The 72,089-nt window shown below is 43.2% G+C and overlaps 1 protein-coding gene across 2 annotated transcripts; it reads left to right on the top strand.

The window, feature by feature from the left end:
- Positions 1-14,931: 14,931 nt before the first annotated feature.
- RBM47 (RNA binding motif protein 47) lies at positions 14,932-55,576 on the top strand (the record flags this gene model as incomplete). Of its 2 annotated transcripts, XM_079534054.1 has the most annotated exons (5): positions 14,932-15,133; positions 49,484-50,643; positions 51,980-52,186; positions 54,308-54,504; positions 55,322-55,576. In XM_079534054.1, 4 exons carry the CDS (start codon positions 49,515-49,517, stop codon positions 55,574-55,576), a joined length of 1,788 nt encoding a protein of 595 aa, XP_079390180.1. The 2 variants fall into 2 exon arrangements, with proteins under 2 accessions (XP_079390180.1, XP_079390179.1); XM_079534053.1 differs by lacking the exons at positions 14,932-15,133; positions 51,980-52,186 and having other exon boundaries at positions 49,515-50,643.
- Positions 55,577-72,089: the final 16,513 nt, after the last annotated feature.

Consider the following 72,089-nt stretch of genomic DNA (forward strand, 5'->3'; position numbering starts at 1 on the left):
TGCCCGTAGGAGTGATGTTGAGCAAGACACCCTCATCGAGGGCGTTGCCATGCAGATATTTTTGGCCTCTGTTTTCATCTTAAACTCACTTTGGAGCATCCCAAAACACTGTCCAATAGCAGAAATCTATAAATAATTGAGAAATAATCTCAGTTCCATCCATTTAACTTCCTTTAAAATTGCAAGGAGGCGAGCCCTCAGTATCTGCCACTTATTCTAGCTAGATCTAAAATCATTTTTAAAACAAATCATTAAGATGAATGGATGCAAAACCAATAAAAAATATGTTGCCTAAACAAGATCTGCATGATCAGGCAGAATTTCCATTACAAATCACTTACTGAGCAAAGAGAAGCAAAACCATGGAGTATTAAAAGTTGCTCCTCAGTAAGCCAGCTTTTAGAAGAAAAAAGGTCTGATCTCATCCTGAACTTTAAGCTGTCAGAGGGCAATTGAAAAGCTCATAGGGTCAAGTCAGTTGGGGCATATATCTCAGTAGCATCAATTGCAGACATTTGCAGACCATGACAAGTGTATGAATGCTCACTGTCTCGGCCACTTTCATGTTACGTTATTTCATATCATCATTCAAAAATTCCACTTTCTGGCTGACTCTTTTAGCTAACTGGAAGTAAAATATGAGCCAAATGAAAATCTGGAAGAATTATGTGATGGAAGAGAAACAATGTCATGTAGCGTAACAAAAATCTAATGAGTGCACCTAAATAATGGAGGAATCTTAGATTTAATAGCCTACGTTTAATACAGCAAATAAAACAAAATCTTTGCTATTTCACAGAGTACCAAGACAAGAGCAATTGTGGGAACTCAACGAAACCTGTGAAATTATCTTTGGAAAAATTATCAAGTAGATGGGCTAGGTCAGAGCCGTTCAACAAAGCTGCAAAGGACTTAATAAATCCATTGTTCAGAAAGAAGATAAAATGCAATACTCATCAGAAATGGACCAAAACTGCGACTGGGTCAAGACAGAACTCTTAGTTTTTCCAAATGTTTATTCAATTTTAGGAAAATATGAAAAATGGTTTAATTTATCAATCTGAGTCCCCAAATGAGCACTCCTGAGGGCAAGTATGCCTGTTGATGTGCTCTTTAAGGTCACAGGTTGCATTTTGGGGTCAGACAACTGCTTCAGGCTCACTGTGTTGTAGGTGGCTCGAACACTGATGACCAGCCCAGGAGGTTGGATTTCTACAGATTAAATATTTTGGATCATTAGCACACACCAAGATTTGTGTGGCTGTTATGTTCAAGAAGTTCAGTGTCCAACCAATAAACGTGGGCTGAAGTGTTGTGCTGAGGATGTGTAATGAGCCTGGGCAAAAAGAGCGTTTTGCTGAACTCCCTAATCCCTTGGAAACAGGCAGCCAAAACATAGGTGTAAATGCTCAGTTTCTAGCTGATAAGCTCAGGCTCATCAGCCTGGAAAAGAGACCACCAGGGGGGTGAACTGACTGAGGTCTGTAAAATCCTGAGTGGTTTGGAGAGGGTAGGTGGGGTTTGTGCTGCTCACTGCCTCTTCCAAAGCAAAAAGTAGCAACTGTTCTCAAAATACAGGAGCTGTTCTCAAAATGTAGAGAGATATTTCATCATACAGCACAAAGTAGATCTGTGAAACTCTTTGCCAAAGGGTGTGATAATTGCAAAAGGTTTTGCACGCACGGAAGGGAAGACTGGGCAGGTACTTGGAAGAATGATCCATCACTATATGGCAAATAACATCAGTCTCAAGGAATGCCCTGAGCTGAAAATGGTTGGAGTCTGGAAGAGGGCTTGAAGGAAAGATCAGACATGCTTGTCCTGTTCTTACTCATCTCCAGGTACAGGCACATGGTTACTGCTGTATATTACTGAGCTACATTGGCCAGATTAATGGGCTATGTGGACCCACAACATTAAAAAACAAAATAAAACAAAACAACAAAAAACAAACAAACAGAAAAAGCCACTCTTTTTTTTTGATGGTGAACAAATTTTGTGCTAATATTCTGCACTAGCACAGATTGAGTAGGTGAATTTGAAGTGCTCTGCCTTTGTATCTGCTCCTGAGTTGGAGGGTGGAGTGGTGCTGGGAGTGCTGATCCTACAGTACTCGTGGAGAGAGGTCATTCCAACAACCACACCATGGCTACAGGTACTGAAAGCAGAGTAAAAGAGCAGGACTCAGGAGCAGGAGGAGTGTTGCATGAAGACATGTTGGCTGGGAATCAAGCAAAATTCAGGCTAAACTGCCTGAAGCCATGCTACCCAGATGTGTGGTACTGCTCAGTTAGTTATGTTAGGAAGGCTTTATAACTCTTCAAACTAGTCTGACAAATCTGTCTTAGCCAAGAGTACCTTTTTCTCTGGGTCTCCTGCTCACTTTCGCACCTCTTTCTGAGCACAGGGAAACTCAGAATTCTCTGCGCTTTCTTCTATGAAACTTAAAGAATTTTTGCAGAGGTTCTAGATTAAAAAATGGAGCCAATAAACAAAACACCCTTCACAGCAATACATTGCAGTTGTATTCTGCTTGTGCTTGACAACATTAGGAGGAAACATTATACTCATTAGTTTAAATAACTTGCTTATCTTCAGGCCACCAGAAAAAAATAGCATTATTTATCTCCCTCTGTTATACTGCAGCAATGGCCAGCACTTTGGCAAAGTATATTGCATCACTGCTATTGCATTGCCTTAAAGTGTGAAGAGATTTTGAGTGTCTGGTTCTGGTCCACTGTGTTTTGTAGATTTGTAACCTGAGTGCTGTATGTTATGATCCAACATAGTGCTAGGAAAATGTGTCTTGAAAACAGAGGAAAAACAGAAAAAATCACTCAGATTTTCCCATTGCTTGGGAAAAAATAGTTTTTAAAATGCAAAAGAAGTGATACTGCTGATTTTGTGCATACAGCTCTGCACAAATGCATGTGGTCATCAGCCCTGAGTTTTCTTTCTGTGACAGCAAGGACTTGGGGTATATTTTCTTACCAACTTCCGTACTGCCTCCAATACAGATTTTTATAAATAGTTTTGTAAATAACATTAGCATTTTTAAAGTTCTATGAAATGCTGTAGAGTTTTATGCTTATGTCTCAGAGAGGATAAAGCAATTTATTTCTGGTATTAGTCATTTTCCTTAAAATTCTGCTGAAAAGTATTCTGATGCTATAAAGATAAGCATTGTGTAAGAGCACATCTGACACGGTACAGCTATGTTGACTGTAGTTTTAGGTTTAGGGACCCTGTCTCGAACCAAAATCTGATATCAGATGTCTTGGTGGATTCTGACCTACACAATAATTTGTGTGATTGAGCACTGCAGTTTTTTCTTTAGATTAGAAATGGGAGGCATTTGTGGAACTGGGGGACATGGTTGGTGGGCATAGTGGTAATGGGTTGAAAGTTGGACTAGATGATGATAGTGGTTGTTTCCAACCTTAATGATTCTATGATCCTATGATTCTACAACTTAACTTGGACATTGCTTCCACATCTCAGTCAGAAAGATAAATAGTCCTTAGGCACACAGGTTTTTACAGAAAATTCACAACATGAAAGGAGTGAAACCTCTTTTTAGAGAGACTTACACTCTCATCATTTCCTTCTTCAATTGACTGGAAAAGAACCAACATAAAACTTAATTTCTAAAAATAAGCATCATGGAAATATATATAGGATATGCTGGCTCATCCCACGAGGCACCAAAGGGGGCTATCCTCAGACATGGGACATGTCAGACTGTTGACCGGAGATGAATCACCTACAAACACCCTCTGGCAGCTTCAGCAGAGCCTCATGAGCTTGTAGAGCTCCTGATAACCAGCAGCACTGTGGGTCCCACAGGGATGGATGCAGTTTTGTTTAAACAGTGGCAATTCCTCAGCACAGTCCTGGAATTTTAAATTCATTTCTCTTTCCTTTCTTCCCCTCCTTGTTGTCAGTCCAGAGATACATTAGCGTGAGTGGGAGATCTGCACACCAAAGGAGTTACAAGCTAACGCTTTGTTTTTTGCTGTTTAACAAAGAATACCACCAGCAAGGCCTAACACCCAAAGCACTGACAAGCACATGATAAAAATGGAGTGTTAATCCACGTGCCATTTTCTGCAGAAGATCACTGCAGGCTCTGCAGCAGTCTGTAGGCTGATTCACATCCTGGAATTTCAAGCTAATACGTGGTGTGATCCCTAACAACTGCGCCTGGTACATGCTTTGTTTGGAATGTGCACGGATAGGGTTCAGCACCGTAAGAAAAAGCTGACTGACATTGATGGTTTACTTAACCTCAAGCCAGTTAAATAGTATTTGATCTATTAATGAAGTTGCACTGGTCAAGAACTAGAAGCTGGCTCCGTAGCTGGGATTCAATCAGTCGCTGAACTGCAATGTCCATCAAAATAGCATCTAAGCATCATACATGCATGTTAAGAACAGAAGTAAATCTAAAAGATTGGTGTTTTTTTTTTCCTCCATCTGTGCTTTTATTTGTTTGTTTATCTTTGTTGAGTTGCCCTTACACGTATCTAGCAGTGACCTTGTTCCAACACGCCACTGCCTTCATTCCTGAAAGAAGCTTGGCATGAAAAAGTACCTTACCTTTTCCCTAAATGTGCAAAGGGCTCTTCCAGCATCCTCCTGGCTATGGTGGGAAGAAACACAAGGGTGGGGAAACAAGTGTCCCCAGTTTCTCTCACACAGGTGCTCAGGACCTGGAAAATATCCTGCAGTAACCCTCCTCACCAAGGCTCAGTCAGACCCAATGCCTGGTGAGAGATAAGGTTTTACATTTAGTGAAGCAAAAATAACTGGCAAATCAGAAATTTACAGACACAGCCTAGAACAAATAACAAAACAATGACATCAACCTCACTACTCTTTTTTTGCATTGGACATGATCTCATTCTCCAGTGTCCTTCAGTCAGTCGTATTTCACAGAATTACAGATTCATGGGGCTTGGAAGGCACCTCTTGAGATCATCCAGTCCAACTCCCTGCTAAAGCAGGATCCTGATGGCAGGTTGTGCAGGAAAGCATCCAGGTGGGTTTTGAATATCTCTAGGGAAGGAGACTCCACAGCCTCTCTGGGCAGCATGTACCATTTCACGCTATGTTCTCCTTCAGAGCTGTCTGGAAACCAAAGGAGGTGTAGGTACTGTGTGAAAATATTTTAGCAAATGAGCTGGGATTCTTTCATGTAAGGGCTGTGCAACCGTAAGCCACTAATAGCATTTAAAAGCCCACAAGTATGTAAATGTAATATGAAATACTGACTATCCCCGTGCAAGACTTCAGGATTATTCCAAATTACCAATCAAGTCCAGGCTTAGAATGAGACAGTAGGTTGCAAAAGAAAAAGTGCAATCCATCATGAAAAGTCACATTTTCAGGTTTGTAGTATCATCACTTGTTGACATTGCTGAAATACTAACAACTTGTTTGGTTTCAGAAATAGGTATTTTATTAGTACTGAGCAAATCTCAAACAGCTGCCTTGCAGTCTTTCCTGAGACTCTTTGTAAGATCCTTCTCTTAATCCAGTAATGCTTGGAGTGTTAGTAGTCATTAAAATATGATTTGTCACCTCAATTCACAACGATCTGTGACATCCTTTTAGCCCTCTGAGTGTATGTTATTTCAGAGCAATGGTTTCAGTACTCCTATTTTTCTGTGTTTAAGAAACAAGAAAATCTAGCTGTCAATGAGTGATGTGCAGTGCCACAAAATGACCCAGGCAGGAGTGCAGAACACAGACAAAACTTCAAATGCCTGGAAAAAAAACAAACTTAAATCCACATGGAATAAATAAAGCTATGTTGAATTTGATACATCTTTTCATTTCAGGCATTTAAATCCTCACTGGAGACCATTCTGAATCCACACAGCTGAAGATCTCTAGTACAGATGTAGGTCAACTCAAATGCAAACTGTTGTTCTCAAAGAGGTTTTATTCAAGTAAAGCAGAAGTCTTGCAAGAACAAGCTGCTCCCAAGCGTTCCTCTGTCACATGCAAAGGTTACTTAGAGCAAACTGTGTAATTCCAGTTCTAATGTAAATCAAATCCAAACCTGCCAAATCAGAGTTCTAGCCTGCAGGTGAGCTGAACTGAAACCCAGTCAACCGCAACTGTGCTTAAAAATAGTCAGCACTTTTTCCCCCTGAAATGAATGTATCCATCAGCTCCCACTTTCATATTAATGGGTAGCAGAGGATTCAGCTATCGAAATGTAGCATCTGCATAATCTGAAAGCTCGCAACATGAATTTTGCAGAATCTTGTGAAAGGCTTTTGAACTGTAAAAATGGATGTAGGAGTAAAATACATTTTATACCTTGAATCAGAATTTTCTCACCAGTCACACTGCAATCCTCAGGACAGCTATGTTGCACAGATTATTTGGTACAGAAGTTGCCATTTACCCCTGCCCTCAGAAAATGCATCAATATGCTTGCTGAAGGTGGTATTACAGATTTACCCTTAAATCATTTCTTTGCGTGGAAAAACTGATCCAGTGAGTCATTTGAGCATTAATGGAAGATCTAAAAAAATAGAAATACCATAAAACTACTCTGGGAAACTGATACACTAGCTAAATGCTGCAGTTTTCTGGTACAGAACATTGTGTTATTCAGTTCTTCAGCTTTCATACAATGGATGGGAACACTGCAAACAGAAAGTATTACTGGTTGTGTGTGCATAGAAGTAAACAATATTCTGGTTTTAGCCCTTACATAGGAAAAAAAAACAAGTTTAGCAACATATTTTTATTGCACATGTGATATAGAGAGGGTATTGCTGGTTCTCCTAGGCTCCTTTTATGTGAAGATTTTTAGTAAGTAAGAAAATCTGCTTGAAGCTATTTCTGTCACAAACAGGAAAAAGGCGCATTGTTTCCTTCTTGCTGAACAGTTACCCCTTAGGTTCCCACTCCCCCTTCCCCTGGCAGGATGAGCCCTGGTTCCCTCCAGCCCTCCCCACCGCCCTGTCAGCAAGACAAGCTTTATCCCTCTGTGGCTGCATCCCAGCTTCCTTCAGCCCAGCTCCCACATACCCATCAGTGTTCAGCTTCTCAACCTTGCAGCTCTCCACCATGAATTACTCTGGTCACAAGCATGGCCCCAGCCATTCAGTTCCTCCTAGGAATCTTGAAACACTTGAGCTATCTCCACTTTGACTTTTTCATCAGTGCCTCTTGGATGGTCTGTATGCCATCAGTTTGACCCAGAACCTGCTTGTCCCACCATTGCTTTCCTTTCAGAATTCATGAATTTACTTTGATTGACTCTACACACAAGGTGCTTTCCCAGCTGTTTTCTACCTTTCCTTCCAACTACCACCACACAATTCCAACTACTACCACCCAGTTTACATCACCTGGTCCTCTTGAACCACTTCTGTATATCTCTTAATTTCTCTACAGACAATTATCAAGTCCTGACTACATCCCGAACTTCCTAAACTTTCTTTATCTTTTTGTGTTTGCCCATTAAGCTCCATCCTAGCCACACCACTTCCTCTAGGCACAAATCTCATCTTCCTGTTCTTTTAATTGGCGATGAGGTGGATATGCTGTAAGAGACTGTCTGCTGAAGCTGAGGGATATTTTGAGGTATGGAGATAATTAAGAGCTAAATAATAGCTTCCAAATATTTAAGTATAGCCCTCAGGATCTGGTCTTGCAGAGATCTGTATCAATATGTCTGCTGAGATTGTCCACTCATCTTTCCCACTCTTCCTAAGTTTACCAATGATGATACTGTCAGAGGCAGTGTCAAGAGCCCTGCTGAAGTCAAGGTACACAATATCAGCTTCTCTTCCCTCATCTACCCAGATGGTCATGACATCACAGAAAGTTACCAGCATACCCCTTGATGAATCCATGTTGACTACTCCTGATAACCTTCCACTTGCTTGGAGACAGCATCCAGAAAAGTTGTTCCATCACCTTACCAGCAACAGAGGCCAGGTCGACTGTCCTGTAGTTTCCCTGCTGTTCCTTCTTGCCCTTTTTGAAGAATGGAGTGCCACTGGCTTTTCTCCAGTCCTCAGGCATCCCTCCTGCTCTCCATGACCTTTCAGAGATGAGGTAGAGAGGAGCCTCAGTGCCTTTTAACAGGGAGTCACCCATTGCAAACAAGCAGCATTTCTTTTTACTGTATCCATTTCAAGCTGCCAGTAAGTTTTTTTCATGCTAATCCTGGTCATAGGTGTCCAAAGCTGTAAGAGCTTTGTATCTGTTTCTGGCTAGAGGGTGGTGATTGAAGAGGAGCCCTGCTTTTGTGGGTCACCAGGGACCAACATGCCTCCTCAGTGGTTTCTGTTGTTGGAATATGATTACTAAACAGCCTCTCTCTCTTTCTCACATGCCTGGCTATATCTGCTGGAAAGGTTGACTCAGTCCTAGCTTTTCCATTCAGTTATAAAATCTCCATAAGCGTTATCTTCCTCAGCACTATTTTTAAATAAAGACGTTACTTGTCTCCTGGGGTTCATTCAAATCAACTAGCTGCACTTGTGAAGTTCTATAAAGATGTCACATGTAATCAAATGTTAGGCATGGAATTAGATGGCAAATATTTGCCTAAATTTAACATTGGGTGCTAAGGACAGTGCTAAAAAGACTGCTTACTCCTAGAATGAACACAGGGTTCTTTCAGTTCCAATGTTAAAGCCCAGAAAAGTAGAATTAAAGCATTGTTAGCAACATATTCATTAGAAATTCTTTGTTTTTACTGTTACACATACCTAGTCCAATCTCCTAGAGCATTTTAAAACCTAATGTAATATGTCACTAGAAAGACAGGTGGATAGATAGACAGATAGATAGATAGATAGACAGGCATGCAGGTAAGCAGCAAATATTTTTTAATACAAATACTCTCCTGTTTGAAATAAACACTTTCTTTTTTATCTTAAAGAAACTATACAGAAAAAAAAAGTCCTGTCCCAAGCTGTGACTTGTATTAATCTAATTTGTATGCATTATAAACATATTTAAGAAAGAAATTAATTAAATCCTTAACTGAAACATAAGCAGAAGAAATCTGTTTTCCTATTAGTATACTTCAAAGAAGAAAAATAATTAAAGCATTACACTTGCATTACAGTTGTTTAATTTTACAAACTTTTCCACTTTCTAAGCAGCAGTCATAGACATCTATAATCACTTTAATCTTGAAACTCTCACTTTCTATCTGCTCCCCATGCCTAGCAGCACATCCCTAGAGTACTAGCACCTGGTGGGAGGAAATCCATGAGGTCTCTGCACTGTTCACTGCAGGCATGTCAAACCCCTGCGACCCAAGGCCAGGCTGATAGAACACAGGTTTACCTTGCCTGCATGTGATCTACACAGTGGTTCTGCAACACACTGAGGAGCGTTTCTGTCAGTGCTAGTGCAGCATTAGTGGCTCTGCTCCTTCACATGGAAGCTTGCCAGGCAGCTACATCTCTAGCAGTGAGTGCATGGGCAGACACAGGTGTCTTGAGAAGTGCACCAGGAACATCTCCTAAGCACCCAAACTGCATAGAATCCTGACTGCCTGGTGAGAAATCCAACTAAACCAGCACTGCCAAAGCCTGAATCCAAGGTTCTCCTTATTCAGTAACTATCAGAGCGAAGACACATAAGCAGCTTAAGTGGGGGAGCTTTGTACTAACATCAAACCCATGCTGAATGCATACATGTGATTTTAAGCTGTAGATTTTCTAACAGTCCTTTCCTACACGTGACTATGGGTGGCACCATGCAATGCAGCAATACACGTAAAAGCGGTCAAACAGCTACAAAGAAGGGAGTTTTTTGAAATATTTGTCTGCAGTAAAAAGTTACTAAACCACAAGCATAGTGTGTTTGTACAAAACAGAGATAAAGTCAAAACAGAGAGCTCTCAAGAAAGCTTTGGATGATAAGGTTTCGAAATGCCATTTTTGCGTTTCTGAATGCAGCTTCTTTTCAGAAATTTTCTAACCTGGCATTATATAATTTTCTACATGCATTGTCCATTCCTTGGTTAGCCAAGTATCTAACAAATCAGCTCTAATGAAAGCGTTTGCGAATATTTTTTTCTCACCAGTATTCAGTTTCCCTGTGAATCACGAGCAAGTTTTCCTACATATCTTGAGTATTTTGTAAGGTCTGTTCCCTCCAAGAGAACAGCAGTGACTGAAACTGCCCGGTTAAACATAGCAAAACAGCTCTGGGATCAGCCAGCAGAGGCATTTTGTAAATAGTTCCCTTGTTACCTCTTTCCTCTTGTCACTGGGGGAGCACTTTGTCTGTCCAGAGCTGAGGACTCGTTCTGTAATAGATGAAGATCTACAGTGCGTTTTGCTCAGGAAGCTCAGCCCCAAACACTAAATGATGGATAAAAGGGAAGGCAGAGCAAGGCCATGCAGGATTTCTGAGAGCTCAGACGCCCAGCCAAAGGCACAGTTGGAGGGAGAGGTGTCCTCATGCATGCCACCTTCAGGCCACTGCTGAAAAACTCTCCCAATGGACACCTCATTTCTCTGCTGCTTTCCAGTACTGTAGAGTTCCTCTAAGATTTGTGGGGATGACTTTCCCCTCCCACCTATTTCTTTCACAGCAGGCACCAGCAGTCCCTCTGGCCCAGAATGGGGAATGCAGTTCCAGTTGAGGGCCATCAGCACAGCTCCAGCATCTCTTAGGAGCTGGTTTTGAAACAGATGAGGGATGAGTCTGAACATATGCCTCTTTGCACCATGTGCTCAGGTACAGGAGGCTGTTAATGGGAATATAAACTGTTCAGTGTGTCTGCAGCAGCCCCTATGGATCTGCCTGTGCTGCCTCCGAAGTGAGTGTTACCATGCAGGATGAAATACAAGGGAACTGGAATAAAGTTAAATCGTGCTTCATTGCACTGAGTACTGCAGAACAGAAATTTCCCTTCTGTTATCTGATCCTCATGTTTTAGTTTTGTTGTTGATCCCTTTGTAGTTAGGGTTGCTAACACTTCACTATTAAGCTGTTGTTTTCTTGAAAATGCTTGGTCCCAAAAGCCTATGTATTTTAAGTTTTTTTCACTTTTAGTATCCATATCTTCTACTTTGGTTGCTCCCAAGCTAGCCCAAGAATATACAGTTTCTGTACTAAATTAACATTCGACTTTACAGTCTGTATGCTTTGCAACCCAGCACCTCCTCCATTTGCAGTAAGTAAATACTCAAGTGTTACGCTGCCCTTGAACCCTACGCTATGTGATAAAGGTTGCGCACCGACGGGAGAACAAAATGCCAAGTTTCTGTGGGTCACAGTTCCCTCTGGCAGTGGTGCGTTAATCACAAACTTGCCCTCAGTTATTGGTGAAAGCATAGTGAGGGGAACTTTGGACCAGATGACAGAGTCAGGCTTGGCCTCCTGAGAAGCATCCACCTCTCTGGGAGCACCTAATCTGCTGCTGTGAAAAACTTCAAAAGAAGAAAATAAGGAGATGCTTGTTAGGCTTGGGTTGGACAGAAGGTGCCTGCATTTGTTTGAGAAGCGTGGGCAGTGATACCTGTGGGTCCTGTTGCAGGCTGCATGGCCTTTGGGACATTATTTTATCTCAGCCTGTTCCAGTCTGTGAAGAGCCAGAGGTATTAACACTTTAGAGAAGTACCTCACAATGGCACTTCAGTCCTCATGTTCATGTCTTGCCTTCAGATGTAACACACTGCTATTTCATTCCAAGGAATTTTAAAATGCATGGTTTTGGGATGACTTTTATTCAGATGTTAGTCTCTGAAAACCAGAGAAAAAGTTATAGAAGCTTACATGAATGAAAGACTGGGTTTTCAGAAAGCAGTAACTATATAAATGTACATACAGAAAAAAAATCTCTTTTTTCTTATTGGTTGCCAACAATTAAAAAACTTCAGTTTCTATTGTGTTATAGCAGCTTGTCTATTGGGGCAGATAAGGTGAGAGGACCCATCAGATTATTACTATCGTATTTGTTCAGTGTGGCTTGATACAGCTTCAGCTGTAGTATGGCAAAGCCATCATTTTTCTGTGGTAGCTACACCTGGGAGCTATGACTGCTACTAAATTTCCTTTGGTTCAATACTGCGTGTAACCTGAGTGGTTCCTAGGCCTGTACAGTGCTTGCAAGCAATGCAGAAGTATTAGCACCTTGGAGAAGTGAGTGGATGTGCAGCCTTCCCATAGCAGGCAGCAAATAGAGGCCTTGTCTATCCTACCAGCCACAGAAAATCTGAGCTGATCCCATAATATGAGCACCAGCGTGCCTCTCTGCCACTTCCAAATCCTATTGCTGCTGCCTCAGCTTCCAGCCTTGCCAGAGCCCATGCAGCAGTGCTGCTACGCAAAACACAGCAGTGATAAAATCTCCACCTAATGCAGATGAGTGGGCTGCGCCACTTGAATGTCTTCTGTAGAAATGCTTCTACAGTGCAGAAATGCCGAAGAAGCTGAAAAGAGACTTTTTGGCAGAAAGGTAGCTCCATTCCTCCAGTTGTGGTTAGTAAGGTCTGTGAGATCTCGAGTTGGAAACATTCAGCAGAGAGACAGCACTGCAATGCTCCCCCGAGCTGGTCAGGCAAGGCTGACAACAGAGATAAGCTCTTTCAAATAAGGCCCCTTGTTCTGCATGGTGATCGCACAGCTGATAGCCACAGCTCTGTGGAGCTGCTGTTGGTATTTCCACCTGCACGAGCGGGATCAGTGAGGTACTAAGAGGTTAACATGATGTGGCAAGCATCATGTTGCAAACCTGGGGGGAAGATGGCAAAAGATGGTGGGTCTTCCACTCATCTGTGTGCTAGTCACAGTGTTATTCCTCACAGTCAGGAGCAGATGCTGTAAAGCAGTTGTGAATATATTTTTTTTTGTCTAGAGGGAACTCAAACTGATGAATTAATTAGGCATGTGCAAAAGACATGGTCAGGTCTTGAAGTTTGTCCTGCAGCAGCATGTCTAGCTGTGCAAAAGTCCATATGGCTTCCATACTCATGCCAAGGGCTTGTCCTATCAGCAAGTCACAGGCAGTAGCAATGGTGGCCTTACATCCCAAACGTATGAGAGATTCCCCATGTGTGCAGGCAGACCAGCAGGAGGGATGCCACGCCTGAAAACATCTGCAGTGATTGGTGGTGCAATGGAGAGCCCAGAAGGCCTGGGTGCACTGGAGCATGCAGCTTGGGCTGCAGCCACAGAGCTCGCTTCACCACCATGGCATGGTTAAGCCTTGGCAGCCATGGCCTCACTTGGGGAAACTATCTCAGAGGTGATGTTCCCCACCAGCTCCAGGAGCCTGGCACTGCATCACTGCAGCGGGTAGGACTAATGAATGCCATGCAGCTCTCCTTCTGAACATCTGAGAACTGCAGAGGTGGATGTGGGAAGCCCCCTGGGTCATACCCCCTTCACTCCACTGCTCCTCCAGGAGCACATCACGTTAAGCATTCATACTTCTCACACTACTGTTTGAGTCTGGTTGCTGGTGCTTGTGGTGTCACATGTGTGGTGAGCTGGGTCAGTCTGTGCCCCTGCCACCCGTCATTCAGTGCAGTATGCCAGTGACCAGAGACAGCCCCTCCAACCTCATGAGATTTGGCTGGCAGCCTTCAGCCCATGTCACTGAGCACGGCCAGGCCAGGCATGGCCCATGCCTGGAAAGCCAACTGTATCCCAGGCTGCATCGAAAGAAGCTCTGCCAGCAGGGTGAGAGAAATTACCCTGCCCCTCTACTCTGCGCTGGTGAGACCTCACCTGGAGAATTGCGTCCACATGTGGAGTCTTCAGTACAGGAGAGACAGGACCTGTTGGAGCGCATCCAGAAGACCACAAAAATGATCCAAGGAATGGAATATCTCTCCTATACAGACTGGCTGAGGGAGCTGGGGCTGTTCAGCCTGGAGAAGAGAAGGCTCAGGGGAAACCTGGTAGCGGACTTTCAATATCTGAAGGGGGATTATAAGAAAGAAGGGGAAGACACTTAAGAAGAATCTGTTGTGATAGGACAAGGGGAACTGGTTTCAATCCAAAACAAGGGATCTCGATTGGATATAAGGAAGAAGCTAGTTATGAAAGGGGTTGTGAGGCATTGGAACAGGTTGCCCTGAGATGTGGTGGATGCCCTGACCTTGGAGACATTCAAAGTCAGGCTGGATGGGGCTCTGAGCACCTAGCTGTAGGTGTCCCTGTTCATTGCGGGGGGTTTGGACTAGATGACCTTCAAGAGTGTCTTCCAATTCAAAAGATTCTATGATTTGATGTTGGGAGCACCCCCAAGGGCAGGTCTCCAAGCCCTCCCAGGTCCTGCAGTTGCCCTCTCCTCACAGGGAGTGGCAGTGGCACCTTGTCAGCACCACGCACTGGTGCCAGCCCGTTGCTGCTGTCCTCTGCTTGTAATTGTTAACCTGCTGGGAACGTAAAAGCTCTGTTATTGCTGGTAGAGCTTTAACTTTGGGCACTCCCGAGCAGCCGAAGCACAGGAGCAGTGACTCTGCCTGAAGGTAAACCACTGATTATTTTTTTTGCTTCTTTTTCTGTTCAGCCTCCCTCCATGTTATTTCGTACTGTGGTTTCAGGGTACAGCAAAAAAGTCTCCTTGCTGACATTTTGTTTTTGAACTTTTAGCTGTAATTTGAATGCCTGTTCTCTTAAAGCTGGAGATTTATTTGGAAATTTGTGTACTCCCATAAATTACCTGTTCCCTCTCAGCTTTCAGCCTGGCACGCCTAGGCTTGCAAGCAGTGTTAGAACAATACAGAGAAAGGTTATCATGACTTACCTGCCATTAATTATCTATTAATAGCTCATTTACTTAGGCCTTTTTTTTTTTTCTTTTTCTGTGGCACACTTATCCCCACTCAACAGATTTCCCGCTCTGTGCTTTGCTTTCCCGGGGGAGCACAGGGCAGTAGAAGTGCGGCCACCCCCCCAGTGCCACGTTCCCATTTGGTGTTTGCAGGGCGGGTGGGACAGAGGCTGCCTGGTAAAACATTGACCTGAGCACCAAGCCGTGGTTGCAGAGCTACGGGGCTGCCCGAGGACGAGAGGGGAGCCTGGCAGCCACCAGCACACACGGGAGCATTCCGACTTCTCCACAGGTACTGTGCACTGCTGACCGACCTTCTCTTGGTTTTTTGGGAGCAAAGAAGAAGCAGAGGTCAGTTACAAGATTTCCAAAGACTCCCCTGGTAGAAATCTGGGGTGGGAAAAGTTCTTGGGTGGAGAAGAGCACTGTTATTTGTTGCTTTCTTTTGCCAGATACATTTGGCTGTGTCGTGTCATCTAATGCTTGGGTTGGTTAATAGCTAGTTGTTTTGGTTTTGTTGCGCCTTCATTTAAAACAAAATCTTGTGCCATTGCATTTGAATGCTTCATTCATGGTTTTCTAATTAAGTTCATGACAGCCAGCTTCTGCTCATCTTCTAACCAGCAAGCAAGAAAATGAATCAAAGTTTCTGAAGAAAATGTGTAACTAAATTATTACAGCAAGGATGTGGTTGGTGACTCACGCTGAAAAATGCTTGCTGATAGTTGAAGGAGCTTTGCTAATATAGACTAAGTGACTGATTTTTCCAAGACTTTTTCCTTGTAATCGCTGTGTTCTAAGAAAGCAGGAACAAAAAAATTTTCAGGATTTAAGTTCGTAGTAAAATATTATGCATATGCTACCAAGAGAGATGGAGCTGAATGGCTTCAAATAATTTCTTTAAGCTTATTCAGTGATTGAACATTTTTACCACACCAAGGAAGCTGATTCATCCATGCAGGATCTGTTCCCACGTGTAATTTCCCGGTTTGTTCTTATATAAGTACCTATGATGAGTCCCAGAAATCACCTTTCACATCCCAGGTGACTATCAAGTAAACCCGAAGGGGATTTTTCACAGCATGCTAGGTGTAAAGTGACTGATGTGTATTGAGTATTCACAAAGGAGCTGCAGCGTGTTTTGTGTGCAAAACAAAGTGAAGGAAAGAGGTTTTTTCATATGTTTGCTTTCAGTTTCTTCGTACGAAGAGTGTCAGCGTCAGGTCATGGCTGTACTTGCTGCTTGCTCCCTGATCTGACAGATTTTCTTGATCTGTTTGCTGACTAGGCTTGCGCATTACACACTGGGCTTGCACATTACACACTTAGTAAATTCTTGGTGGTGTTATGCTGCACCAAAGTGCAGTAACACATTTACTTTATTAAAAGTAGTCTAAGCGAAGCATGATTTCGATTCTTAGCAGCACTACACCTCTTTGAGAAAAGTTCAGGGAAAAATTGCTGGAGAATAAAGCAATCAGAGTTCTACAGGCATCTGCTGTGAAGAAATGAAATATAGCTCAAGGAAGATGTTGGTAAAGGCTGCACAGAGCTTCAGTTTGTTGGTGAATCCTTAGAGGTAAACCACTGATTATCACTGAAGTATGTGATCTGCATGTGTGTGATTCTTGCTTTCTCCTTCCAGCACCAGTGATCCCAGTATTAGACAGTAAATTGGAGAGATGTAGAAGTTTCCTTTGCAGTAACTAAATTAAGAGTTCAACTGTTACCTCAGAGCTCTCAGAGACTGAGTTTAAAAAGAAAAAAAGAAAAAAAGAAAATCTAAAACAAAAGTGATGACAATGTTATCTCATCTGTTTTCATACAATGATAAGGTCCTAGCTGGTGACTGCAGGAAAGCTTATGTGGCTTAAATGGAAGGAATGGGACAGCTGAAAAGATCTGTTCAGTCTTTGAGCCCTGTTTGCACAATGGCAGACTGCTTTCAGAGGAGCTCCAATCCTTTTCCATCTCCAAATCAAGGAGTCAAGAAGAAATGTTATCAGATAGGCAGGTTTCAGGGCATGGGGGCCATAACAGTTTAAAGGCAACAGAGAAAAAGGTGGTGCAGTGCATGCTTTATGACTAAACTAAACTTCAAACAGTTGTTGCTCCTATTACAATTTTAGTTTGGCCTGAGAGATTATTACTGTGGTATCAACAGTAAATAAAATTACAAGAAGACTGCTAACATCCCCCATGCCCCTGACACGGCCGTGGTTGTGACACTGCATATGTGCCATGGTGTGCCTGTGACAGTAGGGAGAAATGCAGCAGCATTCAGTGGGATGGCTGAGCCGTGCATTTACAGCTCAGTACTGCTAACATGTGTCAGAGAGGTAGGAAATATTTTTGTGGAAAATACCCTTGTCTTTCCCACTGATGGATTATAGAAGAATCCACTGCAAACACCTCATTTGGGGAAGGGCTATCCCCAGGACCACTGTCCAACATAATACTGCTAGTTGCTTTCCAAAACATCTGAGCAAATTTTCATCAGAGAGCTGACTGTGCTAGTGGGAGCCCTCAGCAGTTCTCCTCTGTTGCTACTGGTTTTGAGGCACGTTTCATTTGTGTTTTAGACAATCTGATAATCTAAGTAACTTAGATCATTGCCGTACATAATAACATATTATTATTTGCAAAAATGAAGCAAGCAGATTTCATTTCATGGACTGCGCTTCCAGCAGAGCAGTTTACCAGGTTTTGGTTAGTTAAACCTGTGTAAATACGATGAAAGAAGCAGGTATCATGAGGGACAGCTTTGTCTGTGGAACCTTTTTTCTGGTACACAAAGTGGAGAGGGCAGATCAATGCTTAGCCTGGGCTGCTACGAGAGCTCCTGTTTAGAAAGAAATTGGTCTTCACCCTTAAAGGGAATGCCCCCTTAAAGGGGCATAGACATTAAAGCTAGAGTTATGCTTAATAAAAAATATCACAGATCCTACAAAGACCTTACAGAAACACTTTCCCAGGTTGGCACTGTGGTAACTCTTCATGGGTAGGAAGAAAGTTTTATATTTGAAGAAATAGGCAGAGTAAAGGGATATATTAAAAAGTGGACGACCTCTGCACAAACTTATGCAGGAAATGATGCTTTCTCTGTATCGCTGACCAGTGTTTGGATGGCAAATAACAAGTAGTGCCAAAAACAAATTTTCATATAATTAAAACTAGACCTGCTTAACAGGGCCATGAAAAACTTGGCCATTTCTCCCCTGAAATTATCTTTCCTAAGTGAGCCTGGAATCACAGAGCAAGAGCATGGCTGAGGTTGGCAGGGACCTCTAGTCCTCTCAAGCAGGAACACACACAACAGTGTGTCAATATCAGACCATATCCAGATGACTTTTGAAGATCTCCAAAAAGGAGATGTGCCTGGTCTTGCCAGGGTTACCTGGCTCACAGCTGTGCCCATCAGTACCCTTGTAGAGGGCTGCCTGTGCACTTTCCACATCCAGCAGCTCTATGGGGACTGGCAGCAACAAGCTGGGGAAGGAGCACTGAGGAAACACGTGGCTCCCATGCCGTGGAGTTTGGGTTCAGCTGCTCAGCAGGCAGAGATGGTGGGACCAGGAGTACTGCTCTGCCTCCTACCCAGGGCTGGGTCTCTTTAAGGACATCACCACATGGAGATATTCATAGTCACTGTTTTTTCATTTGATACAGCAACTGTAGAAGGCAATTGCTAATGTTTTGGGCTTGGGACAGAAGTAGGTTAGAAGTAGCGTCAAGTTACTTCTGTTACTACTGTAGAAGTTCTTCTACAGCGATGCAGCTCTGCACTTTTCTGCCCATGAGTACTGGAGAAGCTTTTCTCTAGCTGTCCACTTGTACAACACCCACATGGTAGGAGTTTCTCCTTCACATTACTCTAGGAGAAATTTAAAGCATTATCGTCAAATTCACTTACTTCCTGAAGGCAGAAGTATGAATTTTACCAAGGGTTTTGTGCCTTTTATAGAAGTAAGAGTTTTCTAAGGGGAACTATTTAGCTTTTCAGAGCCAGTTTGCAGAAGCATATTTTTGTGACATTAAACTGTTTTTCCTCTTTTTGTTGCAGTGAATGAAATGATCAGGTAAAGTGCAAGCCTTAAAAGACAGTGATTGCAGATATGTAAACAGCCTTGCACACTTCCAGCAGAGCAGAAAAACTTGAGTTGCATTGAAACCTCAGCTTTTCAATTTTGCTAAAATGATGCAAAGTATTAACCCATGAATTACAGCAGAATATGAAATATCATTTCCGTGAAATGAAGTGACTTTAATTATTTTAATTACAAAAATTATTTTGTGCTGAATGCATGCGTGTACAGTTCCCAATGATGTCAGTGAGAGATGAGTGCTAAGATCTTGATTTAGTTTTTCTTCCCTGTGATGTGTTCTTCCAAAGAAAACACTTCTTTCTGTGAGTGGTTGCTCTCAGTAGTAACTTTCATAACTTTTGATCTCACCAAAAGTCAGATGTTGCCCAGATCAGAGTGCAGCATGTAGTTGATGATTAAACATGCCTATCCAAATGAATGGCAGCCCTGCCTCCACACTGCTGGGTCACAGTGTTTCTCTTTACTTCCAATGTTTAACAACAACTGCCAATAAGATACTGTATTTGCTTACACACTGGCAGACAAAAGTAGAAATAATAACCAATACTCGCAGCAGAAATATTTTTCTAAATGCCTGACAAAATAAGGCTCTCATGCTGCGGGATCCTAACTTGCAGTTTTACTGGTCTTATGCAGGGTTTCAATGCGTATCCCGGTATGAGAGTAAGAAACAGCTGATATCGAGCAAAAGCTGGAAAGACATTTAACTTTCATACTTGGAGCGAATTGAGTTAGAGAGGTACACAGGTTGCCTCTTGTGCATGTAATATTTGGCTTAAAAAGGAACACAAATTTTTCAAACCCATGTCTTTTATGGTTGTTGAGTGAAGGAAGCCATGTTTTACAGGTGTGAAGTTGCTATTGGCTTTTCATCCTTTCTGACGAGCTGTAAGAACACTCATCATTCCAGCCCTTCCTGTCTCTTACAAAGATATTATCAAACAGCATGGCACTATAGCAGTGATGTATTTTCATAGCGGTCCCCAGTAAAAGTGCACATCTTGTTTGGATTCCTAAGCAGCCCTTAGATAGACTTCAGCTGGGATCAGGCCAAGCTTTACTGAGCCAAATATTTTCACCACAGTAATGGGGGTGCTTTGAAGGGAAAACTGCTGTATTAACATTCAGTAAGGTGCAGAAAGAACTTTTTCTAACCCTGTCTATGGCTCTTCTCCAAACAGTATTTGAGGCAGCCACTTCATCATTTTATCATGATGTTCTTCCATTTGAACAGCTTGCAAAGATGCTCAGGCCATACCTGTAGTTAGTTTGATGTAGACAGACAATCTGTAAATATCTCAGACATTAATGACTTGACAGTGGAAAGTTGATGAGTAGGCAGCTCCAGCTTGAATTTGTTGGGATTACTCTATCTGTTAGTGTTAATCAGTGAGGTTGATAGCCTAAATCTTGATTTTGCAAACACTTCTCTATTTTGCATAGTGTTTGTTCCTGCTAATACTATCCTTGGGAACTACATAACCATTACTGCATGCCAAAGGAGCTTCATCAGGTTATGATTATGAGCAAATTCTACAACTGATCCAGCCCTACCTGACTGGGCCCTTCACAAAACGTAACAGAAAGGATGGAACCAAGGGAAATCTCAAGCTGCAGTACTACGAAGTGATAGCATGTGTCTAAGGACCTCTCCAATTTTCTTTACACACCACTCCCTTGTAGAAATGTGGGAAGAATGCCTGGGGTTGCTGCTAGGAAAGTTTGTGTGACTTGGTGGTAGGTACCATCAGCATGGATGGAGGACAGTAGATTGAGTAGAGGTTACTAGAGCTATTATCACTGCTTTATTTTTACTTAGAACTCCTCATCAGTAAGTCTTGAAACATAAAGCTTAGCTCTGCATCAGTTATAAGTCCCTAGGCAAGGAAATATTTTTTGAAACTGCAATGCCATGGGTGGCAACATCAAGACAGTTGGAGAGCAGAAAGTAGAGCGGAAGTCTGAAATTTGGAGGAGCTGCCTATCTACACTCTGAGGTGTAGGCTTTCAACCTAAAATCAGCAAAATGCCTCCTGGTCCATTTTGTACTGTACAGTTTCTTTCCCATCTTCCTCTTTTGTCTCTCTCACTGAGGTTCACAAGAGGATAAGATGTCTTGGGAAGTGGGAAGTCAGTGGTGAGAGACCCCAGCCTCAATTGTTTCCAGTAGGAAAGGAGAAATGAGGAGAAATGTGACCACAGCCATGAAACTTTAAAACTGAACTCAACAGTCATTTGAAGAAGTACGATACTTTTCTCAACCAAAATGTCAAAGAAACTATTAAAACAAAGTCAGTGCAAAATGTTACAGAGAATGAAATCTTGCTGTTATACATGTGAATTGTGAAAAATATCATCAGTGACTTTCTGCTGGGAATATAACTGAGTTTAATTCTCAGAACAACTTTAATAGCAACAATAATAATAATAATAAAAAGATAAGACACATAGCTAAGGAATATTCTTTTCCTTTCCAGGTTAAAGAGTACAAGCAAGTATTTTCCAGAATACTTTCTGAATAGAAAAAATTGTTCTTGATCAGCTGGGGTAAAAAACATCCTTCAGATTCTCTACTATCGCTGTAATGACATATAGCTCTAGTAAAACTGGAGTCATGCACAGCTCTAGATTGTTGTGCCAAGCTTTTTTGTTCTAGGTAGTTATCTATTTTCTGCTGGAATATTTTGATTTAAATTGCTGGTGAGTTAGTGCTGATGCTGGATGCAAATACTGTGAATGTCACTAACTGGAGTAACACACATACCTAATCTAGTTGCTGACAACCCTGCCAATGGCAGGGAGTGGGAGCTCAATGGTCTTTTGGGTCCCTTCTAATCTAAGCCATTAAATTAATCTTTGATTTGAGCCATTTTCAAAGTGGCTGCTTTCTGCACAGTGAAAATGACTTTCAGATGAAGAATTTGTTTCTTCTAGGAAAAAATGAAAAGTGAGGAGTCTTGATAGCAAGGTACAGAAAGAGGTTTATTTTTATCTTAATGATGACGTGTGCCTTTATGGAAGAACAGAGGGAAGAAATGGAAATTAAGTCTGGTTAAGGAGACAAAAATGTATTCCAGTTCATTTAATACTGTAGGATCAGCTCTGATCTTCATTTGCATTTCAGACAAGGAAGTTTCAATAAAGAAATCATTGAATTACTTGGGAGTGTCCTCAAGACAGTACGAAAGCACAATGAAAGTACAGCTCTGCTGCGTGTTGGCTGTAATGACATGGGGGTTACTGGGAGTTTTGTCTGTGTTTTGGGAGAGGCATGTAGGGTCTGATTTGTAATCTTAAATACTTTGTAATCGTGTTAATATAGATGTGATGTAAACTGTTTTTAATTGCTTAATGATTTTACTGGCTTGGTAATCTAATTAAAGGTCTGTTGTACAAAAAAAATGAAGAAGTAGGTTAGAAAGAGGACAGTAAGAAGAAATTATCTTGAAAGAAGTACGCAGAATTATCGTTCTCTCTTAGAATGTTGAGTGACTGTTAGCAATACTGGCAAACTCCTGTTTCCATGACCAAGGGGCTCTGGCAGGTCCTTGTGAGCCCCAGTTGCATGCAGCAACACTTTGTGTCCAGAGTCCAGGGTTGTTCTGCTTGGCAAGTTGCTAACTGGCATGCAAGTTTATCAGAGAGCTGAACTTTGAGGCCTGACAGATTTGTTCTTGAATGTAATGGGGAAGTGTGAAAAAAAAAAAATTGAAAAATATTGAAAAATCTTATTTTGCAGATGTCAGACTTTGACAGCATTTTAGGATGTCAAAATTTGGCAACATTATGAAAGTGGAATTGTGCTAACATGCCAGCCTACAGGGGATAGGATCTTTGACTTCTCTTTCCTTTTTCTGCTTGCCCAATCCAGTTTAAGGGAGTTTTCTATTTTGGTTAAATTTGGCTTTTCCAGAGATGCAATTATGTAAATTACTTTCAGCTAATATTGTTGTACTGAAGTTCAAATCATTTTTAAAAGGGGCTTTCTAGTTCCTACAATAGTTCCTATCTTAAGATGGCAGGCGTCTTTTATAAGGGAAGCGAGAAATTGAAAATCTCTGTTCTGTGTCACTCAGACCATTAGCGTGCAAGATCCACAAGTTTGCATAAGGGAGATGAAGAACATCTGCAAGGATCGAATAGATTTCCAAGCAAGCCAATGGCCAATGAGTGCAATCTCTCTTGCTCTGACTGCAAGAGTTAATGCTCTGTACTCCAATATCTGCAGGCCTCAGAGATTATGGCAGTTCCTGATGGGGCCATTGCACACAGTTCAGCAGCTGGAGTTTGGTCATTCCAGATCGAACTTGCCCCTGATTTATTAAAAAAAAATAATAATTAAAAAAAATCACTTTCTTTAGTGTAGCAGCTTTAAGACTGTTAAAAAGACTGTTAAATATTTTAGCTCCTGGGGCAGTTTTTTGAAGCCTCAAATGAGTATCATATTGGCAGTACTTTTATGTGCAATGGATTTTCCTATTTGCTTATGAGCTAAAAGATTTGGGAGTAGCAGTTTTTAGTCAAATAGCTAATTTACAGTGAGTATAAATTTTCTTTCAGCTCTGTCAGTAAGAGACAGATAGAGTCAATTTTTATTTCTTTCTTTTTAAGAAAATTAATGTGGGGTAGAATAAAGAAGCTGGGAGATTTTTTAAAGAGAACTATCACCAAAATGAATGTATCAGCCTGGAGCATCTGTTCAAGTCAGCTTTCAAACAGAATACGTTTCTGATCCATGCTCTACTTCCTCTGGCTGCTCATGTGAAAAAGAGCAGACACAAACACCAGGAAGATGTGAGCCATGCCACGGGCCCAGAAAAAAAGGAAGTGAGCAGCAACGAGCTGGGAGTGTAGGGCTCCATCCCTACATCCATCACCAGGTTTGGGTGCAGAGAGAGAGCAGTTCTGCCTCGCAGAGGAGGACACATCTGGGCACACAGATGTTACCCATGTTGGATGGTTGGTATTGGAAAAGAAACACTCAAACCTTTGCAGTTTCTCAGATTATTAAATGGCAATTAAAATAATTCCTCATGTGTAAAATGCTGTCAGGTAACAGGGCATTCTGACTCATTAAATGAATGCCTGTCAAAGTTTTCTCTCAGGGTGTTCCACTTTCTTGCTTGTTTCAGGATGTTAAACCACCACTTGCACCAAAATCTATGAGCCAAATATTTGGTGGGTGAACAAACCAGGTTTCCAAAACACAGCTGTGCAGTCGGCTGCCAGTTGGATGGCTCTTCCTCCCACCCCAGAGCATTTGTACAATAACCTGTTTCTTCTGCACAGCCTACCATCCCCAGGGCAAAACGCCTTGTTAAAATTTGATTGTGAAATACAGCTTTCCCATTCACCTGCTATCATTAGGATGTTTTCATGTACAAGATGGATGTAACAGCACAGCACTTAAATTGTTGTGGTTGGTGGTTTGATGCTCAGCTACAGACTATGCTGTGAGGTGTCTATTTGTGTGTGTATGTGTGTGTGTGTTTGCACTTTTGTACCAGGTTTCTTCATTTTGCAGGGTTGGTTTTCAGCACTTGTGTGGGCAGAATTGGGCACAGCACCAAAGAAGGGCAAACCATCTTCTGGGTGCTTGGCTTAGCAGTGCTACCTTGAGAACAGTGTGTGTACATGAGATCATCACACTGAGTGATGGGGAGTTAGATGTGAGTTTCTTTAAATTTGTAACTGAATTAGCCTTTTAGCTATATGCCCAGATTTCAGATCAATGCTCCACTTCTGAGCAACCAGAAGGAGAATAAGTTTTTCCTCACCTGAGCTTGAGGCAGGTTTCAATAGAATCATACAAAGTTTCCTGGAAATAGGAGAGTCAAACATTTGTGGCTTGCATCTCCAATTTCCAAATTTATTTCTCCTATTGGATACTGTTCGTGCTTGGAGAACTTTTGTAACCAGTAACTTTCACTAGCATATACTAAAAGTTCTGCATTGTGTAAGGAAAAATAAAACATAGTTAACAGGTGATTTTCCCAAGGCATCAGCTGCTGCCTAGACGAGCTGGAGCTGAGGAGGACTGCAAGACTGAGAGGCCTGCTGACCCCAAACATGACCCCTGAGACTATCACTGCTTCCCACTTTGGAGTACAAATCTGTGGGGAGAATATGGCCGCAGCAGAGTCCCCTGGCTGTACAACCATCTCTACTGCTTCATCCTTTCCCATGGAGCATGTGTCAGATTCATGGGGGTAAGAAGAAGGCTGTAATGACCAAGACCACTCCTTATCTTCTAGCAGCTCCCACTATGAGCTGCTATCTCTTTTGCATGAATGGTACATGGTACTGCTCTGTTAATTCCTTCAGAACAGGCTGGCTCATCCCTAAGATGCTTATCCTGAGACTTCTCTAGCAGCTGTGATGTTCTTCCTAGTCCTAAGGTTTGATTAGCTTTTCTTGTATGCTTTTGATTAGCTCTCACCACCTGAAGCATAGCAGAGGAGAGTCATGAAACTGAGGGTATGTGTTTGGGACACAGAACGGAGTCATGTAGGGACATCTCAGCATGTAAATTCTGCATCAGGTCAGGCAATCATGCCTGGCACAGCCTAATCCATTTTGCTTGTTGATGGAGCCACATCTGCGCTTTGTTTCAAGAACTAGTTGGTTCCATCCAAAAACATACTCAATAACAGACATTTATAGAGTGTGAGTGCTTAGCAGACAGGGCAGAGCATGATCTGCAGAACTGAGCATGATGCAGATGCACAGAGTGTGTGGGACCAGGGACCAGAGTACGCAAAGCATTTCCCCAACAGAGGCAATGGAAAGGACATGTGTACCCTCTTCTGTGATCTTTCTCCAAGCCAAAAGAAGCTGCAGCACAATAGAGATCCAGCCCTTCCTCTGATGGTGAAGTTTTCAGGCCTCAGTGGATCTAACTGGCTTGAGCCAGGCAGCTGAACCAGCCTTCTGTTTGGGGTAGAAATGCTCTTGGACTGCCTCAAGCCATGTTGCCTCCAGAGCTTCACTCTGTGAGAGCACAGTGTGACCCACATCGCTCTCCCTTCTAGAAATAAATGTGATCTTCCCTCAAAAGGGAGTATCTGCCCTGCAGCTCCTCCACAAAAGACAAGAGCATTTGAGTAAAGGGTAAAGAGTAGAGGATTATGTTGTGACTGGTTGAGATTTTTTTTAAACCAAGACACAGTTTGGATGGAAAGTACGCATCATTAGAAACAAAAGTGTTGAGAAGAACTCTCTGTTTTAATTAGACTTTTGTGTGCAGTCTGTAATTTCTGGGCTAAACCATAAGAACTGCTCCAAAGCAGTCAGGAGGATGACTCCAGCAGCAGCATACATTCTGACTACAGCACCCAGGGCTCTTGCCTGCATCTGTGCCACTGAAACAGAACACATTTGTCTTCCCCACACCAAATCTCCAGCTGTCAGTTCCTCTTTCTGAGCCATGAACTCGCAACAGAGTTTGTAAAACATTGCACTGCCAGTATGACAGGCACTTAGGAACATTCTTGACAGGTAGTGATAGATTCTCTCTGCTCCTATTATAAATTTTCCCATGTTTTCACGTGGTTCCTTATTTTCTTTGATAAGCCCAGACTAAATTTATGGTTATATTCATTCTGTCTGTACAGTTGAGCAAGCATTGGCTTCCCTGCTCTGATGGGAAACAAGAACATTGTTTGGTATTAAACAATACATTGTTTTGGTGCTTTTGCTGCTTTTGAGAATAAAAACATCAGACATAAAGCCCAATAATGGGGTAATAAATAAACTGGCTTTTCCTTTTGCAGAAATAAATATACAACAGCACTGCATGTTAGCTTTCAGAGGTTTCCAAAACACAAGCCAGACAGCTAGTGGGATTGTTCCTTATACATCCTTAGTAAAGGATATATCTCACTCTTCAGATTTCTATTTGTCATAGAATCATAGAATGGTTTGTGTTGGAGGGGACCTTTAAGATCTGCTAGCTCCAACCCCCTGCTGTAGGCTGGGGCACCTGCCTCTAGGTCAGGTTGCTTAAAGCCCCATCCAGCCTGGCCTTGAGTGCTTCCAGGGAGGGGGCACTCGCAGCTTTACTAAGCAACCTGTTCCACCATTTTAGGTGTTTCTTACAGTTTTATTAGGTCAGTTCTTTCTGAATATGTCTCCTTTGTTATTATTGCCTTAAAATTAGCCAACTGATATATAAAGCAACTGAAAATGGGAGAAAATATGAGAAAAACAACTCTTTCAAACCATCACTCTGTGCAGCAAGCTCTTTCTAGAAAGTGAGGGAAGGAAGGAAAGCAGCTCTCTTTGTAGCCAATAATTCTACAAATGAACTGAAGAAAAAATTGAAAAAAAAAAAAAAAAAGCAGCACATCTCTCCCTTCCACCACTGCAATAATCAGTTTTTTTTAACTCTTGCTATAGGACATCCCATTGGATGTTTTCACTATTTCAATGACTTTCCAGTAACTTTACATTTTCGTCTGTAGTATTCTTTAAAAAGCTTAAATCTAGTGTTACTGAAGGAAGAAGGACCCTTTCCAGAAGCTAGCTTATATACTTAAAAGTTATGCATTTATTAAGTTCAATGCTTAACAAAATGAATACGTAGCACAGACTGGGAAATTTGGTTTGTACTCAGGGTTAGAATGTAACTGCGTACCTTTTTTGTTGTGTAATTTTGTTGATAAGGCTTCTGGTAGTTGGGCAATGTAATGATTAAACTTTGTATCTGAAAGATAGAACTTCTGTGCTTTTTGTTTGTTTGCTTTTAATATGTTTCCATTTTAAGTCAGACTTCCTAGGACCAATACCTAGGCACTTGCAGAGTTTGCAAAGGCCTTGATCATGCTTAGCTCCTTATCTCAGTGTGAACTTGACAGACAAGAACTGAAGGATTTAACATCATTATAATTGGATGATCTATGAGTAGAAGAATTTATTAAGTCTGGTTTTCTACAGTGCCTCTGTAAGAATGCAGAGCAATTCCATCCCTGTCCTGTGTCCTCAGCTTGTTCCATCCTCCCTCCTCTTGTGTCTTTTCTTTGCTCTTTCCTGTACCTCTTCCTCTTCAGCTGAGCAGATCTGGAGACTGTTGCAGCGCGTTTCACTCAGCATGGCTGGACATCGCCTTTCAGGGCAGGCAGTAGCCCAGCCAAAACAAGCTCTCACTTCTTAATTTCATTCCTTAGATTTAGCCCTTGTTTTCATGAAGTTGGCCAGCAGATCTGAAAGTTATAAACAGAGAGAATGGGACTGGCAGTCATGGTGCAGTTTTGTACGCCTGTGGTGGGGCACATGACCGTTTTTAGAAAAGCAGACTGAGAGCACCAAGTGTTCATCACAAACAGGAAGAGCATGCAAGAGAATCATGGGAATCATAAGCAAACAGGGAAATTAACTGCTATGCAAAGACAATGAGGTATGTTCATTGCTTTCTTGTCATGGTTTCAAAGAAATGTGCAGAAATGCATTTTCAGTCCCTTTCCAATTTTAAATTTTTGGAGCAGTCAACACCTGTGAGCTCAAAGTTTCACAGAAGCTTTGCTTCAAGAGTGCCTGTGCTAAGCTGAAACGGCTTTAGGCATTTTACTGTAAGTTGCTGCTGGTCTTAGCTCGCTTCAACATGCTGACCCTTGGCCAGTTGAGGTAGGAGAGATGGTGGCTGTTCTTAGTGAAACGTGATCACAGTGTACTCATGGAAGAGCCTTTTGTAAAGTGTGTCTCAACCAAGCTCTAGTCATCATTCAGTGTCTGCAAAGATAATTTCAGTGGAAGAGCATGTAGGAGTATGAGTCTTCTTGTTACTCTTTGCCCTAAGAAGACCTCTTTGTGGCTGAGGTCTCAAAGCTGCAGACTGGGTGCTGAGGATACCACAATGTGGTGGTACCATGCACAACATGGCCTAGCTGCTCACCCCACCTCCAGCCCCATGGTAGCCCTACACGAGTCCCAAGCCTGCTGCTGCTGGCAACCGAGGAGCAACCGTAGGCTATAAACTGTATTCAGGCACCATTCTTCAAGGTGATATTATGACTGTGGTTACATTTCCTATAGCTTTAGCAATGATGCAGACTGTGCCATTGGGAACCTGATCAGTGACTCCACTGTCCAGTGGCCAGTCCTAGATGACCTACCAAATGTTGTAATCATTGATAGAGGAGTGATTATAGAAAATCCTTCTTTCAAAGAAATCTGTCATCCTAGTCACCAAATACAAAAGACTGCTTTAGATCTTAGAAATGCTGTTTCTATCTTGAAGCTGACTGTATTCCAAGTACAACTGAATATCTTCATTAGAAACTGCCAGTCACTTGGAGGCTCCTGTCCTTGGTTGTATCTGGTAGCAGTAAGATTCATGGATGGCTTTCCTTCATTAGTTTAAAATGTACTGCCTTCCAGCTTCACTGGAGGAAGCACTGAAATTATACAACTGTTAATGTGTGGAAATGACTCACAGCCAGTGTTGGTGTGTGGTCCAGGGGGAAGGGCTAACCTTTTCCAGAGCTTCATGCTTAAAACCAAGCATACAGTGAGAACGTGCTTAGTTTAGCTTCCCGTGATGTGGGCACAGATCAGGCACTAGCCTGCATCTGCAGTGCCTCCCAGAAGTCATGTCCAAACCAGTGTGTCTCCCCCACCACCACATGTCCTTCTCTTGCTCATGCAAGTAGGAGTATCAACTCTCTCCTTGTTCCAGGTCTCAAGTGGTCCACGGCTTGCATAGCAACCATCACACTGTGCTCAACAATTACTCCTTCAACATTATGTTTAATCTTCTAAAGAGATCAACAGCAGGCCAAAAGTAATCTGTTCATGTGCAAAATGGTCTTCATTTTTCCCAAAAGATCATAGAATTTCCAAAGAATCTCCATTAAAATGACACAAAAGCAGTCTAAAGCCTCAGTATCACCTTATTGCTCTTTGTTGGTCTTGTGGTACATCCTCCAGATAAGATTTTACAAAGAACAAAGTTCAAAATGCAGATACTTCATCACCTGGTCACTTTATATTTTCTTGGAATGCGCTATCACCAGTTCCATAATGTGAATATGAGAAACAAATTGAATGACTGATGTAGCATCAGTGTCAAACATGATGTCAATATTATGTCAATCATGATGATGAGGCACTAAGAATGAGTTGGCTTAGTTCACATTAATAAAATTTCCACCAATCAAAATTTGACCAGCTCCTCACCGGCACCCCTAAACAAAGCAGCTAATTACTTTTATAGATAGAAAATAACTTTTTAAAATTTTAATACATATGAGACGTGTTCAGGCCTCAGAGGTGATACGGAATTCTAAGTTGGTGGGCAGGTGATGCACAGATGACAATCTGCTAGTTGCTACGCTAATCTGCACACTAGGCACTATGTCCACATTCAGAGGTTCCATGGTAAATCATGTTATTGAGTCAGACTGGGGAGACTGGAACAGCTTGCACAAAAGCACCTTCCTTTTTCTTTAGGAATAGTCTGCAGTAACATAGTGGGAAGAGCAATGTCTTCAAATGCAGATATCTGGCTACCTTCAGTGGTGTTCTGAAGATACATACAGCCATAGAAAGGTCAGATTTCAACCATCTCAGATGCATGCAGACTGTAGCAAATTTCACCAATGAAATACGTTCCCTTTAAAAATTTACCTTTTATATTTGTGAAAAGGGTAAAGGGTAAAAAGTCACTGCCCTTTTTGTTCCTGAGATTTTAGCTAGTTCTTCGGAAAAGAGACTGTCTCTCTGATATTAAGATCATTTATCACCTGGTTAACCTGCTGACAGACTGCCATTTCCTGTATAATTGCAAAAGCTACCTCACAAGCAGCTATGGTTTCTGTTGCATGGTGAACATTATTTATGCCCAAGAGCCAAGGACAGTAGTTCCCATCAGTTACATCTCTACTAATGAATAAAACATGCCAGGGTCTCTTCCCCGGACAGAAGAGCAGCACAGCACACAATATTTTAATGGAAATCTTGTCCTTCCTCCAGAAACAAGGTGGATATACACCTCATCACCTACCCTGGGCAGTCCCTGCCCCATTCTCTTTGAGACTGTGCCCAGGGCAGTGCAAGTAGGTTGGCCTAAAACATGTTCAAGGAGCGTGCGAGCAATTAACAATGTAACTTCACATCCCAAAGCCAAATTCTGTATATTTCCTTGTACAGATGTAGGCACAGAGCCCAAGGGGGCTAGATAGAGGCTCAAGAAATTTTGTTACAATGAAGGAGTGGGGGTACAGCCCCAGGTACCAATATGTGAGTGCGCTAGGTTCTTCAGGTATCCACCCTGCAGGAGACAAGAAATATGAGATATCACAGCAGAGCTGAGGGTACAGATGTTGCTCAGAAGAGCTCATTTTGTCCCTCTATCCCCCTGCGTTAGCCAAAGGAAAGGCTTCTTGCTATCTAAGGACTTTTTTGTATAGCTTCTGAGTCTAACTCCAAGGATGTGGTTAATGCCCTCTTTAAAATACAAAGTTTGGAAATGCCCTCTTTAAAATACATATTTTCCATTAGTAATAGAAAACATGGGGATTTGGTGTGTCCTGGATGGGATAGGATATACTTCCAACTTAAGCTTTGTGAATGACAGAGGATGCTAGGTCATTGTAGAAACATTTTCTTAAGCAAGGAAGGGAAGGAACAACTTAACCAATGGATTTAGTACTTACTCCATTCAGACCATTCTTCTCATTCCTAACCATTTCAGCTATTATTGGCCTTGAAATAGCAGGCACTTTGCTTATTTTATCTTGTCAAATATCTGTAGAGGTAAATTATGTCAACAACTCTCTCGGGTCTTTCTTTGAGAGTGAAGTGTTTTACAGCAGAAGTGTAGTCCCATAAAAAAGTCACCATTCGGTGTGATTTGGTTACCACTGCCCATTAACACAGTCCTTGACCACTTTCAAGTTTAATTAGGGCAGCTCTACCCAGCAAGGTGACCTGGGACAGCTCTGGCTGTTAGAGGTATGACCTGCCAACAAGGCCATGCCAGTGGTGGGCCCCATTTTGGGTGCAGCCATGGAGGTGAAAGTGCTCTTTTACTGTTGGAGAGTGTTTGGTTACAGGGGGTGGTTTCACTGCTGAGTTGCAAAGTTCATCCCTGGAGTTATACTAACATTTCTGTGCCACAGTAGTGATTCTGGAGGGATGTAGCTCTGGGACTGCATACTGCAGGTTTAGTGAAGTAACTGCGGATAGATGGGCAAACCCATCCTACTTCCTTCACTATAGAAGCCAATCTTATTCTTGCAATTGAGTACTTCTGGTTGTAGTCCTTAAAACAAAAGGAATCTTGGGAATGGAGTTTCTGATACAGCTCTTGCCTGCAAATGAGCAGCCTGGCTCCTGCCTCCATCTCAGAGGAGGTGGTGGGTGGGGAGGAGCAGGCCAGAGGCTGCTGTGGGGAGGAGCAATCAGATTCACACTTGGCCACGTGGACAAAGTGCATTGTGATGAGGTACCAGGAGGTGGGACGGCACTTCTGGCTTGCCTTATTACACACTGTCACTAAGAGCTTCCCTCAACCTCCCTGCCACCCCAGCATCAGAGGCCAGGTGTCTGAGTGTGTCATCATCTCTCAGTCCCAAGACAGATTCTAATGTGACTTGGTCACATCAGTGTTCTACCATAAGAAATGAAGTTCATTCTAACTCTGATATGAAGCTCATCTGTTTAACGCTAAGACTTCTCCAGTAGTGATCCTCCTATGCAAATAGGAGTGCAGACTCTGCTTAATTCACATTCTGTACTCCTGACAACGTATCAGCATTCCATGACACGTCACTTCTGCCATAACGTAAAAGCCAGGAACTAATGAATGCAGGCAAGCAGTGTGTGTGCACGGTGTGGCCACACAAATGTTGAGACAGCAATAGAAAGGTGAGGAAAGGTGCACAGTGTGCCTGTGGGGAGGATGCACTGGGGCCTTAAATTGGCATCACCAATTTACAGTATTTGTGAAAATATGCTGTGAAATGGTCTCAAGCAGCCACATCAGGCTGGTGAGCACTAAACCTTTTTCCCGTAGAGTGTTTTATTTACCAAGGGACCAAAAAGCAATCATCGAATTAATCTCCCTTGTAGATATATCTATCTAGAACCCAACCTGTATTTATTTTACTGGAAAGCAAACATCCTACAGAAACATAATGGTTGTAGTAATATAGAAGTTCTTCAGGTTTTAATGGTTTCCTTCCTTCCTTCCTTCCTTCCTTCCTTCCTTCCTTCCTTCCTTCCTTCCTTCCTTCCTTCCTTCCTTCCTTCCTTCCTTCCTTCCTTCCTTCCTTCCTTCCTTCCTTCCTTCCTTCCTTCCTTCCTTCCTTCCTTCCTTCCTTCCTTCCCTCCTCTTTCTTTCTTTCTTTCTCTCTCTCTCTCTCTCTTTTTAATGTCCTAATTGAAAGCAATAACAACCAATGGGCTTATTCAGTATCTATGTGCTTAAATTTCAGAACTTAAAACCCGCCTTCAGGCTTTAACAAAAGCACAGAATCTTACATGGGGAATCCACCAGGGAGTTCCTCTGTACTGACATTCCTTGCAGAGTGACAACTGAAGTGTTTGCTAAAATGAAACACAAACTTTGTATAGCAACAGTTCAGGTTATCAGGGCAACTCTGGCTGCCCATGAACCAGAGATACTTGAGATTAAAACACAAAAGGGGAAATCCTGTTGTGGCCACCTGCACAACTCCACAAGCCTCTCCTTGGCAGGTCTCAGAGAGAATCCCACCTCCTACATCATCAGCTCAGCTGACCTCAATCAGTGACCACATAGCACCTTGTCCTAGCAGCAGCAGGATTAGTAACTGCTGCTCTCCAGGAATCTGGCAGGCTTATGTGGAATGACAGTGCATTTAAAAGCACCTCCAAGGACTGTAGTTGTTATCTGGGAAAAGCTTCTGGTTAAAATCAGAGCCAATTTTACTGGTGGGACTCCACCTCCCAGGCTGTGACATTGTCCTCTCCAGAGGAGACATAGGAAGTGGCCAGGGCTGGCAGACAAGAGGGGAGTCTGCCTGTACAAGGGCATTTTCCAAGACCCCAGTGACAAGATAAAGGCCAAAGAACTGACGTAGGTTACACATTGAGACAGTTTCAGTCTTAGAGAACCTGGAAAACTGTTGTCTCTGAGCGTTGTCCCAACCGGGTGCCTGAGCACCTCTGAAAACCTCTTGAGATGATGTAGTAAATCTGCTTTGAGACATATAATACATGTGTTTGAGTGTTGCATATGATCCATTCATTAAAAAAAAGAGAGAAAAATGTTTTGGTACCTATTTGGGGCTGCATATTCTCAATATTCTCAACAATTTTACCAGTTTTTGGTTTTTAAGTCAGGAAATGGAGAAGTGTGTTTGCACAATCTCATTGCATAAGAATGAGAGCAAAATAACGTTACTCATTTCAATAAAGTGCCGTTGTGTCATTAAACATTCAAATAGGCAATAAAATTGTTCTGCAAACCCGAGGGAACCTGTTAGACCAAACACAAAAAGGTTTTGTTAAAAAGACAAGGAAAAGAAAGAAAAGGGGAGAAAAGGGAAAAGAGGCCGCTAGCGTTAATGTTATGAGGTCCTGTGATCTAGTGGTTGGCAACCCTGCCCATGGCAGGGGTAGGAACTAGATAGCCTTTAATGTTACCTTCAACCTAAGCCACTCTATGACTCTGTTATTCTATTTTTTGTGGCTGTATAGTGGCTGACCTAGAGCATATATGTGAATATACTGATAAATTGTAAAGACTTCTCAGAGACTTCGTGGGTTGCTCATAAGTTTATGTGTCCTTTTGGTGAAATGTTTTAACTGGCACATTCCCTTTTCGTTCCACTGCAGTTTCTAAGTAGTCTCTGAAGATCAAATGTGACCATAAAACTAAACCCTCTGCTTACTCCTTACCATTTCTACTCCTTTCATGTTCTCACATCTGCATCATCACAGGATGCCATGCTGCCAACCTGAAATCCTTCCTGAGAGCCTGTTTCTTACCATGCTTATCAAAAACACTAGCTCTCACCCCATTAAAGACCCTCTCCAACAAAATGATGAGCCTGTGATCAGTCTCCAAAAGCACTGGGGTTGGATCTTTGTAAAAATCCCAGAAAAGCACTATCAGTAATCTAGTAGGGCTTTTCATCCCGTGGAACACATCCAATTAGCAGAAGCAAATGCATGTATCTGTTCCTAGAAAGGACGGGTGAGGGAAAACCCACAGTCTCCTTGAAGACCTTTTATTGCATCAGGGAGTAGACCTCATTTGATACTCATCAGCACGTTCCAGTGTATCTCAGATTTTTTTCAAGTATCCAGTTTTTTCTTTCACAATGTTCAGAACAATTATTTAGGAAAAGCTTTTCACATATAATCCCATGCAGGAAAGAGTAAGAGAAAATAGAAAATATTTTGGAAAGAAAGCATGAACCAGATGGTATGGACAATTCTCTGTTGTTTTCATTCACATGAGATTTTGCCCCTGCTTAGCTGTCGATCATAAAAAAAGTGGAAACAATTGCATATTTATGGTAGTACTGTATTGGAGGGTGACACTGTCATCGAGTCAAGCTGTAAATTAGAAGGCGAGATATGCTTCTATTCCTACAGCAGCTCAGTTGTGCTGTATGAGGAGCGGAGCATGCGTGCACATACAAAATCTATCCTCCATTCCACTGGGATGCCTGTGCTGTTAACCCTTTTCCACTTTGGCTTAGATGTATCCCTCTCATGATGCTAGAGTCATAAAGAGGCATATGGAAAGTCATATAATCACTATTATGGTGTGTATGAAGCCAAGGGGCTCATAATGCAAGGAAAGCTGGTGGGTACACAGACAAAAACTTGCACAATTCTGCCCAAATTTCTTAAGCTCCCACTAAAAACAACTTGCAAGACAAAATAATTTATTTTCAGTTTCTGCCATTGAGAATACCTCCTATCTGCTGATTTTCACTACTTTAAATGATAATGGGGACAGATCTTGGAAATGAACAACAAGGTGGAGCTAAAAGTGAAAGTGTAAAAGGAAAGCCAAGAGCTTGAGCCACCTCCCTACACATTCCTGATTCACATGGTATGTTGAAGAGCCTTCTAAAAGTGAGCGTACTGCATTTTAGCCCAACACTCTGCTAGCAGAAGTGTGTTCTCAGTCCACTTATCACGCTTCTCTGTGCATTCAAGTGATAGGATTCACTTTGTAATGCTTCTAGTTAAAAATTAAGATCAGCTTGTTTTCCAACTGAAAAATATGAAGTCAAAGGAAGAACAGTGACTTTAAAAAGATAATGTGATTGAAGGGAGTTCTGTGAGTTTATACCAGCTAAATGCCAGCTTCCCCGCATACATTCATGAGACTGAAGCACGGGACAGATTTTGGCATAATCTCCTGGATTTTATCCCCAGATTTGAGACTGATTATTTCTACAGTCATGGGCAAACCACTGAATTTTCATGAGGCAGCTTCCCTGCCTGCAGAGCATCTCGTGACGGATGAGTTACGTTTGCAGAGAGGAATTCTGAAGATAAAAAATCCATGTAGTACACTGGGGCTGTAGGCATTCTGGGACCAGGATCCAGGCTGCAGGTGTGTTTGTACAGTGCCTAACACACTGTGGCTGCAGTGCTGTGGATAAACAAGTCTAACAGTCAGAGCAGACTGCTAGCAATTGCCATTTGGGTTTGCTCCCAGCAACCATCACAGCGATGCTTCTTTTGCCAGTCTTTGTTGTCCTCTGAATTCCTCTCTCCTGCATGGGACCTTCTAAATTTTTTAGCTGTTCTCTCTATATTTTTTGGCTCCTCTATCCCTTTTCTGTCTTGACCAGCCTGTCAATGTGTAGTATTAGGAAGTTTCTACGTTTGGTGTGTCCAGACTAAGACACTCAGAAGATAAGGACAAATAATTGCAAAGGACCAACTGATACCATCTGACAGCACTTTCTCCACAGAATCCACCAGTCTGTCCCTGGGAGGTTCAAACACTTCTCTTTTCTCACTGAGATGTCCTGGTGCTGCCGGCTGCACGCTGCTTGGCTAGAGCTTTGGGATGAGCTTTGATTTTTGTACATAGGAAAGACAGAACACAGGAACACCAGCTAAAGAACAACCAAACTGCAAGCTTAAAATTACCGATAGGTAGGGTAGGAATATAGGACCGTATGCATGTGCATGTGTGCATGTATATATAAATTTTTTAGCCGGGCAGCTTTTGATTTTTAGCTTGATACAAACATGATTAAACACGGATGCACCGTAATTATGCTCTTTTTAAGGAGAATTCGTGGAATCTTCAAACTATCCCACTATACAAAACTATCCCAGCAATCGGGCCAATCTTTAGATCTTGAGTGAAGCCACTCAAAAATAAACCACGTGTAGCCTCTTAGGGAACTTTGCACTTTGGGATCCCTTGAAGCCTTGAGAGAAATGGCTCCCGCTCCTCCTTGCAATACCCTTCCTTTCTGAGCCATCGCTCCAAGGTCATGGCACAGCCCACGTGGCCCTTTGTGGAGCCAGTCTGGGCCAGGGCAGTAAGCTGCCGTCATGCTCCTGCGACACGCCGCTTGCTTTCTGTCTTCCCCAGGCTCAGGCAGCTCCCAGCTATGCCCTGCGCCCTCTCCTCCCACTGGCAGTTCTGCTTGCTGCTTGCCAGCCTGCCGGATCCATCATCCACGGCATGTTTCAGTTTGGTTTCTCCTCTTGACCGCTCAAGAAGGTGTGTTGTTTGCTTTGCCTAAGTGCTTCTGGGGCCTAATGTCCCGTTGTTATGTACAGACCATTCCTGCTGTCATGAATCATGTTTTACCACCCCTTTGCCTTCGCTTCTGCACCAGGCTTTTTTCTTCCAAGCAAACACATTTGAGTTCCGTGTTTGCAGCTGAAGTGCTGCGCTCCAGGTATCCAGCACACAGCTCTCGCCCCACGAGCCACAGACCACTTTTCTTGTAACTGAATGCAAATGGACTCCATGCAGCCTGAAAACAATTTTGCCAGACACGTATGAAGAGAAAGATTTTGCTGAAAACTTTGTGCCGTCAAACAAAATATGCCCTTTTCTTATCTTATCTGTTGTAACTCAAGATATTTGCACAACGCCTTGTGCTAGGAAGGAGTTGTTTGTACATGTTTCACTCCCTTTTCTCCAAGTTTTGAATTTTGAATGAAATCTTTCTGCTCAAATCTCTCCCCCAGCCCCCCATCTGCAACAACATCAAAGTTTCTCTTGTCCATTCTTCCTTAAGGTTTGGCCCAGCCCTCTCAAAACTCATTAGCTTCGTACTTTTTGCAATTAACTTTCAAGCTGCCACTAAGAGCTCTCGGTGTCTGGCAGCGCTCACATCTCTGTTCCCTTCTGTCCCACCCACTCGGCCTCAGCCCGAGAGCCCTTAACAAATGACTCCCAAGGAATTTAAATGGCTAAGACTGACTGACCAATAAAGCGATGCATAATCCCCATGAGCAGGTCTCACAGCTCGTGCCATTAGGAAGAAGGGCTGCTTTGGTGAAGGCTCGAGCCCTCAGCCCGTTGCACTTGGATCGTGGGACCAGGGTGGTAAGGTTTTCTGTCTGCCTCTGGTTTTGTGGCTGTTTGGGAGTGGGCATTTGTCAGTGCCAGGGTGTTGGATTGGGGTTTTTTTCTGCATTTATAGGGGCTTTAAGACCTGTATGAGAAGGAAGCAAAAACTTCTAAGCTAGAACTGTGAGCTGTTATGAATACCTACCAGAATTTGTGTGGCAACTGGCATGGCAAATATCAGAAAATTGAAAACCAAAATGCCAATGTTTTAGACTGAAGATAGAAAATAAATTCAGATTTCAGAGATGTTCTATTACTTTTAATGAAGTGTTAGATAGCCATTTACAGCTGTTTTGTGCTTTATTTTCAATGGGATTGTCTCTGCCATCTTCTTTCTGTGTTGACTGATAGTGTGTTTGGCTCTTGTTTGAGAGAAAGACACCAAAATGGAGCTTTAAAAGTGGATTACAGCTTTAGGCGGAGAATTTGAAGCTTACAGCTTGAAGATGGTTAGAAATAAGCAAGATACTTATATGCAAGCGTTATTCATACAAATCAATGCATGTAACTCCAGCACAGTGACTACTTAGTAACATGTTAAGAGAATGAAGTTTGGTATTATTCTGTTCACCTTTTCACTAAGCAGCCTGTAAAATGTTTAAAGGTTCTATGACATAGGACATGTGATGTTAATCTGTTCACCTTTATATATTTATTTGTTCATTTATTGCTTTATTGAAGACAATGCTGATAGCAACAGTAGAGTTTGAACTTAAAACCTGGAAGAAAAAAAAACAACAAACAGTTGACTCTAAAAAAGCAAAAGAGGAAAACATATAAGATTCAGCTGTGCTACATCTTAACATAACATTCAAATTGCTCCTTGCCACAAGGACCGGACACAGCAGCTGTGTATCACGGCGTCCTATCCTGAGTTGGGTGGCTCTGGAGCCATGTGCAAAGCATTCCATGAGCGTCACACACCTGACCTTGCCATGGATGGCAGCGGGTGCTCAGAGTGCATGAGGGGGTTGCAGGAAAACTTCACTTGTGTCAGTTTCCATTGTGAACTGGTGGCCCACGCTGGTGCCGGCTGGTGATGCTGATCCTAAGGCCTTGCCAGGTGTCTGAACGAGCTGAGAGAGCTTTTAATTAAATGGAGCAAACACCGTTAATCTAACTGCCTGCAGAACGCATATATTTTTGTTCACCTAGAAAGGACTGCAGGACTGCATCTACAAAAAATTTGTTGTATCGTTGTTGGTTTGATTATTTTTCCATGGGTTTCTCATTTAGCTTTGCACTGTATAACTGAATTAGTTAATGTGATGGATAAAAACAAATAGCTAACAAAGCAGGAGGCTTTTTGCAAGTCTTTTTAATAATTTCTCTTCAATTCTGTATTTTTGGTTCAATTCTTTGTTGAAGAAATTGCACTGAAACAAATATTGCTTGTCTTCTTTCTTCAGTCTTTAATCTGAAGAAAAAAAAAAATCCCAGTTAAGGTCAGCAAAAGGTGAATCTCAAATGGCACCTGTCTCAAATACCATTTCTGTCTTGAAATGCACAAAACCATCATTTCCAAATGATGGGTATTTCCAACCGAGCTGCAATTTCAATGGACTTAAATTGTCTTGAATTAACTCAGCCCAGAAGCAGTGCCTCCTGAGAGAGTCCCTGCCTTCGTTAAATATTTTTTTTTAATTTATAATATTAACCCTGAGCATGGGTAACAAGTACTGGAAATCTCTTCCTTGTACTTGTAAACCTTGTTTCTCAATTTCAACCCAAGGTTCAAAGGTTTGTACAGAGCTCTTAGATCAGAGGTCAGGTACAAATTGCTGCACTTTGCAGCTTCGTTCTGCCGATATGACAGAATTTCACAGCAGAGACGATTACCTTCCATCCCCCCTCTCCTCCATCCACAGGCAACGCCAGGCAGTTAAAAGCGCGATATGTACAAGCCAGCCATTGGTACCTGAGTTTAATAAATAACTAACTGAGTTTCAGTGGTGCAAGGTGCACGTTATAAAAAGGGGTCAAATGTCAGTGCACAAGGAAAAAACCATGCAGTCTCTGACTAAGCCAAATGCTTTGAGTTTAATGTGCTTTCAGCTGCAAACATTCACATCCCACTCTGTGGTTCTCTCCATGCTGATTTTAATTTCTGTAACCTGGGGGAGAGGGAACACAAGTTGGGCCACTATCAGTTTTCCCTTAAATCGCAGCCAAAATCAGAGCAGCAGGCTGGGTACCCAGCAGTGAACGTGTTGTCGCTGCATTCAAGTGGTAAACACAAAAGTGTGAGAAGTTCATAATAACAACAGCATGAAATATGAAATATTAGTTAAAACTGAAATTTCTTACACTATTGTTCTAACACTGACATAGTAAGTAGTTTTTGTGTAAACAATCCACACGCCGTATTCAGGCACAGTATTCTACATTCTAGTTACCAGCCTATCTCTACATCCAGAGTTCAGCAAAGCATTTCACAGACACTCACAGTCGCTGAACTAGGTAGCCCTCTTACATATATGTATAAATAGGAATTGGAGCCATATGTGTCTCTTACAACTCAGAATATTCTATGATTCTATATAGTGTTTCTTTTTTTTTTTTCTTAGAAATAAGAAGTGGAATAGATTAATGTCTTATCTTTCCTGTATAGCACTTAATAGATGTTTCTACTTTTGTTTTTGCTTTTCAACTGCCAAAGATCCCTTTTAAAGTCTTTTTTATGGCAAAAGCTTGCAAGCTCATAGTCACCCTAGCTGAGACACTTCTTCTTTTCCGGGGAAGTATGAGCTCTAAAGCAGATTGTTGGTGACACACTTTTCTGTGCCAGATTCTCTGTAGAGAACACTGTTCAACTGCATTTGTGATAAACTGACTTTGGAAGAAGTTCTCCATTCATTCCAGCTCATCTACAATAGGAAATACTTGTTACACACAAAGTGATTACGTTGCACTTTATTTATATGTCATACACTTTCCTGTCTGACTGTGGTAATAGACTTTGTGGACTAAATTGAAATATGTGAATCTGGGGAGAAAGGAAGGGTTGTGTTTCCTGATTTGGAAAGCTGATAAGAGTGATTATATGACTCATCTCTCATCTTCTCGGCCTTCTTCAACACATGGCTTCAATATTGTGTAGGATAGTATCTGCAGGCACAGTCAGTAATGGCTCTATTGAAATACTAAGAGTTGTATAATTATTTTGAGTTGGACTGGGTAAAAGATAGGGCTGGGACAAACTGTACGACACAAAGGTTACACAACTTGCTGGGACAAAGTTCTGAATGGCTTGCAGCAAAGTGCATTATACAGCGAGAGAAGAGACTGGGTTTCACTTACTCCAACTTTCTTCAGAAGTGGTTTAAGTTGAGATGGCTGCTGTCACACTGGAGTAGGTTAAAACACTCAAGAAACACACTCTCCATTAACAGAATGTACATTGCAGAAACAGAGAAATAAAAAATGTGTAGCTGAGATGCTGTAGGTGTTGGTAGTGCTTTGGCAGATACCAGTAACTTTTTCATCAACGTCACAGGCTGAGCTCTAGACTCAGGAACCTTTTCTGGCTTTATTAATTGGGTTATCATTTTTTAAAATTTAGATTTGCTTTAATAGTCTTTCTGTGGCTTCTAGACCAGGAGGTCAGATGGTTGAGGAGCCTCCATCCTTGTGAATGATCACTCTTGTGCATTGATAGTGCTGATGGATAATACTAGTGGAACTTCTGACAGGCTTTGTAGGATCACACTCCAAATTAAATATGTCTTAAAAGGGTGTAGAAAGGGTTGGTAACTGAATAAACAAGAAGTTGGCACAATACAAACTTATTATGTAGGGGAATCATAATTTCAGTTGCATTTCTTTTTTGGTATAAAATTGCTGTGACACATGATTAATTTAACTACAAGAAGTGATATAATATGGCTAAGAGAATAAGGTCTGTCAGAGCTATTATTCTTAATGATAGTGATGAAAACGAGAAGCTTAACCTTGGAATCCTAGTCTGAAGTTGTAGCCAGTGACCGACTCTGTAAATTGAGGCAAATTCAAACTCCCTGACTAGAACTGAAGTTTTAACCAGGGAAATTCCAGCTTGTTATCTTTCCGAATAATTTCAGATGTTTTCCTCATAAGTAGGTGAAAGTAATTAAAGAATAGATTTAGAGGAACTTTACTATCATTTTTTTAACTAAATGCGCTGATTTCATTGGTGCCTGGGGGACGTAATCTGTCCCTGCAAGACTTTTAAGGCAGGGATTGCAGCAGTACTCCTCAGTGTCTTACAAGTATATTCATAGAAGCCATTAGTCCTACAGCTGATATCGACGAAATAGTGCTAGATGCTGATTGTGCTTCTTTTTGGAAGACTCAATAAAAAACTGGAACTGTCAGTCAAAAAATTCAGTCAACAGTTTTTAGCATATTTGGAATTAAACTAACCACTGTTAACATGCTTGCGCCACATAGGACAAATGTAAGCAACTGAGAATTGTGTACAGATCCTTTCTCTGCAGGAGGCACATGCTGAAAATGACTCCTCGAGCCCATAACACCAACCTAGTCCATACCAGGAAAAGACAAACTGGTTGGAATAAATTCATAGTGTAAGCATGAAATGTGTGACAGGACCCCTGCTGGTCAAGATCCCTGATGTCATCATTAGCAGAAGTGGGAATTTCAGCTGCTAGTTTCAGGATTAATAGGTCAGACATTTCTTCTGTCCTGGAAAACTTTATTCAGGTGTATCACAGACTCATTGAATCATTAAAGCTGGAAAAGACCACTAAGATCATCTAGTCCAACTATCAGCCCATCCCCACCATGCCCAGTGTCCCTCAGTGCCACATCTACGTGTTTCTTTAACACCTCCATGGATGATGACTCCACCACCTCCCTGGGAAGCCTGTTCCAATGCCTTACCGTTCTTTCTGGGAATAAATGTTTCCTAACATGCAACCTGAAATTCCCCTGGTGCAACTTAAGGTCATTACCTCTTGTCCACAGACGAGAAGTCCTCAAAACGTATTAAGCAGCTCTTCTCTTCAGATTGACTCTTCCTAATACAGTCACCAAGTCTCTAGTATTTGTCTTAGTGACTGTACTCTAATACTCCCTGGCCTTACTTCTGTACATGTCAGTCTGGCTTAAAGAGAGATGGGTGAAAAGATCTGACTTGGCTAAGAGGTATCAGCCACTTCTGTTACTCTCCTGGTTCCTTTGTCTCTACAGGGACCCACAAAGTTCTCCTTTAGTCCTGGCGGTGAGATTGCTCACACAGCCAACATGTCCTTATTGATAACTACACAGGTCTGATCTACAAGTTTACTCTCCCAAGCTGCTCACTGTGTTAGCCACTTTCTCCTCAGACATCTGCCTGAATGACCCAGAGCAGGAAAAGTCACCTCTTCAAAACTTTTGTTGGGCATTTGAGCCTGGGGCAACTTTTCACCCTGCTCAGTTGCAGGTAAAGCAATGTGTCTGACACGTTGCAGATAGCCATCACAGTCTGTTGGCCTCAAGTGTTTCTTCTTTGTTAAATGTGCAAAGACATCATCCATCCTTCTGCTGAACAAAGATGTTTTCCCTGGAGACCTTCCCCTTTCTGTAAGAACAGATGAGAAAAGGTCTCTGACCAGAAAGCCAGACCTAAATGACCTGCTCCCTCTTGCACCAATGCAACATGGGTCTCAACTTCAGACTTTTGCATTTTTGTGAGTGAAAGCAGGTGGGGAGCCCAGCTCTTGTCCACCATGGATAACCATGGTGAGGATTAGCATCTGACCGCAGCAAGCAGCAGGCAAAACAGAGCCAGAGGCTATGGTGAGGCGGGTTCCTACAAAAGATAGGACTTTGTCTCACCACTAGTGTGGGAAGGAGCCCTGTGACATTGTATACACAAAATGAATGTAACAATCCTTGGAGTCTTCAAGGGCAGGTTCCATGGGGCCCTGGGCTAGTCTGATCTAGTGGGCAGCAGCCCTACCCATGGCAGGGAGCTGGAACTGGGTGGGCTTAAAGGTTCCTTTGAACCCAAATATTCTGTGACTCTGCAATTGTATGTGAACTTGCCATGAGAAGAGTCAACTTTAGAAAATACAGAGATTTAACTGCTGCAGGGAGTCCAGAGCTGCTGCTGCAAGTCAGCAGCAGGATTTCTATTTGCCCTTATTACTGCAACGTAAAAAAGTAGGAAGGTCACATTTGAAACAGTAGCTGATATTTCACTCTGTCAACATGGTGTATTTAGTTAAAACGCTGATGGCTGACCTTCCCTCCACAGCAGCAGAGGCTGCAGCACACAATGCGAAGCTGCAGCAGCTCCAGAAGTAAGCAGGCTGACGTGTCCATGAGGGCACATTCTGTATTTTCAGCAGGAATTTGCACAGTCCAAAGCACCCAAAAGGGCCATCACAATGACAGCTGGCAGAGAAGCCAAGGCTTTCCCTGGGGAGGGGTCTGGTGCCTGAATGACCCAGGCACCCACCAGCTGCAGGTGAGGCACAAGTGTCCCCTGTTTTTGAGGAAAGCTCTGGGTGGGTTGCTTCACGCACTACCTAGGCTCAACATGAAGCAAATGCCAAAGATGCTTGGATTCCACAGGTGGCCCTGGGTGCTCCTTCCTGCTGTGGTGCCAGCACCTGTTCCCATGCCCTGTGACTGCTGGTGGCTCTGTGGCCAGTAGAAGGCAAAAAGCAAAACTGTATGGGTGAGTTAATGCAGACACAAACAAAGCCTTTCATAGGAAAAAGGAGGAATTTGCAGCAGTTGCAGCCACAAAGACACCAGTTGTGTCTCTCTGTGTGTAAAAGTCTGTTTCATCATAGGTGGCTGAACAGAAGTGCAAGTGGCTGCCTGGGGTGACGCTGAGTGCTGTGTGAATTCAGGGATAAGGTGTTACAGGGACTGCCTTTTCTTAAGTGATGAAGTCTGACCAGCGAAGCCTTCTAGGAAAACAGTGGGATTACTTTGCTTTGTATCATGCAGTTATTTCCCTTTTTATGTCTTAATGAACTCTCAGTATATAACTAGCATTTTTTTGCCTGCGTCCTGGGTACCAGATGTAGAAGATAGACTCATTGTCGTCCCTTGCATCTGCAGACCCAGAGATATGTCTTAAAATGCAGGTGGGTTTCTTCAGCCTCAACGCTTTCAGCACCACAGGCCACCCCAGAGGCCAAACCTCCTTAGCCACAAGAAAGAGAAAAAAAACAACAGCAGAGAGGGAACAGCTCTTGCTCCTAGCAGGCACAGAGGAAGAGAGACTTTCTGCTTCCCCTTGCATCAGTGACCAGCTCCTCTGCAAGCCCTGGGGCACTGCCTTCTCACTGCAGTCCTGAGCTACCCCTGTTCTGGCAGCACTTGGCCCCACGCTGTTGTTACTCAAAGCATGGTGTTCCCATTTAATGAAAGAGGTGCTTGGTACTCATAGTATGCTTTAGCTCAGACACTGCTGGTGTAGTAGGTTTTCCATTTAATATTCTCAGCTCTGATAAAAAATAAATAAATAAAAAGAAAGGAATTAATGTTTAGGTCAAGAACTATTTGCACACAGCTTACTGGTAGCAGAGTTTCATAAGCAGAAGGAAGTGAAATCTGACTGGTTTCAATGAAACATGTACATCTGAGAGTTCACCTGCAAGTGAAGGAGAATTCCTGCACACAGAGCTGAGCCAGAAAGGCTCAAGGCTCTCAATATGCTGCAGAAGTCAGTGGACACCTAACTGAGCTTTGAAAAATCAAGCAGGCTTTACCTTTTTCTGAGAAAAAAAGAAGCCAGCCTTGTTTCAGTCTGGGTAATAGGTCATTTAAAAATTGGTCATCTCCAAAATGCAATCTTTCTCATTATAAATTAATACTTTTTGTCTGTCTTTCTGCTTTATGAATCTTTGTCATGGAGATCAGGTGTAATTTCTTCTTCATAGGCTAGAAACCAAGCTCTCATATTTCACATGACATCACATTTTAACATAGCTTAAACTACTGACTCTGCTCTTAGCACCAGCCACACTCATGGATGCACAGGAATCCCTCTGCATTTACCCACACCGCTAAACTTGCAGCATTAACTCCTGCCCAGGTACACCCACAGAACATGGTAGCAAGTTTCCATGAGCACTTAACTGCAGACTAAAATCATGCATCAACAGTGCTGAACGCTTCGGAAAGAGGTCATTTTGCAAACTGTTTTGTTGAGTGACTACTTTTCAGCGTGAGCAGGCAAGGTATTGCTGGCAGCACAGGAGGCAGTAAGAGGAGAAGGGAGCACTCTGTCTCTCCTGCACTTTTCCTCATCGAAACAGGTGATCTCTGAACCCCGTGAAGGTGTTGTCAGTGTCAGGTGGCAGTGACTGTTACATGCGTATTTATGTACGTCAAGTAGGGCTTGAAGGGCCTTAATAAGTGTAAAATGGATTTTATGTTCACAGTAAGTTGTTCAGTAAGATAATGTCTGCAGCTGAGGTGGCCATCAGCATTTAGCAGCACTTTCAGGTACAGATTCTGATATTAGAGTTCAGGAATTGGGCTCCATGATCCCTATGGAACCCTTTCAACTCAGGATATTCTATGATTCTATGATTAGAGATCATCTTGCTGGTGCTGGGGGACATGCAAAGTGCTGTAGGACAAGCTAGTTCCTTGACACCACGGGCAGCCCCAACCCAATCCCAGCAGCTGGTTCTGTTAGATCAGGGAGGCTTTGCTCTATCTCCGCCCTCTCCACCCTCCCAGCGCGTGTCTGTAGCTTTCTAGACTTCAGCCCCACTTCTGAGCCAAACCCACAACAGGATACAGAGACTTTTGTTTTGTAAGTTGACCTAAAACTGACAGTAATGATTCATTTTTAAACTTACCTACCCCTGAGATAATAAGTAATTCACTTGCCAATGGGTGGCCCATGTGAAGGTAATGATTATTCCCTGGTAAAATGCCTGCTTACCAAGCTTTGATTTTACTCAGAGAAAGGTAAAAGCAGATCTTTAGGAACAACTTGTCAAGTGAAAAAAGAAGATGTTTTTCTCTGCTTTAATTTCTACTAATGATGTGAAATAATTCCCAGAAGTAAAACCAAAATGCTGGCTCTGACACATTAAAAAGAGAATCATTTTTATAAATTACATTTAAAAGCGAGATTCTATCAAAACTGACGCATGTCTGTGAAAGGCCTGGCTTCAAAGAAATTGTGATTTCTGAAGGAAAAATACTGCCTGGACATGACTGTCACTATCGGTGCCCCTCCAGCTTCTCTACCTCCCTCTTTGCTCTCCATATTCTTGAAAATAGAATGATTGTTCACACCAGGAGCACCAGTGTGCAACACCCATGGCCCAAACACACCAGCAGGATCAGACCCTGCCACAGACCAAGGCTCAGAGACGTATGGTTTCCTAATCCCAAATGCAGTTTCAACATGCATGCATGGTAACCAATGCAACACAAATGATAAAATTGTTGTCATTAAGAGTATATATCAGAGTCTTTGTGGAATTGTGACTAAATGATGCCATTACATGGAACAAATAAATTTGGCTGAAGCTTTATCCTTTACTAGGATACAGGCCATCAAACACAAACTGTGGCTATTTCTGATGGTGGCCTGCAGAGTTTCCTACAGGAGCCAGTGCCCTTTGACAGTCAAAATAAAACAGTCATTAATGCAAATCATGGCAAATAAATGAGGGAATGATGCAAAGGCTGATGGAATTGTATATAGAAATAAGGAGGTACCAACTGAGGAGCACTCAGTAGGTGGGACCTACTTACCAGGAAGTTGAGATATGGCTAACACAAGATTGTGGCACTTAGGAGTAACAAACACAAGACTTGCTTGCTGGGTTCTACATAACCCCAGTGAGCAATATCTCTGGAATGACTTGGGATTAGAAATGACAAAGAACTCCGCATGCTTCGCTTGAGAGGAGAGTGGAGAAATGGGCCTCGTGAGACAGAGGAGTGGGGAGAAGAGAGGCAGGTGGTCTTCATCCCTATGTCCAGCAAGGGTGAGAAAAGGCAGAAAGTCTGAAGAATGTGGAAAGAGACACAAACACAATTCCAGTGAAATAAGGACTAAATGTGAAGGCCAAATAGAGTTTGGCCTGCAAAATTTATTAAAAAGAGGACAGAGTTGTAGCTTGATGACACAGCTTGAATACCATCGTAAAGCAAAAATAGAGGAACTGAAAGACTATTTACTCAGAGAAAGGTTTAATGTAATGCTAGCTGGAAGAAAAGCCAGATAAATTCTCAGGAGAAATAGCATACCTTCTTGTCAAATAGAATAATTAACAAACAAGCCTTAAAAGGAAGTGCTAGGCTCTGCAGCTCCTTGATGCCATAAAATCAAGGCTGGGTGTTCTTCTGGAAGATGTGTTTTACTCAGATAAATGTTACAGGACTCCATGTGCCAATAACAATACAATGTAAAGGTCCATGTTATATACAGTCACTCATATTAAATGTTCTGATGGTCCTTTCCAGCTTTAAAAGGCCATGAATTAACTATTCTAAGTCCCAGTGTCATGTTTTATTTGTGCTCAGTGGTAGATCCCATTGTCCTGCAGTCACGGTTATCGGCATTTTCAATCTCCTGTATTTCTGCATTTCCTGCCTGGATTTAAATGTATTATGAGATTTCAGAGATTTACCCTTCCCTTGCTGGCTTACAGGGCTGTGCAGCCAATTGCAGGCTGCCTGTAATAAAGAAGTGATTCTCCTCAGCTTTTCTGAAGTGCTGGTCTTATAAGAAAAGAGACAAGCACACCACACACCATACCACAAGCAGCAGGCAGCTCAAAAGCTTGCCAGGTTGTCCTTTGCACAAGAAGATAAGAACCATTTTTCCATGGTGTGAAGGTGTACTTATTATCTCCTACTTCACTGTTCTTGTGAAGGTATAGATGAGCCAGGGGCTGGCACAGAATGGGTGCTTCTCATGCAGTCTGGTATGGCTCTTTCATCTGCTTTTCTGAAGCCTTATTATCTGTGTGAAAATGAGCTTGCAGAACTGCTGAAGGTCAAAAAAGAAAGGCTGGTATTCTGGTGGCAGCTAGCAGCTTGTAATGAGTGTCTGCTTCTTCCTTTGCCCAGGTTTTATCAGGCTTTGAATGAGTTTGACATCATGACCGCTGAAGACTCTACTGCAAGGATGAGCAACGATTCCACCAACGTGAGCACCACGAAAGTCCCTGAAGGTGTGGCCGGTGCGCCCAACGAGGCAGCCCTGCTGGCACTGATGGAGCGCACCGGCTACAGCATGATCCAGGAGAACGGGCAACGCAAGTACGGCGGCCCACCGCCTGGCTGGGACGGCCTGCACCCTCCTCGCGGCTGCGAAGTCTTCGTGGGCAAGATACCCCGCGATGTCTATGAAGATGAGCTTGTCCCCGTCTTCGAGTCTGTTGGCCGCATCTATGAGATGCGCCTGATGATGGACTTTGATGGGAAGAACCGCGGTTATGCCTTCGTGATGTACACACAGAAGCATGAGGCAAAGCGGGCTGTCAGGGAGCTGAACAACTATGAAATCCGCCCAGGCAGGCTGCTGGGTGTGTGCTGCAGCGTAGACAACTGCAGGCTCTTCATTGGAGGCATTCCCAAGATGAAGAAGAGAGAGGAGATCCTGGAGGAGATCGCTAAAGTGACGGAAGGTGTACTGGATGTCATCGTCTATGCAAGCGCTGCAGACAAGATGAAGAACAGGGGTTTTGCCTTTGTGGAGTATGAGAGCCATCGAGCAGCAGCAATGGCCAGGAGGAAGCTCATGCCAGGAAGGATCCAGCTGTGGGGACACCAGATTGCTGTCGACTGGGCAGAACCAGAGATAGACGTGGATGAAGACGTCATGGAGACTGTTAAAATCCTCTATGTGAGGAACTTAATGATTGAGACCACAGAGGACACCATTAAAAAGGTCTTTGGGCAGTTTAACCCTGGCTGTGTAGAGCGGGTGAAAAAAATACGTGATTATGCCTTTGTGCACTTTACAACCAGGGAAGATGCCATCCACGCCATGAATAACCTTAATGGTGTCGAACTGGAAGGCTCGTGCCTGGAGGTTACCTTGGCCAAGCCAGTGGACAAGGAGCAGTACACTCGCTACCAGAAAGCAGCAAAAGGAGGGGCTGCAGCAACACCCGAAGTAACTCAGCAACCTAACTATGTTTACTCTTGCGATCCATACACACTAGCGTATTATGGATATCCATACAATGCCCTGATAGGGCCCAACAGAGATTACTTTGTGAAAGGTTAGTAAGCACAATCAGGGGATGCGATGGGCAGATTTGATCTAAGGCTGGTGTGACCCTAGGTCTGTCTGAAACAAAGGACAGCTGGTGCTTGGCTGTTTTCTTAACCACTCTTTTAGAGGTCTTTTTGTCATATTTATATTCCATTTCATTTTAATTTATGATCTTGCAGAGATAAAAGCTAATATACAGGCTAGCATCAGAACTACACAGACAGAATAAGCAAACAGACCAGTTATGGGGTGGAGAAGGGAGGAACCTGGTTTTTCTGAGCGTTGTACTAACACTGGCCAAATGGACAGTCCAAGGACTTTAGGTTCTGATGTCTCTTTCCAAAGAGCTGCATCCTAGGTATTAGGGATCATGGCAAAGGGTGACCCTTCTGCCTTCTTCTAGAGGTGTGGGTGTGGTGAGAACCACCTGGTAGACCTCAGCAACCAATGGGAGGGGTGTCAGGAAAAGCCTGAGCTCAAAACTTACCAGATGTCATCTGTCCTCTACATTAAAATTACAGCAGTGCTGCATCCTTCATAAAGCCTATTAAAAACCATTTGCAGAAGGAATAAAATCAGTGCAAAACAATTATTTTATTATGTATACTTTAATCAGTTCTGGATTGCAACCATTATAAATAAACTGCAAATGCGTCATTCACTAATTCACTAAAAAGACAAACAAAAAACAACAAACAAACAAACAAAAACTAGTGGCTATTACTGTTATTATAATTATCCTGTACTTATAGGAACTATAGTTTCCTGAAATTTATTGTGCATTTCCAAACAAGAGGCAGAGTACATTAATACCACAATTTGCAAAATACTGTCATAAAGTGCGTGGTGTTGGAGAGGGGTAATATTCACATGTACAGAGAGAAAACGAAAGACATTTATAAAAATAAATTCAGTGGTGTGACAAAGGTGGTTAAAGACCAGATAAAGCTTTGGGCTATCCCTGCATTTCTGAGAGGTTGAGACTCCTCTGGAGGACAGCTGAGAGCAGAAGCTGTTTCCGTTGCTTAGACACCACCTCTGAGGGAGCCTCTCTCTCCTTACTGTCTGTATTATACCTGAAAAACTGGACACAAAAGTTGCATCAGTACAAAAAAGCAGTTAATTTACCCTCAGAAATGTCAAGAGCAAAACTTGTGTAATCTTACTGGGTGCAACCAAAGACAAAATCTTTTTTTTCTGTAAGCAAAGTCACTCAGATCAAACTGGCTCCAGCAGTCTCATTTCTAAGCATGTGCCTCCCAGTTTCCCAAAGTCTGTTTGTATTCCCCATATTGCTGCTACTGTTTGTTGTTCACCATCTTTTTCTATGTTGTTATCATAAGCAGGCAGCATACGAGGTAGAGGGCGAGGCGCAGCTGGCAACAGAGCCCCAGGCCCCCGTGGCTCCTACCTGGGGGGATACTCTGCTGGCCGTGGCATATACAGCAGGTACCACGAAGGCAAAGGAAAGCAGCAAGAAAAAGGATACGAGCTAGTACCCAACCTGGAATTACCAGCTGTCAACCCAGTAACCATTAAGCCTGGTGCAGGTCAGTATGTGCAATTGGGTAGGCTACATCTGCAGGATGGGAGGAATGTGGAAGTGGCAGGAGAGTTCTGAGACCATGGTCCAGGGCCGGCCCATGTGGCAACCCTGCTCTCTCCAAGTTTCTAAACTGCTAGTTTCACCCTGGGCAATTTCCCAACCCAAATTTCCAGAGCTCTCCCCAGTTCAGTTTTTGATTCTCTACAAGGCTGGGAAGAGGAGCAGGTGCTTTCCTACTGCAGGAAAGTCCCTGGCTAAGGACAGTTCCTCCACCACCATCAGCAGCATGGGGAGCAGCGTGGGTGTCCTACTTACAGTCACACAGCTGAGATACAAACTGTGCTCTGCTGGGCTATGAGAAGCAGGCCCAGGGTCCAGCAAATTTTAACTGCACGCCTAAGCAGCGTTGAATACTACAGTTGCAGTAGTTTACCAGAACAAGTTCCATACTGTCAGTGGAAATTACAACTGTCATCTAATGAGGGATGAATCCTTCGTAACAGAGGGATGAGATAATGTGAGAAGAAGCACTGAGAAGGAGTGCTGTTAAAAGATCAGAGCCAAATCTTCAAAGGAAGATCTCTGGCTTCCTGAGAAAACTACCCACTCACAAACAGAAAATATTACCATTATCCGTGCTTGTAAAGATAATTCAGCTATTACTGAAGGATGACTGAAAAGTTGTCAGTTTTCTCCTTGAAACACACACTTGATTTTACCCTAGTATTTATCAGTGATGTCCATGTAGTGGTGTCCATTTGATTACCAAACAAAAGCCTGATTCTCAAGATTAAGCGTTTCTACATTTCCAGCACATTCAGATTCAGAAGTCTTCATCTGGTCTTCCCCTCTACCACTGCTCCAGCATAGGCCCTGAGTGCTGAAGCACCATGCTTCTTTTTCCCAGCCAGATGAGCTGATCAGTTAAAAAGGCCATGTGCAAGACTGACCTCTGTTATCAAAAGGAAACTACTCTAAGATCACCTATCAGAATGGAAAAGTAGAGGTGTATCAACTCTGGAAACTTCTACCTCTTCAGAAATATCTCAAAGCTCAATTCCTTGCAAACGGTTAGGAAACTTCTGAGACATCACCCCAGTACCACAGCTGCCTGATTCTGCTTTTCTGCCAGAAGACACTACAGAATAGAGCGTGTGAGCTCTCTGTCTTTGCATCAGTGGGGCATTACCCAGGTTATTTAAAGCAGTGAAAAAATTGGTTTGAGCTGACCAGGTGAAATTGATCTATTAGTTACCCCATCTTCCTTGTGAACAACTATCCTGCTGAAAGACTCAAGAACTGAAAGCTGAACTGCACATTATGAGGCAACAACAGAATTACAAATGTGATTATTGGGAATGCCCAGCAAAGCATATTTCTTCCCTAAACAGTGCAGTGAAACTCCATATAAGACCATGTACAAACTCAGGATCTCTGATACACACTATGATTGGAGCATTTACCCTTTACCTGAAAGAAAATAGCTCTATGTATTTTGGATTGTCCAATTTTGGCACAAGGGAGAATTATAGTAAGAGTAATTTTTTTTTAGTGCTGTTAAACAGATTGATACTGAAGCAGAAAGATAGGATATTAAGCCAATTTAGGCCTGGGAAATGTATAATAATACATTAGCTGGTATTTCATACTGTTGGCCAAAGGGCAGCATATAGACTGACCCAGTTTCCTGGTTGCTACTTCTACAGTAAAAACAGCACCTTTTTTTCCTGAAGCAGCCCCATGTCCTTTGATATCAGTGGCTAGAACAGAAATCTTGCCAGGACGGTAGGTGCTTCTTGACAGTAGGCCAGGGAGAGAGTGGTGATGGTCAGAAGGGGCTGCTTGAATCCAGAGCAAGGCCCTAGCCCTGGGACAGCCATGTCAAGGGGAGAACTACGGGGAAGAGCAGACAGCACCAAGCCCATCACCACACACATTTCAAGAGCATTGGCTGTGGTTCTTCAACCTGCAGGGGGGGCAGACTTGCCACCGGTCCCCAGCTAGCTCGTGAGACTGCCTATTGTGGTGGGATCTAGCAGAGCCAAGAGTAAGGCTGTGTGTTCTTTGAGAATAGGCTCTGGAGACTCTTCTCCAGTAGGCCTGATGTGTCTGGTCTCTCTCCTAGTGGCCATCCCTGCAATTGGTGCCCAGTACTCCATGTTTCCAGCTGCACCACCAGCCAAGATGATGGAAGATGGCAAAATCCACACAGTGGAGCACATCATCAACCCTATTGCCGTCCAGCAGGACCCAGCCAGTGCAGCAGCTGCTGCAGCAGCCGCAGCAGTAATACCAGCTGTGTCAACGCCTCCCCCCTTCCAGGTGAGTTCAGCACAGACACCCCAATTCTATATTTTCTGCTCTGCATACCCAGTGCAGGGGAAAAGCTGCCTACAGCACTCTCTGACTGATGCTCTTGCTTGGTGCCTGCTTCTGTGGTACTGGGCTGTTGCTCAAGCATGACCCCACTGAGATCCTCAAATCCCACTGCAGCTCTTGGGTTGATTTCTACTCCCATTACTTTGTCCTTTCTTTCCAACATGCAGAGAAGTTCATCTCACATAACCTGAGACTTTCCCCCAGTGGTTATGTCTGGCACCTGAGCCATACACCTGCCTTTACATGGAAAAACTTCCTTGGTAATCCAACCCAAACCACTCTATGTGTCACAGGAGAAGAGCAGGCACCCCAAAAGTGCTGTTCATTTGACCTGTCTTAGACATCTGCACTTTGGACAGTTGCTTTTACTCTATGAACGACCCAAATTTGGTAGGAAGAGGAGAGTCCCCAAGAGGACATCTCACTGTAAATGCAGTAGACAAGGACAGGAAGATAGACAGTGTGTGCCCTGTTGAGTGAGACACACAGGGTAGCCTGGATTGGGTGCACATGAAGGGTATCCAGTCCAACTGGTGCCATGACAATGGGGAGCCTGTTACAGTGCCTGTCCACATTCTGGTGAAGAACCTTTTCCTAATCCCCAACCTGACCCTAGCACTAGGCCTGCTTATACTCAAGGACTGTTTGAACTATGCGTGATTTGGTTGTGAGGCTGCCCAGTGTGGAGTCAGGAGTTGGACTGGATATCCCTCATAGAGTCCCCTCCAACTCAAGACATACTGCAATTCTCTGATTTCAGGGCCGCCCCATAACCCCAGTGTACACCATGGCCCCCAACGTGCAGAGGATCCCCGCTGCCAGCATTTATGGGACAAGTTACGTGCCGTTTGCAGCACCCGCTGCAGCAACAGCAACGATAGCCACTCTACAGAAGAATGCCGCCGCTGCTGCCGCCGCCGCCGCCGCCTATGGGGGCTATGCTGGCTACATACCTCCGGCCTTCCCAGCTGCCACCATCCAGGTGCCCATCCACGACGTCTACCAGACGTACTGAGACTGTCGGCAGAGAAACAAACACTGAAGGAACACTTTACTATTTATGAAGAATGCGCCTGCTGCAGGAGAGTAATGTCAGGACTCAGTAAACTGACGCAGAACCTGAAAGTGAAGAATGTCACAGAAAAGCATGTTCAAAATGTTTTCTACGCTTGAAGTTTTCACTAACTTTTTTTAGGCTATTTTTAAAATTTAACATGCCTGTATTCATACATTTCTAAACGACTTTGATGCAGCCACCCGTCACTTATGTGCCTTTATACGCATCACAGTGGGGTTGCACAGGGTCCTTTTTTTTAGCAGTTATATTTTCAATATATTTGTGGTATGAAGGTTATTTTTAGTAACTACTGCACTCCAGAGATGTCTATTTTGTAGTGCCTTTAATAATATATCAGCTATATATTAAGAAGCACACCCGAGCAGCTAGGGAAAGTTTAAACGATATATTTTGAAGAATATATTCAATATTTAAAGAATACATTCCTTAGATTTTTTTTTTTTTTTTTTTTTTTTTTTAAGAAAAGAAAAAAACAACAAGTATCTTATTTAAGAAATGTTATACTGGAAAGTGCAATTTGAAAAACGTGCAAGACCTCTGCGTTTTTGTGCTGGCATTAATACAGTCTGTTTGTTACTGTCTGAAATCAAAAGTCATTCATATTGCCTTTGTAGGAGGAACAGAAAGAAGAAAGCCTCCTCACGCGAAGCCCTTTGCAGTGTGATTAGCAGGCTTGTGATGCTCAAAGGAAAGGCTCAGAGTTTTCCTCAACAACTGGAATTTTTATTTATTGAAGCTACCTGTAGTTCAGCCTCGGAGCACGCGCAGATACGCGCACCTCATATTTTGCGTAAGACGTCTCGACTTCGATGTTCATCCAGTATAAAACCCAGGCTCTTTTTAAATGCTCTTTATTTTATTCTTTGAAGTATATGCTGTAGTGACTGAGAATGTATGCTGTTGTAGGCAAGAGCACGCCTGCTCCTGGCAGCAGGATGCGCCGTGCTACTTACCCATAGCTTCATCACGTCCCATGAGAAATTTCCGAGGTACTGGGGGTGGTGGTGATACTGGAATTGACACAGCAACGCTGGCGTCCCTCCTGGCCTCCCTTCCACACCGACTCCAGCTCACGCATCTGGAGCTCTGTGTGCACATCAGGGATGGGAAGGATTGGACCCAGCCGTTTTAAGATGTAGAGCTTGTAAATACCTTTTAATATACTTTTTAAAAGTCATTTTATGTTGCAAATTTACATGGTATGTGGTTTGCCACAAAACAAACACAGTTTATTTTGATGTTGTTAAAAAAAAAAGTTTGTTATATTAAGGAGTAAATATATTATTGCAGTGTTTTGTGGCCTGTTTAAAGGCTTTTATTTAGTAGTGCAGTGAATGTAAAATATGGTAAAACGTTAAAGAAATATCTCACCCATTTTATGAAGTGTATCAACTCTGCAATCACAGCTCCAGTGAAGGGAGGTGTGGAGCAGGGAGTGAGTAAACAGTTTTGCTTTGCTTTTAGTGGTATAAATACCAGCTGAAGGGGTTTCATATAAAGTATATTTTGACAACAGAACCACTTTCGGATCATCTCCAGCTTAGTAAAGTGACCTTTTAATGCATATTTTTCTTGCCTCAAAATGGAGCGGTTGTTTTTAGGTGCTCTTACTCAGCAAAGCTGAGCTCTATTTAAACCTGTCCAACTGCTATCAAAAGCACTGTGAGGAAGTTAACCATTAAGTCGGACTCTGACCCTCCGTGCCCCTTCCCTGGAGGCTTTTGCCATCTGTCCCACCGTTTCTGAAAACAAAATCCTTAGCCCCCAAACCCTCATCCCAAACACCGTGCCTGTTTTTAGGGTGAGGGGAGGTGAAGCAGGCAAAGCCTTGCCAGAAGACCCTGGCGGGAGTACCCAAAAAGTGCTGGGGGCTCCAGCTAAGGCTTTGTACAGCTCAGTGCTAACTGCCACCATGGGTCACAGCCAACCTCAATGTTGTCCAGGCACTGCAGGCTCTGCTATCCCCTTTCCAGCTCCTCCATCACAACCACGGCCAACCCAGAAGAGTGTCAAAGGGCAGTGGTTGCTCTCCCAACCATCCTCTCCCCACTGGCCCATGTTGCTTGCATCAGGGACAGAAAGGAGCCCAAAGAGGCAAGCCCCTAGGCCACCACGCCAGGGCAGGAGCAGGCAGGACGTAGGAACGCAGCCTCCCACCCCCATCTTTTCCACTTGCTTCTAAACCATTTCATGTACACTACTACTGAGGTAAGTCTGATAACTTGAAATGTGAACATCTTTAGGTTAAGAACAAACTGTTCAAAGAAATATATATATATATATTATATATAAAAAAAAAAACTAGTGTGCCTTATTCTTGAAAGAGCTGATATTTTAGGTGTTTTATTGTATCTCTGTTTTCTGTATTGTCAGAAGCCTCTGAATTTATTTAGTTCTTGCTCCATTTACGGTACATTTCTAGGACATAGTGAATAAAGCATTCTATAAAAACAGAGACTGTTAATTTATTGTAACATCCTACTGCCAGGTGGGCTTCCCTGTGGGCAATGTGTCCCCTCCTGGCTGGGCAGGTTCTCGGGGCAGGAGGGGAGCAGGGAGCCACGGCCAGCATCCCCACAGGCTCCTTGGGAGCAGAGATGGGCTGAAGGACAGTGCTAACCCCAGCACATGCACTGGGTACCTCCTCAATTATCCAGCAGTTGTGGATCAGCCTAAATCTCTTCTGAAACCCAATTTAGAATCCATGCCTGGATGCAGATGGAAGAGCTGAAGCTGCTGTTTCTCTGTGCTTTCCACTCACTTGCTGCACAAGACCACTACAACCCTGGGCAGAAGCTCTGGGAGCTGGCAATGGGGTGCTCTGTTAAGAGAAAGCCCAACATCATTAACCTCTCAGCATGCTTCAGCCCACAAACACAGCCCTTCCATGAAGAACAGATCACAGGACTGCACTTCCTGGAAGCAGTCCTACAGACTACCCGTTTGTTTCTTTGCTGTAAGTCCATCTGAAGATTGTTGGGTGCATATACCAAGCCTTGGGACAAGGGCAGTGTGAGGGAGAAGAGCTAAACCCTAAGGCAGAGCAGAAAGAAGGTTACCACTAGTGAATAATCCCAAAAAGGAGACAAGAACAAATACTGCACAAGCTTCTATATCCTTCATTAGGACTAAAGTGTATCTGCAACTTCCTGTCTTTAAGCATCACTTCTCATAATGCAATTAAGTCAAGACATCCCATGTTAATGTCTTGGTTTTCCTGGAAGATACTAATAATGAGACATTTCCCTACTGATTTTTTGTTTGTTTGTTTGTACTAGGAAAGTGGTTTTTGCTTGTGGGTTTTTTTTTTTTGTTTTTTGCTTTGTTTTTTGCTTTGTTTTTTTTTTTTTTTTTTTTGGTTAGGACTTGGGAATGGGTAGAAAGACACCTAATTTTGCTTGCTATGTCTAAACATTGTAAGTTTGGTTTAGGAAGTCTGTACATTCCACTAAAAATGACCAGTAGCGGGTCTCCATATCTTACTTAGTAAAGGGTTAATTGTCACAATGCTAAAAGCAGTTTTTAAGGAGATACAGCCACATCAGAACTTTACCTGTCAGGCAAACAGTCAGGTCAAACAGGAAGACTAATGCCTTTCCTGCAGTTCCTTCTTGGCCTCTCCACTCACCACCCCTGTGGGCATCCAGCTAAGCCATGCACTTCACAGACATCAGCTTTTCACAAGCGTGATGAAGGACTGACTCTGCCTCACTAACACATGGGTCTGGTTCTCTCATGGAAGTTTTCCTCTTCCCTTTATCTATCCTAAATTAAAATGAATCTACACAGCATGCTCTGACTTTCTCTGAACAGACATTTCACAAGAGAATTTATTATTTTCCTAGATTTATGGTTTCTTATTTCAGCTTTGTAAGATCGTAATTAATGATTAACCCATCCAAAGCTCAAACATGCAAGTCATTCTGGAGATATTAACATAAATAACACCAGAGAAATGCAATCATGCTTTTAAAATGACCTTGTTGATCCAGGAATGCCAGGAGCTCTAGCGAGGCCTTGGGCACTGCAACAACTCAAAATGTTGCTGAGTTGATCTCATTCCCTTTCTGACCACATTTCTTGATGGTCTTGAAGAGCAGATACACACTGCTCTAGCTGGTGTCAACTGCAAGTGCTAAAAGCAGCTTTGAATTTTTTTTCAGAGAACAGCACACATTGATATCACTGTGACACAGCAACCGTATAGACAGATTAACAAGAAATTCAAGTGGACTTACATCTCTCTGATATTGCAACATCTTATATATAAGAACTGGAGAGCTCAAAGCATACGCAAAATGCATTTTTAGTGCCTCTAGAAGGTATACACAGGATCCCATGTCCTGCTTTGTGACTGGTGCTACTCGTGTGGCATTTCTGTTCCCGGTCCTCAGCAGCTACTGGCAGAGCTCACTGTTCTTGATGCCTATCAGCCTCAAAAGTGACCCATCATGCTGATCTGTAAAAAAAATAAATCCAAGACCTACCTCATTGCAGGGGAAACTACCTCTGCTGTGCATCTGAAAGTCAGCAGAGCCAGGTTTTATGCTCCAGTGTGTCACTGAAATGCTGAATCACATTTGACTGAATTTCAGTGTTATGCTCTGCTTAGAAATGAAACTGCACAAGGGGAGTTACAGGGAGCAGCTGTAAGTAAGGAAATGAAAAAAAGCAAGTTTGTGGCACACAGTCATCCTCTCTCAACACAGACAGACTGCACCATCATACACCACTCCAAAGAGCAAAGAGAGTATGAAATTTTTTTTTTCATTTGGTACAGACCAGACTGTAGAAGTACTTCCGTATAAAATACTCCCTGTCAAGTTGATGAATTAGATCCATTTTTTTTTCCTCCAGACGGAAGGCCAGGAGATTAATGGTTTTCTGACATAAGAAGACAGAAGCCCAACCCTGCAGCAAAATTACAGATCTGCTTGTAGGAGGTGTGCAGTCAAGGGCTAACTCTTCATTACAAGACTGGGCAGGAAACAGTTCAAATGTGCTTGGATGTGCCCCATGTGCACGAAACAGACCTGCGATCCCAACACAATGACATGATGACAGCTATCACAATCTGAAGAGGCTGCACTGGGAGCCCCATGATGAAGGAAGCTTCTGCTCCTCACAGTCCCCTTCTACCACAAGGGAAGACCACCGGCCTGCGTCCACCCCTGCTAAAAAGTCCTGCTATCAATCCCACGGGTTACTATGGAGGCAAGATCACAAACTCAGCTCTCGGTTGTAGGTTTGTGCCCACTCAACTGTTCCTGTGCCTCTCCATGTGACGAGACTGTATGGTGGTCACCAGTCAGAAATGGTGGTCTGCCTGTCCACGGCTGTACTTTTACTTTGAACCATGGCATGCTTTTATTCCTTTTATCTAAGCTCTTTCCAACAAACACATTCGATTTTTGTCAGAGGTGAAAGACTCGGGCTGCACTTTGAGCCTTGTACATGTTTGTAATGTCACTGAAGATCTGTGTCAGCTTGGCCGCTGACTGTAGTCTGCTTGCTTATGGGAAGTGGGATGCCACAGTTAACCAAAAGATCTCACTGAAGCATGAAAATATCTGCAAACAGCCTACACAAGCCATGGGAGCGACCTCAAGCCAGCTAGCTGAGAGAGAGACATGTTTAAATCAGCCAGAAGCAAAACAGCCAACATTTATTAGCAGATCCTTTGTTCCAAAGCTTTGAAACAATATCTGCAACAAGCAATTATCACTCCTGTAACGAATCTGCAGGATATGGACCAGGGTATCTTGCAATCACTCAACAAGGCATGCGATAACAAGGGATTACTTATTAAACTTGTACACAGGGCATCCTTAGTTCCTCCAGTCTTTGACTTTTTGGTTGCTGTTCCTTACTGGAGGGTTTTCCAGCCACATGGATAAGTGATGGATTCCCTTAAGGCCTGAATTCACGCCAGACACTCTGGCTGACCAGCTTTTGTGCAGGATGCAGAGGGACACATCACAGCCAGCAGCTGCCAGCTGGTCTCCAGTCTCACTACAGAGGTACCTGCAGCCCCCAGGAAAGTATCACTCAGACTGACCATGAAACTCATTGATGGGGTAACATCCTGGGGCCTCAGTCTGTGGGAGAGCTGCTCAGATAAGGGTGGGTCAGACTGTGGCAAGGCAGAAAATCATTCCACACCCTCAGTTTGGGCACACATCCCTCCCCACTGAAGCTGCCCCAACACAGAGGGTGTGTGCAGGGCAGGGCTGCTCACCCATGCACCCGACTACATTCAGGGCTTTCCAGAGCACTGGCCTGTCAAACTCAGGAGTTTGGCTGGGTAAGTAGGTGACATTCACAAAGGGCAGCAAAACACCTTCAGCTGTTTTGTCTGCTTCTCGCTCCTGAGCATTGAGAAGGGCAGCGATAGGAGTGCATTGGCTACAGATCCCTCTTTCCTCCTAGCAGTCCAAAGGGAGATACATAGGAAGGCCAGTCTCATTTCTGCCAACAGATCTCATACCAGTGTTCATGTCAACCCTCCCCAGAGACCTGCTCCATCTCAAGCACAGTTTTTTCCTCATGGCCCCACAAAACAGAAATGCATACAAAAAATCATTCTATTTCTATGTCCAAATTCTTATTTCTCTTTTGCCAGAGAATATACTGAACATGACATACAGCAAAGAAAATCTGGTTCCTTCTAGTAGATGGGAATAGCCAAATACACATAAGCAAAGCAACTGAAATTCAAATGAGGAATTATATTCACCGGTGAAGCCAAAGGGATGTTTTTCCAACAGCTTTGTTACTGAGCAGTGCCATATCCACAAGGTGACCAACACCACCAACAGGGGTACAATCATTACAAATATCATTACTGTAGGCATCAAAGGCACAATATGAAGAGCATCACAGTTTAGGAAATTGTTCCTTCTTACCCATAGTTACCATCAGAGGCTCATTCAAAGCCCATCACATGCTTTTCCCTAGAACAGTATCCATATCCCATCCAAAAAAGCACTGTCAATCAAACTGTACATTATGTAGTAACACACTGCAATTAGCAATATGCTTTTCCTGCTAGTTCCACTTTTCTCATATGAGGGTTTCAGTGGAGCATAGACACCAGGCTGGGTCCCCCACCAGGGCTGTTCCACGAGTGCATCAGCTCAGACTTTACCTGTAATAACAAAGACTTCAGCTGCACACAGTGTCAGCATATCTTCAGCATTCAGCATTCACAAACATCACTACCACTCAGAAGCAATGAATAAACACTCGCCAGCTGCTGGGCCTGGCTTCAGAGAGATCCAGCCACAAAGCCCAGCCTTGTGAAGCCCCAGGACCTGCTTCCAGTGTGACAGACATGAGCCTGCTGCCTCTCCCCTGGGGTCAGACAGCACTTTTTACGCATTCCAGTATCTCTTTGGAAGCACCAATGAAAAAGGCTCTTTGTAAGAAAAGCTAAATAGCTTACAGTCTAACGCAAGAGCCCCACAGGGACAAAAGAATCATTCAAATGAGCCTGCTGCAATTTGTATTTGGCAAGAAGAATCGAGTCCTTTTCAGCACCACATGGTCTCAGAGCCCCAGATTCCCTTAAACCCAGCACACCTCACCAGCCCAGTCCCAAAGGCCAGCCATGACCTGCCAACATCACCCCCACCCCCAGGGCAGAGCTGATGGGTCTTTCACTAATCATTGATGGGGGTAACATCCATCAATGATTAGTGAAAGTGAAACACATTGATCTCTTCATCAGTGAGATCAGGATCCCACCTGTCTGGCTTCCAAGGCAGCTTGGTATGCTCTCTGATGGCTTTGTTACAAGCTGGGCATCTGATTGTGTTCCACAATTTTGCTTTTGTATGGCTGAACAGGAATTTTTTTCGGGTTGTTTCTTTTTCAGGTTTGGACTGGAACAGCACCGAGGTCTTAAAGGATTAGATTTAAGAATAATAAATGATGCATTACGTTAAAAAAAATCCACTCCCTGAGAAAGCAAACTTCCTTGTCTTTCTGTGGTGTCTTTGTGAGCAATAGAGAGGGCAGAGAGAAAAGGGAAATGTACAGCACTTGGCACTTGGCACACCTCAAACCAGTTTTTCCACATTTTACAACCAGCTCTGGCCATGTGACCTATGTGGAAAGATAAACTGAGACAATTAATCCTCTTTTTTTTTTTTTTTTTTTTTTTTTTTTTAACCACAAGGAAGCAAAATTTATGTGGTTGTGATCATTAAATTACAGTAAATGATTTGCCCACAAGAGAGAAAGAGCCACGGTTTAAAGTGGAAAAGCTGAGGAAGGGGAGCTGCTCACAGCCAGATGCAGTAGCCTGAAAACCCTTTCAGGGAGCTTCACTTTCACCCTGGCTGTGGCATTTAGGGAATCAGCCCTGTAACCTTCCTGCAGGTGAGAGCTGCCACTGTTTGCTTTTGCAACCAGAGTATTAACAACCACTTTCCGAAAGCCTAGCTTTCCCATCTGCCCTGCTGCAGCAATTACCCACAGGTAGAAAACTGGGGAGTAACAACATACTGCTCCATCAAGCAGCAGCACTCACAATTTTTGCTTTGTCTCCAGAACAGCACCAACTTTCAAAAGCAAAGCTCAGCACTGGGGCAGGAGAGCCAGCTCAGTGCAGGCCGGGTGAGAAGCAGCCATATTCCTGTTAGCACGCAGAACTGCTCTGCAAATGATCCACAGGTGCGAAGGGCAGGTGCAAGAGTGCCAGTCACCGGAGATTGTCCCCTTCAGTACCCAAGGCTTGCATGCTCTGTGATTTCTGACAACTGCAGCTCTTTGCTTTTGTTTTTCCTGTTTGGCTGTTCTCCCACACTCTTAACATGTACCAATACTTCCTTTACGGTAATGCTAGTTTGACTGTTTAAACAGTTTTTTGCTATAAGCTTGTCAATTCAGGATGCAAGGAAGCCTTGGTCTAACCAAGATAACAACCAAGTTTGAAGAGTTCCTTTTCATTGCTGCCATGGGACATGCCAGTCAAGCACACACAGAGGCCAAGCAGAGTTCTTTATCTCAGGTGCTATAGGAGCACAATGCCCACATTTGCAAACCAGAACAAGAGAGGTGAGCCATGCACCCCAAGCATCCAAGATGTATGCCCACCACCAGGAGAAAAAACTGCCATCAATGCTGCTGCTGGCTCAGCCAGCCCTGGGACAGGGCTCAGGGGAGAATTGCATTTGGTCAGGCTCAGCTTCCTGATGTGGTCTGCCACATCCCTGTGCAAACCATTGCCTTCTCACAGCGAGGAGGCAGGAGAAGAGTCACAGAATCATTAAGACTGGAAAAGACCACTACTGATCTCCAAGTCCAGCCATCAGCCCATCCTCACCATGCTCACTAACCATGCCCCTCAGCACTACATCTACACAGTTCTTGAACACCTCCAGGGACAGCGACTCCACCACCTCCCTAGGCAGCCTGTTCCAATGCCTCACTACTCTTTCTGAGAAAAATTGTTTCTTAATATCCAACCTGAACCTCCTTTGTACAACTTGGGGCCATTCCATCTCATCCTACTACTAGTTACAAAGGAGCTGACCCCCACCCAGCTACAACCTCCCTTCAGGTAGTTGTAGAGAGCAGAGTCTCCCCTCTCCTCAAGTGGATGGTTAAGTCAATCCCTAAGTCCTAAAAGGTTTAAATCTTCTAGTGAGTAGAAGGGAAGCTGCCAGTTGTCTGTGAAAACTGTATCTATGTGCACTTCCAGAACATTTTCCCTTGGAGTTGCATGGACAAGGTCACTGCCTGGGCTTGGAACTACGCTTGGAGGTCTCAGATCTTGTCTCCCAAAAGTTCTCCACTTCTGTCACATTGGAAGGGAAGGCAGAAGGAAAGAACGTGCGTAAGTGAATGTGGGAATTCACCTCCCAAAACAAAAGATGAAAGCTAGTCTTTTAATGAAATAAGAAGGGGGAAAAAAATGAAGGCAAAGTAGAAAAACCTGCAAGAGGTCAACAAAGGAAACAAAGGGCAGCTTTATGTAACCAGCTAGTTCACTCCAGAAATTGTAGGGCTGGCTAAGGCACTGCTGCCCAGGTTTTTTTAACAGAAATTCTGGATAATACATACATACAAAGGAGATAATGACAAAGAATCCAAAAGATAAATATAAGATTTAATAGTAGATGAGGCTTGGAAGGATGGAAGAAGGTAGAAACAGGTCTCTTACCTCTCAAAATGCAACGAACCACTAAGGAAAATGGAGGGGATTCTCTACATTTTAATTTTATGCTTGGATCGCATAAAACAAAAACTCTTACAGGACTCTTACAGGATGTACTGATCAAAAATGAAAGCCAGGTTCAAATGAGCTAATACCAATAATAGAAGGGTAAACAGATTACAGTGTTCTACTAAGAAAGCAACTTTTGGATAACTAGTGACTGACAAAACCAGTCATTTTTTTTTTCAGAAATGTGAGGTTTAAAATGATGAAAGCTTACTTATGTTTAAATGGACCTGAAAGGATGGACCAGTGTCATCACAAAACGATACAGGAACTAGCAAACAATAATGCCAGGCTTATATAAGATTTTTACCAAAACCCATTTGTATGCATCCAGTGGAGCTGCAGTGCCCACCACCTCGCCCTTCACTCCTGCTCCTTTGGGATTGGTCCCACGAGTCTGAGCTGCCAACACCTCCCGCTAGTAGGATGACTTGCCCTGGCAGCTTGCTGGGTGACAATTTGCTATCTGTCTCCTGCCAGTGAAATTTTGATGTGGGTTGGACACTCCCAGTATAATGAGCCTCACATGATGGCTGTTTTGGTCTAACACAGCAGGCTTTTTTTTTTTGACAGAAGAAAGACAACTCCACCTGCTTGAACCTCTCGTGTTTCCTCACTTGCTAAGCCCCAACTGCAAAGCAACTTGATTTTAGCTAATCTGCTTGCTCCTACAAGGAACGCAAGGAGCAAAGATGGTCCAAAGCCCAAGAATAAAAGTGCAGGAGATGCAGAATCACAGTACTCATTTGGTTCCACACCACTTACAGCCTGACATAGAATTTGTCACCCCAGGAAAAGCTTTTAGTTGCTTTAGCAGCTGCACACCCAGAATGTACAGGCAGCTGTGCTGACTGGGATGCAGGATCCGGTATTTTGTCTCTAGCAACGGCAGATGTTAATAGCTAGGGAAGAGCAAGAATACTGCAAGTTTACTTACTACTGTGCCCTAGCATTCCCCCCACCACAGGAGATTTTTGGAGATAAACATATTTTCTGCTTACTTATCTTACTTAAGTATCAACAGATCTCTCTTCCAAAGATTTTTCTCAAATCATACAGAAGGCAGCCCAATCAAACATCCTATCATTTTCATTCGCAACCTAATTCTTATGTTTTCATTACTTTCTACTACGTGATTGCTTCCCTTTAAACCATACATGACTTTCTTGTGCCTGAATCACAGGACAAGAATAAATTCATTTTCCTCAACACACAGAAGCGAGTTAACTGAAAAGGTGGGACAGCATTCATCTCTGGGGACAGCAGGACAGACAGTCAGTGCTTCACTTCAGCATGCTGATCCCAGCCTGCAGTAGCTGTTCAGCAGCTATGAACATTCAGACCCCAACTCAGTGCTTAAGCAAAATCACTTTTTAAGGTCAGAGCTTAAACTCAGTTCACAGTAACGTCCTTAAAAATCTTCATTGTTTTTTAAAATGTTGGTATTGGTTGCTATTGATTTTAAGGAGAGAATTATGGATGAAACAGCTACTTTCCACTAGGCAATTCAAGATTAGCATATGAAGAAATTGCATCCATACTCTGCCCACAGAAGCAATTAAAACTTACAACATACCTAATATTGAGCACGCTATTTGTATTGGCAATAAGACTACATCTTCAGGGGCAAAGGTTACCTTAGGTGTCCAAACTATACAGATCATGCCTAGGCACTCTACTGGCTAAGAATGTAGCCCACAAGCTGGCAGAAATGGAGCAGACGTAATGGCTGTACAACATATGGCAGTGTCATGTGTCCAGTATGCCACACGTACTGTCCACAAAGTTGGTTTCAAATGGGAGTCTCACCTATCCAGCATCAAGTAGCTAGGACATGCTGCAAGATGGGAGATGGTGAAGCAGCTGAAAAGTTGTGTTTTGGAAAAATGATGTCCACTGGGAGCATACAGGAGGAGAATAGGTTTGGAGGGGCTCCTTTAGAAATGCGCTTGAAAAGGAGGACAGACAAATACATATTTAAGAATAATTATGCATGTTGCCTCTAGATATTGTTTGGGGACTATTTTTTAATAAACATACCCTAGCTTCCACCATGTGCTGCCAAGGCATGTCTGATCATTGTGTTCATCCTCTGTGGTAAAAGCAATTCAGCAAAGGGACTAACAGACACACACCCCAGAGAGATCACTGAAGCCAGCATTCCCCAGCACAACAGGACACAGGTTTGCAGTACGCGTTCCTCCTCCACACGCTCTGCATAACCCCCTGCAGGCCTGGACCTGCAGAGATGCACCTGGGGATGCTTGGCACTGGGTTGCAACTACAGCAGCCTGGCTGAGGCACATGCAGTGCACTACGGCTGCAATAACACATCCACGCAGTCTTGAGCAATTCACACTACTCATACCACACAGCTCTAACACAGGGATACAGATTAGCAAGCTGCTAATTCATTAGTGCAAGTATGTAAACACCTACACAATGCTTTGAAAAACTACACACGCATTAATAGTTGCTTATCTTCAGTAAACCCTCGTAAGCATTTCAGGACTCTCCCATTTAATGCAATGGATTGAATCTTGCCTCTTGATTTCTACAGATATAAAAGCACTATGCAGCCTAGTTCTTTACTCATAAGCCACACTTTACAGGCAGTGTGGCAGCTTTGCAGCAGCTGCCTCACACAGACACTCCTGCCAAATGGCAGCACTCCTGGTAGGAAAAGCAAGGCCAAGAGAGGCTGCTAACCATCAGAGACCCCAGAGCAAAAAGCGGACAACACTGAGTGCACAACTCTGGGCTGACTGCCACTGCAAGTAGTGGTCCTCCCCAGTACAGCTGCCCTAGGAGCTTTCTGAACTTAGTAAGTCTCCAGCACACCACCTTGACCAACTATCCTCCAAGAGCTCCAGGAAAGCAGTAATGCTATCCTGGCAATGCTGTCTCAGAGAGAAAACACAACACAACCACCTTGTAAAGATAAGCTGAAGGGGACAACATGCAGAAAGGATGGGGACAAACATCAATTTTCGCACATCCTCACCCAAACATGCACTAAACAGCTCACAAAATACATGATCATAGTATGAACCTCTGGAGACCATACGGTTCAACTACAACTTAAGCATGGCCGCCCATAGCAGGCCTGGTAGCTTTTGGAGATCTCCAGGGAAGACAACTGTATGAGTTCTGTCAGTGCTTTATCACTTGTGTAGCAAGGAATATTCAGACAGAACCTCTTGTGCTCCACTTTGTGCCCACTGCCTCTTGTGCTGGCACAGGGAACCACTGAAAGGAGCCTTGCTGGTCTCCTTTGTGCCCTCCCTTCATGTACTTAAGGCTGTTGATGAGACCTCTTCCACCACGCCTCCTCTACTCCAGGCTGTAAAGTCCCCAGGCTGAACAGACCCAGCTCTCTGCTTCTCCTCACAGCAGAGGAGCTCCAGGCCTTTCATCACCTTGGTGGTCCTTCATTGAACTCTTTCCAGGATGACCATGTCTCTCATACTGGGTACCCAGAATTGGACTCCAAATGTGGCCTCAGCAGTGGCAAGCAGAGGGGAAGGATCACATATCTTGACCTGCTGGTGATACTTTGCCTAAAGCAGCCGAGAACAACATCAGTCTTAGCAGCAGGATCATGCTGCTGACTCACTGCTTGGTGCCCACCAGGCCCAATTCTCCAGAGCTGCTCCCATCTGGGTACCCCAACATGCCCTGATGCTGCTCCTCCCCATGCGCAGTACTCTGCACTTCTCCCTGCTGAACTCCAGCAGGTTCCTGTCAGCCACCTCCCAGCCGCTCCCACCAGTTTTGTGTCATCACAGATTTACTGAAGTGCACTCTGCCCCGTCGTCAGATCATTAATGAAGATGTTAAACAGAAGTTGACCAAATACTGACCCCTGGGGTACTACGCTGGCTAGTGGTCTCCAACTAGACTTTGCACTGACCACTAGCCTCTTGGCCTGGCTGTTCAGCCTGTTTTTGATTCACCTCACTGTCTACTCATCCAGCCCATATTTCAACTGCTTCTCTGTGAGGATCTTGTAAGGGACGGTGTCAAAGGCCTTATTGTAGCCCAGGAAGACTATCTCTACTGCTCCCCCCTCATCTGTCAGGCTGGCCACTTTGTTACAGAAGCTTATCCGGTTGGCTGTTCTGCAGGATTTGGGGTTAACTCAGCATCACCTTCTTGGCTGGACTCAACCAGCACTGTGCCCAAGAACAGCAGTGGGGACAGCCCTGGGCAGAAGAGCACATGGGAACAAAGGCCAAGCAGGAATGCCAGGTGGAAGCAGTAGGGTGACCTGAGCTTTCTGTGAGGATACTTTGCTGCCAGCTGCTCCTGCTTGCCTCAAGTTGTTTAGGGGCGCTGAATTCCTTGTTTGTAAATAAGCAAGGCTTTGGAAAGCAAACCGACCCTCACAAAGGCCCACTTTCACAAGAGCTGGAACAAATCCTCAACACTGACTGGTGCCACATTGAAACACCATTGTCTCGTTTTCAAGCTTTCATCACTCTGGACATGGTCCATGCTCCCCATAAAGCAGGATTAGGATCCTACCACCCTCCACGCAGTTCAGAGACAGGTTCACATCTGATGTAAAGTTGCTTCTACCATTCAATTATGCCCCACTGAAATTACAGGTTTCCAACCTGAGTTTGAGATGTCATGAAAAATTAGATGGAAGTGAACTATAAAGGCAAAATTGCCTTTCTTTTTGATAAAATCTCAAGAGAATCATACATTTAATCAGCAGACTTCTGCACTGCCTTTCACAGCCTGAGAGGTACCACACATTTAAGCCATAGAGGCCAAGTTATCTTTATGACCTTTACACCAGGAAAATTTACAAATGGCAATTAGTAGATCCAGAGGCCGAAATAATTAACCTAGACAGAAAGCGTGTAATAAACCTTCAGTATTCATCTCAAGGAAGCTGAAATGGAAGAACCAAGACAGAAATTAGGCTATATAACAGCTGTGCTGTGCTACAGCCACAGATCACAGCAAAAGGAACAAGAATTTGTCTCCTTGTAGGAGTTTTGCAAAATGTCATCCAGTTGTTATAGGATCTCAAATTACTGGACAGTATTTAAGGCAACAAGAGCAAACTACGAATAGTTTAGATTCCTGATAAGATATGTTTTCGCCCTGTTTTACAGTGAACCTTGGAACTTACAGCTCCATCTGAGAATGAAAGCCTTTTCTCTCAATAGCATGCAATTAGGTAAATTACTTGTTATAGATAAAGTTGCTCTTTGGAGAGATATTACTTGCAGTGAGAAACTATAACCCATAGGAGCGATAAAAACAGAGAAGGTTCGCATACCAGGTAAACAGTACTGAAATTCTAACAAAGCTAGGGATTGTTGAGCACCGACCTCCCTCCCTCCCAAAACCCTTCCTGGATTAAAGTAACTCTGTTCCCTTTTCCTGCAGATTTCACTCATTCTAAAATAAATCCTAATCTCTGTAATGCAAATTGCTTATGCTTGGTTGTTCAGCAATAACAACTGAGTTATAAAAACAGCACAGACCTATACACCTTTGGGAGACCTCTAAATCAGTGGTGGCTCTCCTAGGGCACCAAGAACCACCAGTGCCAGCACCTTTGACTGGATCCAGATTTAAATGATTAACTGTGAGCAGCCTGTTGGCAGGCTCCTGAGTTTAGTCAAAGCAGCCGCCCTAGCACAATGCTATATTTCTATAAGTATGGCACTTGCCAAACTTGTCCAAAAGTACTTTTGGGGAAAAAAATCAATAAAATTAAATTAATCTTCAGTAGCTTAGTAGAAGGAATAGGGAAGCCACTAACAAGGTACGCAGTGATCCTGGCTAAGCATCCTACAAAATATATCAGGCAATAAAACAATCAAACAAACAAAACCAACAGTACCATTGTGCTGTGTATTTACTCCCACCTAGAGTGATGTATCCACACACACACAAGAAAATCACAGGGTGCTTACCACAAAGCAAACCACAACAGTGGCTTCAGTCCCAGCCAGACTACAGCAGCAGGACCAAAGCCCAGAGCTATAATGATACTCAGGTGCATCCTTTTTAATATTCTAAAGCATCTCATTGAAACTAGACACCAAACCACTGCAAATCTTCCCCATGGCCATCACCAGTCTGTGATAAAGACCCACTGTTCAGGTACAAAGCCCACAATTTCAGGTACCCTTTCTTCTGAGTTCACCTCTTGTGATATTTGAAATGTCCTGTATGAAAAGGAACATCTGAAATCAG

This window comes from Tetrao urogallus, assembly GCF_951394365.1.
Source record: "Tetrao urogallus genome assembly, chromosome: 4".
Lineage (NCBI taxonomy): Eukaryota > Metazoa > Chordata > Aves > Galliformes > Phasianidae > Tetrao > Tetrao urogallus.